The 72,089-nt window shown below is 34.3% G+C and overlaps 1 protein-coding gene and 1 pseudogene across 1 annotated transcript; both read right to left on the bottom strand.

Annotated features, from left to right (window-relative positions):
• Nucleotides 1-20,045: 20,045 nt before the first annotated feature.
• Nucleotides 20,046-22,447, bottom strand: LOC127138468 (uncharacterized protein C12B10.15c). The gene is made up of 3 exons (XM_051064929.1): nucleotides 22,116-22,447; nucleotides 21,857-22,023; nucleotides 20,046-20,273 (listed from the first exon to the last, which is right to left on the bottom strand). The coding sequence occupies exons 1-3, from the start codon at nucleotides 22,354-22,356 to the stop codon at nucleotides 20,226-20,228; spliced, it is 456 nt and encodes a 151-aa protein (XP_050920886.1). The 5' UTR covers nucleotides 22,357-22,447; the 3' UTR covers nucleotides 20,046-20,225.
• A 4,069-nt stretch (nucleotides 22,448-26,516) lies between these two features.
• Nucleotides 26,517-27,075, bottom strand: LOC127135784 (50S ribosomal protein L3-1, chloroplastic-like; annotated as a pseudogene).
• Nucleotides 27,076-72,089: the final 45,014 nt, after the last annotated feature.

Raw genomic sequence — 72,089 nt, 5'->3', positions numbered from 1 at the left:
GTTAGACACAAAACTCAAAATGGCACGCTTGGGGGGAAAAATGATTACAGCTCATAAATGAATGTCTAATCCCACAGTTTGCACACTGCTCGAGGAAAACTCAAACGTCTGCCTTTTGAATTTCTTGACAGCTGTCTAGAAGTTCTAAAGTTTGACGCTTCAGAGTTCCACGTGTTGATGTATCTGATCTTCAGGAATACCAAGAGATTGGTTCTGAAGATTTCTAACTCAGATATCTTCTTAACAATGTAGAAGTATCAGAGTCAGAGGCAGAATCATATTTGTTTTTATCAGAATCTTATTTTATATTTTTCAGAGCCATACTTCATTCAGGACAATTTTTAATGTTCAGATTTTCTAAGATGAAAAGAAATCTATCTTCAGCTAGAGGCTTAGTAAAGATATCTGCCCATTGATGTTCTGTATCAATGAACTTCAGCGTTACTATTCCTTTCTGAACATAGTCTCTAATAAAATGATGTTTAATTTCTATGTGTTTGGCTCTGGAATGTAGAATAGGATTCTTACTTAAACAAATAGCAGCAGTATTATCACAAAAGATAGGAATGTTACTCTCAAATATCTGAAGATCTTCTAGCTGATGTTTCATCCAGAGCATCTGAGTTGTGCACAGTGATGCTGAGATGTATTCTGCTTCTGCAGTTGATAGAGCGATAGTTGACTGTCTTTTGCTAGCCCAGGAGATTAGATTGTTTCCCAGAAGCTGGCAATTTCCAGATGTGCTTTTTCGTTCTATTCTATCTCCTGCATAATCTGCATCACAATAACCAGAAAGCCTATACTCTGATGTTTTCTCATACATCAGGCCCAGGTTAGGAGTTCCTTTCAGATACTTAAGAATTCTCTTAACAGCTGTTAAATGAGATTCTCTAGGATCTGATTGGAATCTGGCACAAAGACAGACGCTAAAGAGAATATCAGGACGAGTAGCAGTCAGATAGAGAAGAGAGCCTATCATACCTTGATAGAGCTTCTGACAAACCTTGTTGCTTACCTCTTCCTTCTCCAGAATGCAAGTTGGGTGCATAGGAGTTTTTGCAGAGTTGCATTCAGACATATCAAACTTCTTCAGAACGTCTTTAATGTACTTGCTTTGATGAATGTACGTGACTTCTGGAGTTTGATTGATTTGAATTCCCAGAAAGAACTTTAGTTCTTGCATTAGACTCATTTCAAATTCTGCCTGCATTAACTTAGAAAATTCTTGGCAAACAGAGATATTAGCAGAACCAAAAATAATGTCATCAACATAAATCTGGCATATCACGAGATCATTTTTATGGTTTTTACAGAAGAGTGTAGAATCAACTTTCCCTCTGATAAAATTTTGTTCCAGAAGAAAATTGCTTAGACGTTCATACCAAGCTCTGGGAGCTTGTTTAAGTCCATATAAGGATTTCTTAAGTTTGAAAACATGTTCTGGAAAATTTGAATTTTCAAAACCTGGAGGTTGATTTACATACACTTCTTCTGAAATATAACCATTTAGAAATGCACTCTTGACATCCATTTGGTATAATTTGATAGAGTGATTAATAGCAAAAGATACAAGAAGACGAATAGATTCTAACCTCGCGACTGGAGCAAAGGTTTCATTATAATCAATACCTTCTTGTTGACTATAACCTTGAGCTACCAGTCGAGCCTTGTTTCTGACAACTTCTCCTTTCTCGTTCAGTTTGTTTCTGAAAACCCATCTGGTTCCAATGACATGAGTGCCTCTGGGTTTAGGAACGAGATCCCAGACATCATTCTTGGAGAATTGATCTAACTCTTCTTGCATAGCTGCCACCCAATCATTATCTTGAAGAGCTTCATCACAGGACGTAGGCTCAATCAGAGACACTAGTCCCAGAGGAATATCTTCAGAAGTTCTGAAGGTAGATCTGGTTCTAACAGGTTCATCTTTGTTTCCCAAAATCAAATCTTCAGATACGTTGCTACGACTCTTGACTTTCCTTGGAATTTCTAGAGATTTAATTTCTTCAGAGTCTGGAGTGACAGTTGCTTCTGGAGTTTTCTCAGATTCTACCAGAGTGATCTCTAAATCTGCAAACTTTTCAACTAGCTTTGACTTTTCAGGGTCAAGCTTATCATCAAATCTAACATGAATTGATTCCTCCACAATTTTGGTTTCTGTGTTGTATACTCTGTAGCCTTTAGAGCGTTCTGAGTATCCTAACATAATACCTTTCTGTGCTTTGGAATCAAACTTGTTTAGATGTTCTTTAGTATTTAATATAAAACAAATGCATCCAAAAGGATGAAAATATGAAATGTTGGGTTTTCTTCCCTTACACAGTTCATAGGGAGTCTTTTCCAGAATAGGTCTAATAGAGATTCTATTCTGAATGTAACACGCTGTATTTACAGCTTCTGCCCAAAAGTGCTTTGCTACATTTGTTTCATTGATCATGGTTCTGGCCATTTCTTGGAGTGTCCTATTCTTCCTCTCTACAACTCCATTTTGTTGTGGAGTTCTAGGGCAGGAGAAATCATGGGATATTCCATTAGAATCAAATAGTTCTTCAAAATCTTTATTTTCAAATTCTCCACCATGATCACTTCTGACTCTAACAATTTTAGAGTCAAATTCTTTTTGCACTTTAGAACAGAAACTGGTGAATACAGAGTGAGACTCACTCTTGTGCTTTAGGAATTTTACCCATGTCCAGCGGCTGTAATCATCAACGATTACTAGTCCATACTTCTTTCCATTGACTGATGCTGTTTTCACAGGACCAAATAAGTCAATGTGAAGAAGCTCCAGAGGCTTAGAGGTAGAAACAACATTTTTCTTTTTAAACGATGTTTTTGAAAACTTTCCTTTCTGACAAGCTTCACACAGAGCATCTGAAGAAAACTTCAGTTTAGGCAGGCCTCTGACTAACTCAAGTTTAGTTAGCTGAGAAAGTTTTCTCATGCTAATGTGGCCTAAGCGTCTATGCCATACCCATTGCTCTTTGTGAACTGACATTAAACATTTAACATTTTGATCTTTTAAATCAGAAAGATTTATTTTATAAATGTTGTTTTTCCTCTTGCCTGTGAAAAGGACAGAGCCATCATTCTGACTAATGGCTTTACACGTTTTTTGATTAAAGATTACATCATAACCGTTATCACTTAATTGACTTATGGATAACAAGTTATGCATTAATCCATCTACATAAAGAACGTCAGATATAGAGGGAAGAGTACCATTGCCAATAGTTCCGGAGCCTCTGATCCTTCCTTTCTGATCTCCTCCGAAGCCTACAAATCCAGCGTCTTTAAGTTCCAGGCTTTGGAACATAGACTTTCTTCCCGTCATATGTCGCGAGCATCCAGAGTCCAGGTACCATGATTGGTGTCTGAACTTTGCTGCATAGGATATCTGCAACATAGATGATCTTATCTTTCGGTACCCAGAATCTCTTGGGTCCTTTCAGATTAGTTTTCCCAGAGTTTCTTACAACTTTGGGTCTTCTAGCATTTTTAAATTTGTGTTCTTGTGTGTGTGTGTAGTGGTATGAAAAAGGCGATTTAATTTGGTTACTGGTAGAGGTTTTATTTTCCTCAGAATCATACCCAATTCCCCTTTTATTATTCTGACCTACTCCATAAATCATGGATGCCATAATACTCCTATTTATCCCATTCTTCAGAAATTGTTGAAAGGCTTCTTCATATTTATAAATAATTTCATTTGAAGTTTGTGGTGCTTGAGACAACGTTTCTTCTAATTCTAAGCTTTTTGTTTTAGCTCCATCTCTTTCTATCGTTAGAGATCTGATAGTATCATCTCGTGCTAGAATTGTTGTCTCAAGTCTACTACATACTTCAGATTTTGCTTTAAGAAGGCCTTTAATGTCTTTAACTTTTTGTTTTAGTTTCTGAAGAGAGGTAAGAGTTTCTGATAAACATGATTCTAAGTCAGATCTAGAAAGTTCAGAAAATACCTCTTCAGATTCTTCATCTGAGCTGCTGGATGTGGTAGCCATAAGAGCTACGTTGGCCTGTTCATCAGAGTCAGATTCTGATGATTCGGATTCACTGTCGTCCCAGGTGGCCATTAATCCCTTCTTTGTTCTGAAGGTATTTTTCTTGAAGCTTTCTTTCTTAGAGTTATCTTTCTTCAGCTTGGGGCATTCATTTCTGTAATGACCTGTTTCTTTACATTCAAAACAGGTAATATCTTTATTAGGTTTACCTTTTGAAGTTGACTCTGATCGATCCCCTCTGGGTCTTGATCTTCTGAAGTTGTTGTTGTTCCTCTTTTTCCAGAGTTGCTTAACTCTTCTGGTTAGTAGGGACAGTTCTTCTTCATCATCAGAGTCTTCAGGTTCAGAGTCATCAGTGTCTGCAGTTTCTGCTTGAAGAGCTTTGGTTCTGTCTGACTTCCGTCTTTCAGGTCTGGACTTCAGCGCCACTGACTTGTTCTTTTTCTGAGGCTCATCCTCCTCCAGTTCTATCTCATGACTTCTGAGAGAACTAACAAGTTCTTCAAGGCTGATATTGTTCAGATCCTTTGATAACTTCAGAGCAGTAACCATTGGTCTCCATTTCTTTGGCAGACTTCTGACAATCTTCTTAACATGATCTGCAGTAGTGTATCCTTTGTCTAACACTTTAAGACCTGCAATAAGAGTTTGAAATCTGGAAAACATAGCTTCTATAGCTTCGTCATCTTCCATCTTGAAGGCTTCATATTTCTGGATCAGCGCCAGAGCCTTCGTCTCCTTGACTTGGGAGTTTCCTTCATGGGTCATCTTCAGAGAGTCAAGTATATCTTTAGCCGTCTCTCTGTTGGTGATCTTTTCGTATTCGTTGTATGATATAGCATTTAGAAGTATTGTTCTGGCCTTGTGGTGATTCTTGAAAACACGTTTCTGATCTTCTGACATTTTGCTTCTGGGAACTTCAGCTCCATTTAAGGTTGGAGGTTTGTATCCATCTGTGACAATGTCCCAGAGGTCAGCATCATAACCCAGAAAGAAACTTTCGATTCTATCTTTCCAGTAATCAAACTTTTCTCCATCAAAAACAGGAGGCTTGGCATTGTAAGAATCTTTCTCATTTGAGTGGGCCATTTGTTTTTCTCGCACTGGATCTCTCTACACGGTTAAGTGTTTGATTTGAAAATCAATAACAGAGCCGAAGCTCTGATACCAATTGAAGGTGAGAAAAACAAGAAAGGGGGGTTTGAATTGTTTGAAAAATAAGCGCTTTTGCAAAATGAAATCACACAATGATTTTATACTGGTTCGCTTATAACACAAAGCTACTCCAGTCCACCCGACCAAGGTGATTTCGCCTTCAACAAGGACTTAATCCACTAATCTTGAAAGATTACAAACAACCCCTAAGAGAGAAGAAAATCTCTTAGTCCTCTCAAGTCTACAGACTACAAAGAGTCACTTGAGGAAATCAAATAAAAATTAGATACAAGATGTGTAATCTAGAGTGCTTCTAGGAAAGCAAATATTACAAACTTAAGAACAAATTTTTCACTTGATAAGCAAAAGCTTAGTGAAAATCTTTGAAGAACAAAGAAGTTTTTCTTGAGCGTGATATAATTTCAGTATAGTTTTGGCTGGTGATTTCTTGCTTACTGAAAGTTGATTTCTTCTCTATTTATATAGGAGTTGAAATAGAGTTGAAGTAGCGTTGAATCTGTTGGATATTGAGATGTAGTTACGCCATTCCATTAATAGCTTCTGCAGGAGACTTTTTCTTTTAGAAGTGACTACTTACCACAAGTAGTATCTTCTCTCTTGGAAGTGGAGATTAACGTCTCTTTCTAATTGAGGAAATCCGTTTGCAGAACTTTAACTTGGCTTAAACGTTACTTCATCATGATTAACAATTCTGATTAGAGTCTTCGTGTATCTGGGAATCTGGCTTCTGATGTTATCTCTTGAAAGTTCAGATGGTGCTGATAACTTCAGAGTTTACAGAAGGCATTTGTTCAGAGTTAGAGCTTCTAGACTTTACTTCATGTTCAGATGCTTCTGATACTTTGTAGTTTTGTCCAGAGTCAGAGCTTCTTGAAACGAGATTCCACTTTAGATGCTTCTGATACTTGATAATTTGTATCTGATCTTGTTGTGCATCTGATGACATCATCAGATTTATTTCTTCTTTCTTTAGAACCCTGCACACTTAGAAACTTTTCGTTAGGGTGCCATTTTTGGTTTCATCCTTTGTTATCATCAAAATCAAGGAATCTGTTGTAGAACAATTTTTGTTCTTACAACGTATACAACATGAAATAAACACACCAACAAGGGGCTCAAACATCAGGGCTAGGCTTTAGTCGAGGGGTCATATCAACCTCAACAAACAAGCCTCTGTATCGGGGTAAGGTTAGCTCTTAACCTTGCCATTGAAGGGCTAAGGTGAAGCTGATGAAAGGTGAGTGAAGATGAGACTTCACAGCTCTTATCCCTGGTCAGGGAGAGCTTCAGACAAAGGAGCGTGGGTTCAGAAAGATGGAACCCTTCTACGCTCAAGACTCTGACTCGATTATACACTGTACAAGATCTTGGGCTTGTGTCCCAATGCATCAACACAGTAGTGTGAGCAGAGGGACGACTCAACAGAATAGCGGGGGATAGATTGCATATCCCTTTGATCCGCCAATTGCCTCATAGAGGTCTTCACCTGCTTGGCACAAAGGTAAACAATCACAAACATCGCCTCTTAAGGAGGACTTCAGACAGGTGCCTGGCCAAGTAACAGGCCAGGTCTTCCAGACTACATGGAGACAAGAAAGTCATACCTCAGTGCAAATTGCTTAGCAAGCAAAGCAAAGCAATATTAGCAACTAATGTACCTGAAATCAATCAAATATCATCAGTATACCAATCACATAACTAAACAGCAAATGGTTCACAATTAACTATACACAGACAAACATAATCCAATGCACCAAAGTGCAAGCAACTCAAAAGCCAAACATCCTACAAAACAAAACAAGTTAGTGTACAATTGTCAAATGATATCTCAATCAAATGTGAATCCACCTCCTTAAGGTATTAACTTCTTAACCTGAATAGTCAAAGTCAAACTCAAATGTGAGATACAAGACCACTAGGACAAGCCTAGGGTCAAAAAGAAGGAAAAAAGTTAAAACAGCAAGTGAAACATGATCAAAACCAAGATTAATCAAATACAAAGAGAATCCAATTGGTCTCATGTCTAAACCATACACCAAATTAATTTCATGCACAAATTTGATCAAGCTAGGGAAATGTGAATCATATATGAGCAAACAGAATGATCTCACTCAAACAAATAGCTAAACAGCTCAATAAATTCCACAAAAATTACAGCCTAAACAGGACACATCCAATTATCTACATATCAATTTTCATGCCATTTGGACAATAGGAAGTAGGTCAATGAAAATCATAAAGTCAGCAGCAATCCAAACAAGTCAACACATGGTAGCAAAATGAGCATCAACTTTAATCAAATGCCAAACAGTGAAAACAATTAAGAAATTAATGGGACCAAAGCCAAACTACACCTAAACATGTTATGAATCACTCCATCAAATTTCACATTCATATGATATGGTATGAGCATTCAAAAACACATGTAAAGTTTGTTACACAAGAAACAACCCAAAGATGCTAAACAGCAATCAAAAATCCAAATCAATTAGAAAATGGACCAATTAAATGCACAAAAAATCATGCTGAAATTTAACATACATATTGTATCTCATGAAAAAAATCAGAGCCATAGGCCTAAGGGAAGCATGGTAAATTAATTCATGAACTCAGCGTATCATAATGTGACACACATTGTCACACTCAAAAAGAAAAAATCATATCTACAAATCCAGAGATCCAAAAATTACAAATGATATACCAAAATCTCCAGAAATGTGTCAAGAATCATCATGTGAAATTTCATTAATTTTGGATAATGTATGAGCATTTGGTGATTAAAATGGTAAAACATGCAATTATGTCACACATGTCAAACATCCCTAAGCCATTCCAAAATTTTACCAAGCACAACATGAACTATCATACCTATAAAATTCTAGACAAAATTATCAATCCAACAAAAAAAGTCCCATTAATTTTGGACTTAAAATGGATTTTATGTGAATTTTAGAAGTTTTGTAATATTTATTGAATAATTATTTAAGTTTATGTGAATTAATTTGGTCTGTAATGGCAGTAACGTAATTATCACTAGCCAAGCCTAAACGACGGCGTATGGCATTAATTTGCTGGCAGCGTCTCATTCGCTCACAGAGGCGGGAAACAGGAAAATTGAATTAAGCCAGCGCTGAAACGGATTGGACACAGATTATTTCCAGAAAATTTACGTTTCTTCCTCGCGGTTCATGTTCTTGAGTCCCAGCTACGGTTTCGATCAAATCTCAACGAAAACACACAAATTTTATATGGATAGAAAGGTCTAAGTACGTACATTCCAGATATGCAAACGAAATTGTCCAGAAACTCGTGTACAAAGCGAATCGAACGAAAGAAGTTTGTGCATCTAAACTTTAATCTAAGATATCTCTCTCAATAATTGATGAAAACGCATGATACAAGCTCTATGCTACTCTACAATGAAAGATCTACAAATGCCCTATCTCAATTTGGCAAACGGTTAGATTCGAAATCCAACCTTGTAAGTATGCAGTCGCGGAATTTGTGCTTGTTTCGCTTCAATTCTCGAAAACAGGTGAAGTATGTTGACTAGGAAGATGATTGGTACAGCTTTGGTAGCTCAACAATACTCCAGGTGCTCGAATTCTTGATTTGCCATTGATGAACGATCTTGGACAGTTGGAATTTTTGATGGTTTTGAGTTCCAATTGGTGCAAACAGCTCTTGATTAACACCTGCAAATGAGAACTACACCACGAATTTGCAAGAAAATTGATGAATTATTGATGAATTTGGAAAAAAAAGTGAAAGCAATGTGTGAAAAAGTGAGAGAATTGAGAGAGTTTTTTGTGATTTTCTGTTTGGATCTTGCAGAATGATTAATGATTAGTGATTACAGTTACAATTATCTATTTATACCAAGGCTTAATCACAAATTAATTAAGATTAGCAAAATGAGATGATTAGTGTAATATGCAATTTCACCACTTTTGGCCAAAATGCCCTTGGTTAATGCAGCTGGTTTTTCTCTCCAAACTTGGTTCCAACAGGTCACAAATGACATTTAGAAGGTGTTGCAAAAAGTCCCATTTCAAAATTCCAAATATTTCTCAAATTGGACCATTTTGCCCTTGGATTTTAATTAGTGCACTTGAAAATTGACCTTTTTATGTGAATGCTTTTGGCAAAATGTGATGATGGATTATGAAAGTACACATCAAATGTGGTTTGCTCAAAGAAAAACCATCCAATTTGGCCACTCCATGTGAAAGTTATGGCACTTTGATTTCGGGCATTTTCTGAAAATGATTGGACCATATCTTGCTAACCACACATGGGAATTTCAAGTTCTTGGACTTTTTGGAATGGTGAGATCAAGATCTTCAACTTTCATGTTGGACAAAATTCCATTTGAAGCTTGTATGATGAAGTAATTTTGAGGAGAAAAAGTTTCCATTTTGGGCAGTCGAAATTACAGGTCACCTGCCATTTTAGGAAACTTCTTGTCTGACCTCCAAATCTTCAACCTTGGTCTTTGATATGTCAAATGAGACTTGTATGGACATGAATGAGGCCTTTCAAACCATCTCACACCTTCCAATCCATAAAATCGGGCACGGTTGACCACAGTTGACCACAGTTGACTTTCTCTGATTTCTGGTTGACTGAACAATGACTGATGACTTCTGAGCATCCAATCTTTGGCCAAACCACTTCAAAATGATCCTTGGACCATATGAACTTGATAAATCAACTATAGGGCTTTGTTCCAATGAAAATAGCACATGCTTGCTTGTTTGACTAATTCTCCTGATCAGTTTGACCCAATTGGTCAGCTGAGCTTGCACTTGGGCAAATGGACAATGCAACGTTATGCAGTGGACCATGTTATGTTAATGACCTAATATGAAATGAATGTACAAAATGATAGGGTGCAAATTTGAGGTGCTACAATACCCTTATGGATCCTAATGCTAAACTTTGGGGAGAAGGTAATGTTTCTGTTGATACTAGGAGATATCAGAGATTGGTTGGGAAACTGATTTATTTGTCACACACCCGGCCTGATATTGCTTTCTCAGTTAGTGTAGTGAGTCAGTTTATACATTCTCCTTTAGAGGAACATCTTAAGGCAGTTTATAGGATACTAAGATATTTGAACGGAAATACTGGAAAAGGATTATTTTTTAAGAAGACTAGTGAAAGAAATGTATCTATCTTCACCGATGCCGATTGGGCAGGTTCAGTCACAGATAGAAGACCAACCTCTGGATATTGTACCTATGTTTGAGGTAATCTTGTGACATGGAGGAGCAAGAAACAAGGAGTTGTAGCAAGGAGTTGTAGCAAGGAGTAGTGTAGAGGCCGAGTTTAGAGCTATGTCTCAAGGTATTTGTGAAGGATTATGGATCCTTAGAGTCCTAGAAGAACTTGAGATGAAAATTGAGCTCCCATTGAAATTGTACTCTGATAGTAAAGCTGCTATTAACATAGCTCATAATTTAGTTCAACATGATATAACCAAGCATGTCGAGATTGTTCGACACTCCATTCAGGAGAAAATCAATTGTAATAATTGTATCTTCACTATATAAACCAGCCTAAGGCTGATGAATAAGATATAACAACTTTTACCCATTTTTTTCCAATAGTTCCAAACTTTGAGTTTTGTCTTGAGAATTTGAAGCTTCTTGTTTAGAATAAAATAGGGTAGCCCACTATGTTTATGTTCCTTATGTCTGAGATGAGTCTATGGATTGTGTCATGCAAAGTCCATATTTTATGGAATATAAAAGGGCAAATATTATTGGTTCTGAAAAAGTTGAAGGCAAAAAGAATAGGGAAGTGGTCATATCTAATCCTAGGAAGAGCAGTGACAGACAAAGTAGCACAATCATTCACACAGGATTGGTCATAAAAAACTCTACCAAACCTTCTCTCCACAGACCCTTAGTCATTTTTACCATTGGTCCGAGTGAAGTAGGCACCATTAGTGTGGAGGTTCATTAAGTTATTTGATTAACCCAAGTTGTGAAGTATAAAATAGGAATTCTATCATGGGTTAGCCCGCCCCTAAGCTCATGAGCACCCAAAATGGAGTTAAAATCACCTAAAAAGCCCAAGGACTTGGATGATGTGAATGAATAAAAGAGAGGTCGTGCCAGAGGATCCTTCTTATGAAGAGACAAGTTGAAGCATAATTTGCAGAAATATGGAAAGTGTTGGAGTTATGTTGCAACCTAAAAGAAACAAATTGGTTAGTGATGGATATTAAGGTGGAATCAAGATTCTTTGCAGAAAAACACCAAAGATTAGGAGTTGTGTTGGTTCTAATATTGAAGGTTAAAAGCTTAAGGCCTAAGATATCAAAGAATATATAGAGAAGCTTGTCAAAATGCACCCAAGGCCCGACTATATAACATAAATCTAGCTTATGAACTAAGATCATGGATTTAAGGGCCAATCTTGTTGGAGCATTAGCTAAGCCCTTTACATCCCAAAAGAGGGACTTCATGGGGAACGTCTTTGAGAACCAACTTTTATTCTGTGGTTGCATAACCATTGATCACGACTTTATGAGTCTATTGGGGTATTAACTGCAAGTGCACAGTCTAATCGCGTAGTAATAAAAGATATCGATCCCACAGGGACTTATGAATCGATATACCGTTTTCTAAGGTTACTTCGTAAAGCTAAGGCGGATGATACTTTGTTGATTAGGGGAAAAAAATAAAACTAAAATAAGATCTAGATTAAATATCAAATAAGCGGATATCGGTATGCAGTTCGTCGTAATTAGGGAATCAAATCTTCGTTGGTTTCGTAGTTTTAAAGTAAATCTTTTCAGTAGACACTATTGAGTTAAAAGCCTTTTCTCAAACTCTCGCTCTGTTGAATAGACTATGACTTTATATTAACGTGCGCTGTCACTAATTAGTTAAGTCCAAAATCACTTTTTGAAAACAATAGAATCTATAGAAACTCTTTTTAAGAAAATGCTAACCATTTAAACACCCTTGTCTCAAACTCTCGCTCTGTTGACTTAGATTATATAATTAAACTTAAATGCTTAACTCTCGTCCTCACATTTAACCTTTAAAAATACTTTTTGAAAATGATTAGAATTTAATTAACTCTAAAAATTGCTTTCGCCCTGATTTAAAATTAATGTCCAATTTACACTGTCCAGTTAAAAGCTCAAATCGTCGTTCTATTGATTTTAACTTCTTTATGTCTTTTACTCTCGTACAAAAACCTTGGTATTAACTCTGTAAATTGAGACCATAAAAAGAGTGATTATGTTTTTAAACAAAATTAAACCAACTTAGTTTTGATTCCTTCATTCCGCTTACTTTACATACCGATATCTAAGTTTATTTAGCCAGACATGCTAAACAAGCCTAAACAATAATTATGCTTACATACAGTCATATTGGACAGACAGTATAAATAGATAGCAGTGCAGAGCATATATAAATTTAAACAATAAAATTAAAGAACCTGTAAAATTAATAGAAGTCTTGATTATTCCTAGCTTCGATGCTTGAACTCTCCACCACAAACCGGTTGGATTTGTTCTTACAATCTTCGATCGGACAAGAAAATAAAAACGAAGGAATAAAATACTATGATCTAACGTAAGGTTAGATCCAGTAAAAATTACACAATAGTTTCCGGTGTATAAACTATTGTGAGAAAATTAATTGAATGCTTCAAAATTTGCTGGAAAAGAAAAGGAAATAAAAATTGCTAGGTAAATAGAGTGCTGGAAGATAAGAAAAACAATAAAAATAATGCTGTGCCGAAAATTGGAAAATTGAGCGAGAGCAGCAGGGTTCCACAATTTGTCCTATTTATATCAATCCACCAAGTGACCGTTTCTTCCATTCAGTAGGTTTCCTCACGTCAACTGGTCAAGCGAAAAAGCAGGATGAGCGTGCTTCTGTTACGCGTCAAACCCAAAAATATAGGAATGGAGGTGTGACGTTCGTCACACCATGTGTTACGTTCGTAACACAAAGCAGGGGGGCGTGACGCTCCTCACACCTTGTGTGGCGGTCGTCACAGCTTCAGCGCTTCTGGTTGATAGTTGTGGGCTGGGCTTTAGTGGAAATTGCTTCTTATCATCTTTTTGCACCTCCTTTTCTTCTTTTTCACGTATGCTTCAAATAATGTTGTCTGGAATAAATAGAAGGAAAATACCAAGTAATATCGAATAATATAAAATAAATCGAAACAAATAATAATATAATTTAATTAAATCGAGTCCAAAAGTGTGATATTATTTCATGTTATCAACCATTCATAGACCTGTTTTTTTTTTGCTTCATTTTCTTCTTTGGGGACTTGGAGAGTTCTAGTTGGAACTTGAGAAACTTAGTCTCCAAGTCTTCAATCTCTTAAGGTTCATCATTTGTTGCCTCTAGCTTAGTCATAATGGCCCAAGAATTATCCAAAAATGCATTATTCTTGTATTTAATAACTTTATCATCATAATTAGTGGAATGATCTTCAGCTTCAAAAGTGGCATCTACAAACTCTGAGTCATCTGAGCTAATCACCTCAGTCCTCTTATCTGGTTAGTGGGAAACAGGCTTGACCCTAACATTTAAATTTTCAAGTGAGTGATTAATATCCTCATCCACCCTAATGCCATTTAAAATTTCCAACCTTGTGTCATATGGTTTATTACAATTTGCCTCCCCTCTCCTACTAGACTCAGGAACTTCCATAGGTTATTTACCTTTGGCTGGGCATGCATGATAATGGGATTCTCTCTGGTAGTCTCCTCTATATTGATGATAGGATCCTTCCTACTAGCCTCCTCCACATTCTTAATAGTCTTTGTAACAAATATTTTTGTTTTGTTTTCCATCACAAACACCATTTAAAGCTTCGACAAACGTTTTGGGTTATTTGTTTGATGTTAGAGGTTTAGGGTTTGAAATTAGGGTTGATGAAAGGCATGTCTAGTGTATTTTGAAAGGTTCCATGAAAATGGGGGGTTGAAAAATCCTCAGTGAAGAGGATGGTTGAGGACGATGAACATTGCTAGGATAGCCATTTTCACCATTCTTAAGTTATTAACAATCGAAATTTAGAGGGTTAATCGGTCTCCGCTAACTATTAGATTAGTCATGTAATCGAACTGGTCAAAAACTTGAACTAGAAAATATCAATGAATGACAGGTTTTACTTATAGGATAGGTTAGTGTTTTTTCTTTCCTAAAATAAAATAAAAACACGATGTCGGTGGTGCTACATAGGTGACAAATGAAAAACACGTGAGAAAGTGAAAAGTGAGAAGAATAAGAAGTGATTAACAAGTGAGAAAGTGAAAAAAAGGTGAGAAGTGAGAAGACCGTGAGAGGTGAGAAACACGTGTGAAAGTGAGAAGAAGGTGAGAAATGAGAAACTCGTGAGAAAGTGAGAAGATGATGAGAAATGAGAAACACCTTAGAGTTTTCTGAGTTAGTGTAAATGTAATCTATAAATACTGATTTAAAAGAACATAAAATATATTTGTATTAATTTTCTATTGAGTTTAGTTTTTATTAAAAAAAATAGCAACAACTAAATTGTTTATATTTCATAAAAAAATAATAATGTATATTTTTAACATAATAAAAATTTATAAACATAAATTTTTTAGTGTAAAAGATAGTTGTATGTAATGGTATAGACAAAATAAACACATAAATTATTTTTTTATGAATCAATTGATCTTGAGTTAAAAATAATAATTAAAAAAATTAAAATGACAACTCTTATTTTTTAATTTTTTAAACTTTAAACATTTAAAAAGTTTAAATCACATTTGATATGTGTTTTATTTTTATTTTTATTTGATGGACTTTTTAATTTTATTTATTCTTTGATTTAATTATTTAATGTTCATTCATTTATAAATGTCAATAAAGAATTAAAGATATATTTGAATTTAAAAAATTATGAAAAATAAACAAATAAAAATAAAAATATAAGTAGAAAAGTAGAAAAGAAATAATAAAAGAATAAAAGAAAAAAAAATTAAGTGATAAAATAGAAAATATCAAACTATAAATTTGAAATTTTTTAAAACTTAATTTGTATTCACTTACAAAACATCTAACTTTATCAATTAAATATATATTTATAAGTTACTAAAAGATGGATTTAACGAGGTAATACCAAAAAAAAAAGTTGAATAATATAATAGAAACTCTTTCATTTCAAACTTAGAGAATCAACTTGTAAAAGTCAAATGAAGAATCTAAAAGGACAATAAAAGTTTTAAAATTCATTATTTTGATTGATTACCAAACTTGGGAGGGAAAATGTATATTTTTTTAATATATGTGTGATGGAAGGAAGAAGAAAATAAAAGGTAAAAAGAAAGTCGAAGAATCACCTTCAAGAAAGAAAAGAAAAGGAAGATGTTGGAGAGAATGATTATTCAAATTAATCAAAAGACATGTTAAAGAAGTGGGTGTAATGAAAAATGGTTTTTGTTAGGTGAAGGATCATCATCCTTAAAAGTGAAAGCGGTTTGATTCAATGAGAACTTATGAAAACATATTTTTTTCTTAACAACGAAATATTTTAAATATAATCTTTCTTAATAATACGTGGTGTCTTGTATTTTAATTGTATGTCTTAGTGCCGTAATGTGATTGAATAAGTGTTTTGATGGGTACGGTTTGAGATAAAAATTGGACTCATCCCTAATGGGTATTCACAAAAATTATTCACAACGGATAGAGTAAAAACGAACAAAATAGATAGCGTGAGAAATTATCCACTAAAATAAGTGGGTACGGGTGCGTCAACAAATATCTTAATATTCAGCCTACCTCGTACTCGCACAATATATATTTATATATTTTTATTTTTATTATTATGCACATGTTAATCTATTAATTTTATTAAATAAATCATTATTAAATTTCTATGCATTTTAATATAAATATTTATTTATGTCTTAACTCAACAATAACATTCTCATTTTTTTTAAATGTTGTTAAAAATTAAAATGACATGATAAATTATAATTGATAGATTATTTTTTATTAAAAATTCAGATAAACGGGTATGAAGATGGGTACTTAGGTATCCATAGGATACAAGTACGGGTGTAAATGTTGGTGCCCACGCGGGTATGAGCTTGAGTACGGAGACTTTTTCAAACTATGAATTTAGAAATGAGTATTATAATATCGTGCCCAAACTCTCATTCATATACGTATGCATCTTTATCTTCTTAGAATACCTATTATATCTTATGCGCATTTCATCTTCAAAATATCCTAATTTTTTCAAGCTTATTATTATTTTTTTAAAATAACAATTAAAAAACACAAAATCAATAGATGCGAATAAAACATATCAAATAAATCTACTGCTAATTAATTTATATATTTGTTTAGTTTAATATGCATACTAATTAATTTTTTCTTGGATGTTAACTTTGTTAGATATAATTAATTTCATACTAGTATAGTTTTATCTTTAGCATAGCGTAGCGGTAAATTCATGACAATTAAGCTATGGATAAACTTAACGTCAATAAAACCAGAGTCGTCACCGCGCTTTTATTGTTTCCAAAGGAAAAGGGAAAAATATGAACAAAACTCAAAGATAAGAAATTTTCAAATCAAAACTAATAAAAATGTCAGAGATTACAGGTAAGGGGGTTGGTTACCCAGAGGGATTGTGTTAGCATCCAAAGTGTCATAGGTACTCCTAGGGAGCCCTTTTATGTGTGTATGTGTTTTTGGTATAAAAGATGTTTGCAACAAATAGAGTGTGAGGATGAGAAAAGAATTCATTAATTATATTTTTGTGTTTGACAAGACCTTCGGACTTGTGCCTACGTACCAACATAAAAATGAGGGATCAAAACCTCGTAGTTCGTGGTAAAAATTTCAAAATGAGTGAATTGCTTTTAATCAAAAGTTAGATCAAAATAGGCACAAAGGGCCAAAGGGTGTGAATGTGTGATAGTTCTTTTTTGTCTTTTGAAATTTTAAGTCAATATGATTATATTTATTTACAAATTTGATATAAGAAAAGAGTTTAAAAATGCAATGGCATAAGGCTAAAGTTTCTAATTTGCAATAAAGTCTAAATTTTGAAATCACAAGCAAAGAAGATTTTTAAAAGAGGGGAGAGATTTTGAAATTTAAGATTACACTACAAAGAGACTTCTGCTCAAGCACACGTGCAAGAGGCTTCCGCTCAAGCACACATGCAGTAGACTTTCACTGCTCAAGCAAACTAGCAAGAGACTTCCACTACTCAAGCAAACTAGCAAGAAACTTCATATACTCTAAACAAATAGTTTAGGAGAATAAATAACAACTATACTTGATGTAAAATTAGAAGTATATAAGTGATACAACACACACAAAGATAATTAACCACTTAAGATTTCTAAGATATACAAAGATAAGAAATCTTAAGAACTTATGTAGTAAACAGATAAAAGCTTTAGCTTAAAGTTGTGCTCAGTGTTGTTCTTCTTTAGATGGTTTGTTCGTTATTAGATATTTGAGTTAACCTTCATTCAAATCTTCAACTCCTTTTTATAGAGGCAAAAAACGAGTCGTTGGAAGGTGACTTGCATAAGTGATCTTTGTTGAGAAGCATTTCCAAGAGAGACGTTGGAAGATGAATCTGATTAAGATCTTCATCCTTTCTGTAATTACTTTACCCACTGCGTCTTTCTTATACTAGGTATCTACCAATATTGATGGCAAAATTAAGAGGTCACATAAACTTTTCTTGAGCCATGCACTAAGAAACCCTAGTTGACTTTTTCCAAAAGTCTGGCTTTGACAAGATTAGTTTGCTTTGGAGATAGAGTACAGATTAGAAGCTGAGTATCGTTAGTTGAGGTCTTCAGAGTCTGAGCTGTCACTAGAAGTTGAGAGACCACGTTTAGATTCTGATCCTTCTGAATCTGAGTCCTTTAGCTTCTCTTCATATCCTTTTATCAGGGTAAATTCTAAGTTGAATTTTTAAGCTTATGATCATACATAATTGAACATATGTTAGTATACTTAATTGTTCTTTAAATACTTTGTTATCGTAAAAACCTAAGGGATATGAACAATTTTGTTCCAACATATTATGCCCAAAAAACTTAGGCTAACTACACTTCCACATGAGGGACTTAGTTTCCCCTCAGGCGGAATCATATCCAACTAATAACGCCTAAGAGGCGCGACCCATATCCCGCCCTAGAGTCAGGATCACCAGTCTTGCTTAAGATCTCGAAAGGAGTCTCTTCTAAGAAGTAGAATGCCTCTTCCGAGGGACTTTGTGTCCCATTAGCCAGGCCACACATCACGACGCCTAAAGAGGATGCGATCCCCCAAAACCCCTGACCTCCTGTTCGAGGAAACCATGACGAATTACTTGATATGAGATTTAGGTTTCCCAAGGAGGGCGATAAAACTCAAAAGAAAAACATAGGTTATCGGATACTCCCACGAGTTGTGATCTAAAACACTTTATCTTCTACCAAATGCCTCATGTTTGAGGGACTATACAGTGTTATAACAATAGAGAGTCTCACCTATGGCGATACCTCTATACGACCCAAAGATAGGCGACGAGTGAGTGTCTTCCAAGGGGCGGTATCCCCTCTCCCCGTGAAGTTTGCTGTCGTCTGTCATAGAAAATGTGGGATAAGGCGTTTCTTGGATATGGGGAATTCAAGGTCAATATCGACCCACATCTCCTTTAGAAATAGGCGTCCAACGGTCCACCATTCACTGGGTGGACAACGACCTTTTCCAAAAAATAATATACTCAATGGCCTCTATAAATATATCTCCCTTAAAAGGGAGAAGAGACAAACTCTATGTCATACACTCTCTCCACAATTAAAAGAGCACCACACTCGTTACTATCTTAACACAAACGACTAACCTAACCGTCCGCCTACAATATAGTAGTACCAACTAGGGATGTCAATTTTTATCTGTTAGCGGGGATCCCTGTGTGGATTATATGTACGAAGCTCTAAAGTCGGAGATTTTTTTTCCATGGGGACGGGGATGGAGGGAAAAGTTCCCCTGATTACATTTCGGGGCGAGGATCGGGGATGTACCCTTCGCCCGACGGATTCCCCGACCCCGACCATATTATTTAACTTTTATATATAATATATTATATAATATATAATTATATAATTTTGTATGTTTTTTAATAAAAATAATTAATATATTAGTGAATCATTTTATTATTTTCTTTCATTGTATAACATTGTTTCACTATCCATGTATCCAATCCTAAAAAAGTGCATCAATTACATACATCGTACACACCATATCCTCATCTTCTTTTCTCAAATCTCTATGTTTCCTCCATTCCTCCGCTCCTCTATTCTCATCATCATCACAGCAACACTCTTTTATTCATTGTATTTATGATAATTACTATTCAACTTCACGATACTTCAATTAGTAACCTATTTTTCATTTAATTAATAAATTACTGATTATAAAGGCATGTTAAACTAACAAATTCACAAGCTTCAAATTTTTTTCATGTTTTTATTTCAATTTATAGAAGTTAGAATATATTTAGAAAATATCTATAGTGCACAAAACTGAAAATTGAATTGAAAGTGCGTCAATATATTTACAATACAGCATTTTTTATTTATTTCATGAAAATAATTATGTTGACGAATTTTATTAAATAATGTGAAAAAGTTGAATTTGTTTAGAATATGATACTGATATAGGGAGTAGAAGAAAACAAGAGTGATCGCTCTTGAGACATTAACACTCGTTAAGAACCGATCGTAATCCATGTAATTTATGAGGTCTTCAGGCTCATCTTCACAGTGCCTCCACAATTATGATATCTTCCTCCTTCGGGAAAGCGGGACTAGACATGATATGCTATTGCCTATTAGAGATAGCAAGTTTTCCATCTATGATACAAATTGTATTCATACAGTGAAAACTGAAGAACAAACATGATAGTATAAAGGGGGAAATACATAAGAATTGCTGAAGACAGGGTACAGAAAAAGTATATAAATTACAGGAATAAATTAACTGTAAATACGAAGGCCGCAACATTATGCCTCTAGAGTGTGAAAGATGCTAACTCCTCAGGTGTGACAGGACTATGCAGCTGCATGTACAAGCAAATATCAAGTTAGGTAACGTCAACCAGCACAGAAATCAGATTGATGCAAACATAAGTCTTTGTTCTTATCAAGACTTGTTCTGTTTTACTTAAAACTTTGAATGGATTAACCGAATCAAAAGCAAATACATCAAGGGGCATATTTTTTGCAACCTCTCCTACCCAACAAGAATAGTCATGACTAAGTCCTAACCGAAGAGATCAAGCAGGCAACGCACAGACTACCCAGTTCCTGCTTCCTAACATGCAAGCAAAATGTCTAATAAAGAAATATAATAGAATTGAAAATTGGTAAAAGACCAAGATAAGTGTCTAGACAATGCCTTGAGGTAATTATCAGCCAAACACGCTCCAATTCAAAATATGAAGAACTGAGAGAGAATAGAGAAACTGTCTCTTACTTATAATATGACATTCATCAAGATGCATAATGTTGGGGATTCTAAGGAGTGCTGGAAGTGTCAATGGACTATATGTTCACAGTCCAAGAGACCTTGACAACATATATTCATCCAAAGCCTTAAAGTTTTGGGTGGATAGGTAGTGTCAAAGTCTCTTGGATCCTGAACGTTTGACACTTCCGACGCACTCCTCCGACTCTCCAACAAATAATACCCCATCAGGCCTCAACATTAACATAACTTTAACAAACAAAGTTACAAATAAACAAGATTTAGCCAAACACAATATATTTCAAGTGACAATGTGGCTGGTGCATGAAATATTCATCTTTGAATAGAAGTGAAAGTAACAGACAAATTCATGTGCACTGAACATGTGCTAAGAAAAAAAAAGCAAAGCTGAGAAATTCATCTGTTTGTTTATTTGTTTAAAACCTAGTATAAATAAAACTCAATTCTAATCAACAAGTCTAGTAAATAACTCACAATCATACTCACTTCCAACAAAATTGAGTTCAGAGTAAGTTCAACTTCTAAAAAAAGTGATTTTTCTCTTCCTTTTGAAAGTGTTGTTTATGGTTGAACTGACTTTAGTTAAAAGTGAACTTAAGATAAAATGATTTATGTTTGGGTACATTCATCTGGAAAAGTGACTTAACTTAAACTACAATTTTGCTTGCAAAAATCATGTTTGAAGGCAAAATCTACAAATCGTAGATCAAGTTAAAATAACTAGGAACGTATGAAGCACAAACACATATACAAATACAATACAGGACATGATACCCCAACACTAACACGAATACAATACATGATACCCCGACACTAACACGAATACAATACAGGACATGATACCCCGACACTAACACGAATACAATACAGGACATGATACCCCGACACTAACACGTCAACATCGGTAACAATTTGAATGAATTAATAATTTAAATAAACTAAATATAATCACAAATGTCGGTGACAGACAATGGCATGCCAGTTCTACAGAGCTAGGAACTCCCAAACATTCAAAACTAATTTTAAGTCTTCACAAAGGTGAAGCCAAAATATGCACATATTTCAACTCCTAGATAACAAACAATGACTAATGAAGTATGCAATAGTTAGTGAGATGGAACTGAAATGCAGAAGAAATAGTGAGAAACAACTTACAGCTTCAGCAACAGATATCCAACGAAAAGCACGGAAGAAATCATCATTCTGCGAAGGAACGCAATCGTGATTCCAATACGTAATATCCTTAAACGTTGCACTGCTCTCCCACGAATCAGAACTTTCATCAGATTTACTTGACGAATTTTTCTTTCCCAAAACAAAACCTACAGAATATAGAAATCATCATAATCATATTCAGAAAGAAGATTTCAAAAAAAAGTTTAACGGAAAGAAAGAGAGAAGATGAGATACGAACCAGAGTAGTTATGAGGAAGTTGAAGTGTAGTTCCTTCGAGTAACCTTCCTCTAAAATGCGATTGCTGTAATTGTAAACCGTCTTCTCCGACGACGCCGGTAGGTTTAGGTTTGAAATAGTGAGAAACTTCGGTGGGGCCGTCGTGCTTGATGCAGCAGGGAAGTAGATGAACACGGCCGCTCAGACTCTCGACACCGTCTTGCTTTAGATCTATCTTCGTCGCCGCCGCGCCTTTTTCCATCTCTCTCGCCGTCGCGCCTTTTTCCACTCTGCAAATTTTTCCCTCCTCCCAAATTATTTCTAAAATCTCTTTTTAATTTGTTTAATGACGTGTTTTTTCGAGGAGGGAAAATTTTTAAGAAATAGAAAACCAAAACTATCTTTTCAAATTATTTTATATTCTAAATAACACAATACAATAAATACAATAGAAAATAGAGAAAATATGAAATACACCGAGAATCTAAAATAATTTTTTTATTAGCGCGTTACATATTCTTTTCCATTCCACTTGCATGTTTATTACTGTTTTTTAATTTTTTTTCTTAATGCTTTTATAAAATAATTCTTTTGTAATAATTTTTTCTTAATGTTTTTTCCACTTATTACATGCGTATTGTCTCAATATTGTAATTAATGGAATAGTTATTTTGTTAATGCTTTTGTAAATATTTTTTTTAATGATTTTTCACTTATTACAAGCATATTTTAAGAAACAGGAAATGATTTTCACAATGAGGTGCAAACATTTCCGAAAAAAAGTTATTTTTTAGTAACGGGATAATATTTTTTAGGTGTTGAATAATTCAAGTTTTGAGGAAAAAATTAAAGAGGAATTGTTAAACAATTGACTTCTTCCTAACAAGTATTTATAGATGTTATTTATCGAATTTTGAAGCGCGCAAAAGAAACGAGGGATGTTTCTCATATGAAAACAGAAAATTATGGTCGGAAGAGAGTTGAATTAGATATTGAGAAAATATATAGTCTATTGTTACTTAAACGTAGTCCTATTTGATCTCTAGCATTTTCCTTAGAAACTAGTCCGAGAAAAATAGAAGAGTATTTAAAAAAATGTGTTTTGCGTCGACATTCAAGTGCACTAAAACCTCATATAACAGAAAATAATATGAAAGCTCGTCTTAGATTTTTTGCTTGTCCATGCTTGAAGAAAGTAGCATTCTATATGATCCAAAGTTTCGGTCAATGTACAATGTTGTGCATATAGATGAAAAATAGTTCTATATGACACACAAATAAGAATTATTATCTTCTTTCAAATGAGGATGAACCATATCGTTCTTGCAAGAAAAAAATTCATCATGAAAGTTATGTTTTTAGTTGCGGTGGCAAGGCCTAGATTTGATAACGAAGGTAATGAAACATGGTCGAGAAAAACTGGAGTGTTTCTTCTAGTTGATAAAGTACCCGCAAAAGATCAAGTGTTAATAGACCATCGAGGACACTTGAAACAAAACCGATTACTTCCATCATTAAGGAAGTTAGTCGAATGTTTTTAATAAACAAAGTTTTACCAGCCATCAAAGAAAAATGACCACGAGAACGTGTATCAAAAACAATTTATATACAACAAGATAATGTATTGTGTCATGTTTCTATAAACGATGAGGAATTTATATTTGAAATCCGTTTGATATGTCAACCACCTAATTCTCCTGATTTAAATATTTTAGATTTAGATTTTTTCCCAACCATTCAAGCATTGCAACAAAAGAATGTGACGAAGAGAGTTGATAAATTTATTCAAGTCGTGTAAAATTTCTATGATACTTTCTCTAGCATGGAGTCGAACAAAATATTTCTCACACTGCAATCATGTATGATTGAAATAATGAAAGTCTGAGGATCAAATAATTACAAAATTCCTCATATAAAAAAAGATGTGATGCTTCGACAGACTATTTTGCTACTCAATTAAATTGTGAAAGGAAGTTAGTTGAGGAAATTATCAAATGCTTACAAAATTAACAGTATTTACATTTGCAATATTTAAGTTTTTAACGATATTGTCGTAAGGCATTTAAAATTTTATAAGATTTTAAATATTAAAAATATTTTATTTATCATTTGCACTTTAGTCTTATTAATATTTTATTTATCAATATATACGTGAAACAGGATTGAAACACTCATTTCATAATAGTAGTTCAGCTTCAGTAAGCAATAACAATAACAAAAAAAAACATTCAACTCCAAAACCTTTGTTAAAACATTCGGTTCCAATAAGAAACAATAATGAACAAAACAAAACATAAACTAAATTGTGGCTTTGCTTTCATATTATAACACGCCTACAATTAAAAATATATGTAGATTTTTATGTAGATTTTTTTGCATATCATCAACCACTTTCTTTATCTCTTCATTATTTTTCCTCTTTAGCTCATTTTCAACCTCATATCCAAAATTCAGCTTCGCATTACAAACATCTTCAACCTCATGTTCAAAATCAAATATCTCATTAGCAACACCTTCAACCTCATGTCCAAAATCAAGCATCTCATTAGCAACAGCGTCAACCTCATGTCCAACATCGTGGTGAGAGTTCATTTCTCCCTCAAAGTCATTTTGATGGAAGCCATCCACTCCATCTTCTTCAAATGAATCTTAAACAACACAAAGTAGTAGATCTTATGAATCAAATTCAATTCATAAATCAGAAGATGATATTTCTTCTTTCATTTTTGTGGGAAAAAATGAATTATACCGATAGAAGTACGAATAGTAACTTCTCTTTTATAAATAAACACAATAGTAAAGTAGAGTTAATGATATTATACACCACCCATTTTTCAATGAATATTAACCGATCATATTAATTGTTAATAATAAAATCTTAAGCATTTCAATCGTTTTCAAAAAATTATGCTTATTTATAGAGTCTGCACATTAATTACATCTTAAAAACGGACTCACTTAATACAAAGAGTATATTTGGTATAAATATCATTAACTTTGAGATAAAAAATTATTTTTCTTATATTTTGGTACAACTAAAATAATCAAATTTTGCTTATAATATGAGACGAAGGGAGTATTAATGGTTAGTGACTTTTATTAACTCTTTCTTTTTACTCTTTCAATTCCAAGTTATAAGTCATTTTTTAAAATAAAATTGTCCCAAATTACAAGTCTTCTTACCATTTCAATGCCACATTAATGATATTTTCCCAATATAGCATCTATCATTTATTACTATTTCTTCTTTCAATTATTTAAATTTCTCTTTCATAGGCAATAAATGAAAGACACATGTTCTTACTAAAAAATACTAAAAGGTTGACTTCTTTGTTCTAAGTCAATGAGAGCTTAAAATGAATGATTGGGGATATCTGTTATATGTATTTATCTTGTTTTTTTTTCTCATCCTTTATCCTCCAAACATCCTCCTATTTATAGGTCTCCATCTCCTTCTCTCCCCATTTTGCTGGACTCTCCATATCCTTCATAAATTCATCTAACAATAATGTCTGACGCCCTTATAATTTCTATGTAACATCCGCATATTCACTAATTATAACTCTCTGTCATAATGTATCACCTTGTAACTGTTTCTTATTACCCTTCAAATGGCATGCTTACATTGTCATCGGACTCGACTTGTACTAATTAGACCATTCTTGGCTTTATGGGAGGCCGGCTCCTCCTTACTTACTCGAATATCTTAACCGGATCTCGATTAGTAGGTCTCTTGTCCTAGTCGGATTCCGATTAGTAGATGACAACTCGGTTATCCGGTCTGCTAACTCTACCATACTCGATTTGTCATGCCAACTCGACTTCAAAGAATCCATATACTCAAATAGGCTTCGTCAATCTCATACCTTGATTGGCCAACTAATTTTGGGATGTATGACACTATTGTAAAATCAAACATGATTTTTTCATTTTCATACAACAATATTTATGTTTCTTAATTTGCATGAAAGACCCAAAATATATTATAATTTGGAACAAATGGAGTAGTTGGAAAGACACATGTTAACTATGTTAGATTATATTGTTATCATCTTAACTTTTTGTGTGTGTGCGATGGATGGAGCCCTAATACTTTAAAACAGATTTTGGAGATGTTTTAGAGAAAAAATGTTTTCATACTGGTTGAAAAGGGTTCCTATGATTTTAATTGGTCTATGCTATTCAACATTTATTTATTGTAGGTTTAAATGTTGTTTTGGTCCCCCTCCATTTTGATAATTTTTTAATCCCCATTTAAAAAAATCAGTTTTATGGTCCCCTATCAGATTCCATGATTTTTAGTGCCCCCATGACAAAACAATCTTTTTTGCTAAGTTGGCATGTGATTCTATGATGTGGCATTTTATAACTTTTTCCACATCATTAAAATACATGAAATATTATTTAAAGTAATAATAATAACTAAAACAATGAGAAATTAAATAAAAAAGTAAGAAATGAAATTGCAAAGCCTTGGAAACCCTTGCCAATGGTGGTGTCAGTGATATCAACAAGATCACCCTCTTTGAAAAGTTTCTCAAAGACAAGGCGCTGATTAGGTTGAAATCCTTCAAAATTTTGAAGACAAAACTCCTAAAGATGACGCAAAGGAATGGTTCCAGCCTTTTCAAGATGATCCATTTCGAGTTTGGCCAATTTCCTGTCCCTAACCCTACAATAACTGATCTGGACAACGTTGTAACCGATAGTGGCTTCGGCTTTGTTCTGAGTGACAATGTTGCCTTCTTTGAAACCGACAATGGTACCAGGAACAACTTCTATGTTAAGTTCAAAATAACTCGCCATTTCGAGTTTCGTACCCATGAATCCAACGTCATCCTCTAAACTCATGAAAACCACTCCTCTTTTTGGTCTATCATGTTGCTGCAATTGAGAATGAAAGTGAAGTAGAATGCGAGGAGGAGGGTAATAAACATGAGGGTTTAAAATTATTATTCAAATTCGTGTATTTTAATGACATGGCAAAAGCTAAAAAATGCCACATCATAGGTTCACATGCCAACTGAGCAAAATAGTATGTTTTGTTACGGGGGACGACAAAAAACATTGAATCTAATACTAAGGGACCATAAAAGTGATTTTTTTTAAATATGGACTAAAAAGTTATCAAAATGGATATAGGGGGACCAAAACTGTATTTAAGTCTTTATTGTATCTAATGTTATGCTCCATGGAAGACTTATTTGTTTTTGCTCTAGTGAATCCTGTATTTTTATAATGATCTATAAGATTAGAAACACCATGCATATGCAAATAAAGGTTACAAAGAGAATATATAATAAGACATAAATAGACTAAACTACTCATATCTCAACTATAAATAAAGACTCATTATATATTATCTAACATCTTCACTCAAACTCATAATGTACTAACATGAAATATTTAGAGTTTTCCAAATAAAAAATAAAAATTTAAATCCACTTTTGGTCCCCCTAGTTTGATATTTTTTAACTTTTAATTCTTCCATTTTAAAAATTAGTTTTTTGGTCTCTTAACTTAATTTCCTTGGAATTTTCATGGTCCCCGTCTAGTTTTATATATATATGACGTCCTTGTTAATGACGTGACACTGCTACATTAACAACACGTTAGACTTTATATCATTTTTAATTAAAATTAATTTTTTTATTTTATAAATTATTAATAACTTTTATAATATAATATTAAAGGAATTTAAATATGAAAATTATTGAAAAGAAATTTTTGGACCAAAAGTCCATTAGCTACTGCAATAGTCTAATACTTTAAGGCCCATTGTCACTCTATTCTACTTAAGCAATACCTCATGTATTTAAAGCTTTATAAACTCATACATTGGAAAAAAAATTGATTTGAGACTTGTTTAAGAGTAACATTTGCATCAACTTCAATAAACAATATACATTTCTCATTACAATCCACCATAAGCTTTAATGTTGTTTATTGGCCATGTCAAGCACAACATCATTGTCACAACATTACTTTCCAGTTTAAGAAACTAAGAAATCACTATCTCAATATTATGTTGCTCATTTATGAACAAAAAAGGCATAAATGTCATTAGGTGTCTGCATATAAATGCCAAATAGATATTTAGAATAAGAATAAATGTTACTGACATATTCAAGATGTAAAATGCAAGTTTTATCTAGTAAGCATGTGAGGAAATTAGAATTAATCTTAATAATTCAAACAACTTCTAGTGTGGTTCTTTGACTATCACCATGGTTCTAGAACACATTAGTAGAATACTCTTCAATAGCTATTAAGTGAGCGTAAGTCTAGATATCCTGAAAAATATCTAGTGCAAACCTAAGGAGAGAGGCTAAAAAGATGCAACAAAAGAGTATAAGGATTGTATAGAGCTTAAAATGGAATAAACACAATGGAAGATCATATGTATCGATGCTTAGGCATCCCAAACATAAAAAATATACTTCACACATAGTATTTAATAAGTCAAACCTGGCATAGCGACTTGTGTCCATGTCTTCTTTTTTCTTAGCCGATGAGGTAATCCTTTTCCTTTCATTATATACATGTTAGCTTAGAATTTTTAGTTGGTAAAAGTCAATTGAATTATGGATTACGAAAATGCTAAGTATTGGCATTGATTGACACAAGTCGACAAGAATGGGTTCGTCGACTGGAGTGTTTTGACTAGCATCTTAAACCGTGATTTGGAAGAATCTCAAGAGCAAAATAAAAAGAAGAGAAAGAAGAGTGTAGAAGGAACAACGAAGAATAAAGAGCAAAGAATTGAAAGATTTACCTGGTAATTTCTCCGCTTTGGTAATGACTAGAGAGTTATCAATTTGCATATCTCAATTTCACACATTGATAACTTATTTTGTTGTTGATTCTTGCTTGCATTTTATTTGTACTCCTTTAATCGTGTTTTTCGTTATTGAATCACTGAGATTTGGTAGATTTTGAAATTTAGGGTTTTATCTCTGTTTTGTCAGATTGTTTGGTTTAGAGGAGGGATTAAGAGATTTAGAGTTTATTTTTGAACTCAGGGGATCTTAAAACCCTATGAGGGAGTTGTCTATCTAACCCCGATGGTAATTTCTCCGCTTTGGTAATGACTAGAGAGTTATCAATTTGCATATCTCAATTTCACACATTGATAACTTATTTTGTTGTTGATTCTTGCTTGCATTTTATTTGTACTTCTTTAATCGTGTTTTTCGTTATTGAATCACTGAGATTTGGTAGATTTTGAAATTTAGGGTTTTATCTCTGTTTTGTCAGATTGTTTGGTTTAGAGGAGGGATTAAGAGATTTAGAGTTTATTTTTGAACTCAGGGGATCTTAAAACCCTATGAGGGAGTTGTTTATCTAACCCCGATGGTAATTTCTCCGCTTTGGTAATGACTAGAGAGTTATCAATTTGCATATCTCAATTTCACACATTGATAACTTATTTTGTTGTTGATTCTTGCTTGCATTTTATTTGTACTTCTTTAATCGTGTTTTTCGTTATTGAATCACTGAGATTTGGTAGATTTTGAAATTTAGGGTTTTATCTCTGTTTTGTCAGATTGTTTGGTTTAGAGGAGGGATTAAGAGGTCTAGAGTTTACTTTTGAACTAAGAGGATCTTAAAACCCTATGAGGGAGTTGTTTATCTAACCCCGATGGCGGCGGCGCCGCGACGTTCATGAGCACCATCGTCTGGCTCATGAACGTCACCGCCTATCCTTCGCATCTTCATTGTTTTTTGGGCAGGGATTGTTGTTGTTCTTGAGGTGAAAGAAGAGAGGTGGGAGACTTTGTTCTAAGAAGAGAGATAAATTTATTTCTGAAATGAATACTCTCTCTCATTTGAGTTAATGTACCTTTCTTTTTGTCCATTGATCTGCGCTAAGTGGCACCGCCTGATGCTTCCATCTGGTTGACTATGTTGAGTCAACCAGTATTCTAATGAAGCACTTACCCACCATAATCTCGCGAACGTGCGCGCTCATAAGCCTTAGATTTTATATGACTTGCAAGTAAGTTAATTCCGCGCCCCTGGTTGAGTCAACAAGGTTGAGTCAACACGGTTGACTCCTAATGTGGGCTTGAAAGACCATTAGACCTACACCCATCATTCTTGCACCCTTCATTTTGCTTTTGGTACCCCTTTAACTGGGCTTCCTAGCCCATATATACTTTCTTATTTATTCTTTTTTATTCTTTTGCATTTTTTTATTATTTTATGAATATTTATATTTTTGAGTTTTGTATATATATATATATATATATATATATATATATATATATATATATATATATATATATATATATATATATATATATATATATATATATATATATTAATTTTTATTTTTTTATTTTTCTCTTTTAAGTGTGTATAGATATTTTGTAAATTTTTTATTTTATTTTTTATTAATTATTTAAAATCATGTCTAATTAAAAAATATAAAAAAAAGAAACCTATTTAAAAAAGATAATTATTTTTAATCTTTCCTCTTATTTTTAATAATCATCTTTTAATTAAAAAAATCATTATTTTTTATCTCTTTTGTCATTTTTTATTGATTTGAATTTATTAAGTTGTATATTGTTGTATTATTTTCTTTATCTTTATTTGCATTATTCTCCAAATAACAAGTGTACCCCCGTCTCTTTGATCGTAATTTTAGTTATTTATTTGCTTTTTTTTTTTGCCTCTAGATAGTTAGTTTAAATGAACTAATTAAATAATTGATCAAAAATAAAATCAACCATTTTCTAAACTAAAAAATATTGATCAACATCAAAAATATTTTCAAACTAATAAAATCAATCATTTTGAGACAAAAAACAACTTGGTCAACACCAAGCCCTTTTCTAAAAAAAACACCTCATTTCATTTCAAATCATTCTGCAACACAAAAGAAACCTCGATCAACATTGAGTGCATTTTATCAAATAAAAACAAAAGACACGTTATCATTATCTAACATCTTTTAGCAAATAAGAATAAAAAAGGAACGTGATATAGGTCAAGAGCTCCCGAGGTTGGACGAAAAAGGAACGTGGTGTAGGTCACGAGCTCCCGAGGGTTAGGATACAAGATGAATATCTCGACCACCCGAATGTTCGTCGTCCAACCAAAATACCTAAAAATATCAAATTATTTCTCAAATAAGACGTATATGGCACACGGTGTAGGTCACGAGCTCTCGAGAGTTATGATACGAGATGGATATCTCGACCATCCGAACACTCGTCATCACCAAAAAATATGTCCAACACATTCAAACCTTTTACCTTTTGGCTTTCACCTTCAAACTCTTTTTTAAACGAAATATATTTCGTCTCTAAACGATGCAAAACAACGCCTTATCCACATATGTGTGAGTGGGAAAAGTGACTTGGTTCGCTATCGCGCACGGGTAAAACACGAGTAATTAAAAACTGTAGTTTAGGGAAAAAACACTTGAATGTCGTATCCCAAAGACTATTATATTGAATTTTACCAACTGAAAATGATAGGGGTTTTAAATTTTAGGTTCGAACAAAATAACAGTAAAAATGATTTGATTACGAATAAGCTAAAACGGCTAATCCTACTGATTTGGATTCTGACTTATCACTAGATATTATAGTTCCAGTCCGCTAAACGAATTATTTATTCCTATTCGATTACAAAATCACTGACAAGCGCAATTGGGTTTGTGTGATGTAAGTTCCTATTATCTGAATTAAGCAAATGGATTTAAGCTCTTGCGTATTAAGCAAACGCGACTTAATCAAACACGATAACGAAAAAGCTACGCTAACGTGATTATAGTTAAGGATCATAGACAATCAAATTAAATCAATATACTCTCTGAAAATTAAATAAGCATGTAAGAATCACATAATAAAATTGAAAGGAATAAAATTTTGGATTGAAATTATTATAACCTCAAAGCGGTGGAACCCGTAAATCAGGAGAATTCGCCTTAGGGATTAGTTCTCAATGAAAATTAAAAAGGAAAGATAAAATCGTGAATAGTGAATTAGGTGAATGAATAGTACCACAACTGACTTAGGTTAAAGGAGATAATTATTCAGGTTTTAATCCCAACCGGGTCAGAAAACATAAAAATCTGTCCAAAACTAGCTCAAAACTAATTATTTTTTAAAGTCTGAAACTAAAACGATTTATTTGAGTCTTCCACACTTCGAATCAGCTTCTGACTTCAACATGAAACTTTTTACCTTATCCTTTCATATTTTCAACGCCTACTAGAACGTGTTAATTCAAATCTCGTAGCTCAAGTTATGATATGCGAAGTGAAAAAGTGTAAATAACTGTTTATTCAGAAAATACCATACAAAATTAAAATAAATGTAGCAATAAACTAAACTAAGGAAACACGCTAAAATAGTAAAAATAACAAAAAACACTCTAGAATTGTTGCAACATAATAGTGAAAGAATATGCATAAAAATGCACTGATAAGATGTTTTCCCGTGAATATATTGATACTAGAAATTCATTCTATTCTGATGCAAGCGTCCTTTCCTCTAACTGTTTTGGATAAGCAATATTTCCCGTCGATTGTGATAAAATAGCTTTTGCTAAAATCGACATATAAACAAATATTTTCTACCCATAACTATATAGCTTTGAGTTGTCTATCGCACCTGGAGATACGTAAGAGCAGAATAAAAAGTCTCGTCAAACACCCTAATAAAAGACTTACATTTTAGTCCTATTATTTTTCCGTTTAATAACTCGAGAAAGCAAACATTTTAAAGCTAACACGCATGCGTAAAACTAACTAAATAGTTTCTGTTGAGTACAACTGACGTGAGAGATGCTAATACCTTTCATTTGCATAATTGACTTCCGAACTCGATTTGGTTGCGACGACCACATCATTGTCATTCTTTTAGAGGTATTATTGATATTTTCTCTTTCTTTTTTTGAAAATAAATAAAATTTGATGGCAACTCTGTTAATCATCTTCGAGCGTGCGACGCGCTTACAAGATCGTGTTTTTTGAGATACGACAATAGTATTTAAAAATTAGAAATTCATGCATGCATCTATCTCGCTATGTTAATTAAACTACAAATTTCTTCAATCAAAAATTTCAATCAAAAATTTATAAATAGTAGTAATAAAATTAAATAACAATTATTAATCTTAAAAAATTATAAATTTTATAAAATAATAATAATTAAAATTAATAAATATAAATTAATTAATTAATAATCATAACCACTTAACACTTTCTATTAACTTCTCTTCACCACTCTCTAATGTAAAAAATTTCTTATTAAGTAGTTCCAAGAATATAATTCTCACAATTTCTACTAAAATCAATCTCAAAAAACAACAACTTAATTAATTAATTCAAGAAATAATTGTCAACTAAACATCCAATATTATCAACACTACAATTGCAACATGTTAGGAAGAGTTGATTTTAAAAATATTAAAAATATTAGTGGTATTGATATAAAAGAGAAATATTATTTATTTATTTGGTTGTTTTCAAAAATTGTTTTCATTTCAATATTTAAAAATGAAAAAAACAGAAACATCTTTTAAATGTTTTTCTTTAATGATATTCTAACAAAAATGTGAACTTTCTTTTTTATCTATTTTATTTAAATCGATCTTTTAAAGAATTGATTTAATTAATAAATTTGTGGTTAAAAGTATAAAATCAAACAAATACTATAAATTTGTGGTTAAAAAAATAAAAAATACTAAAAGTTTAAGAAAATAAAATAAAATACAACCTGTATATACCAGAATCAATTATGACAAGAGTGTACTCTAAACTTAAATCAGACACATTATTTATAGTCTCTCGAATTGTTGAAAAATTCCCACAATTTTTTTATCTACTATTAGAACAAGGGTTCCATTGTAGTCTTGAATGAGGCTAGAGGTCCATTGTGACTCATCACAAGAAGTTGTGACCGAACAAAGAAGAAGAAAGCAAGCTTGTTCATTATGTGTTTAACTAATTTTAGAAAACGGAATATGATTTAATGATATAATTATTTAATTTTAGTGCTACTCTACTCACATCTCTATAGGCATATCAATTATTTTTTCTTCTAAATTTATAATTGAAAATTATAAATTTAACACTCTTTGGAGTTTTGTTATAAAAAAAAATTAGGAAAGGAATTGATTTAAGTATAAAAAATTAATTATCTTACTTAAAAGAAAAAGAAACAAACTACAATGGATTTGGAGACATAAGAAGGAAGAAGGGAAATGAAGATCGAGAAACAATTTTTCCGAGCAAAGAGCCAAATCATGTTTAGAATTTAAAATGTGACATTTTTATTTTGATTATTATGAATCGAAACTCATGTGTGTGTGCATGCAGCCGCACGCGCATATGTGTGAATCATTGAATCAATTGATATTATCATGGTAATTTATTTGATATTATCATGGTGAATATGTATACAAAAATCAAATTGTTTAAATATTTATTATTATATATTTTATTAGTTAATAATATTTACACATATTTTAAATAATTTATTATATGTTGAAAATAAAATTTAAGTGTATGTGTAAGAGGGTGTCATTCGTTGACATCTTGTATCAAATATAATATAATTATATTTCAATAACTCTAACGTTTATTTTTTAATTTGGTAAAATAAAAAAGAGCGTGTTAAACTGTTAATGAGTATGAGCGACTCTTTGACTCACCGCAACCAATATCAGGGGTCGGAAGTCGATTACGCAAGGGGAAAGTATTAGCACCCCTCACGTCCGTTATACTCAACGGGAACCATTAGGTTAGTTGTGCGCGTTAGCGTTAGTTTAGAAATGTTAGGCTTCTCAAGTTATTAGGTGGGAAAGAAATAACAGAAGAGAGAAGAATATTTTTGGATTTTGAAACGAAGGGGACTATACCTAAGTTTTTTATTAATGGGCCTGACAAGATTTACAAATCCTGCTCCTACGTATCTCCGGGTGCAATAGAGAACTCAAGGCTTACGTAGTTCTGGGTAGAAAATGTTTGTTTGTTAGTCGATTTTAGCGAAAGCTATATTATATTAATCGAAGAAAACATTGTTTTACCCAAAACAAATGAGGAGCGAACGTATACATCACATCGAATGGATTTACAAATCAACATTCGGAAAAACGTCACTTATCTCAACTCAACAATTATGGATGAAGCATTGCTTTGTATCATCTTAAGACAAGATGTCTTTCGTTTATGAAAAGGTTTTAAAGATCGCACTACGGTGAAAAAAAGAGTTTGATTGGTTGGATGTATTTTTGGGTTTGAAAGACGAGTATTTATGACTTGCACGCTCTTACAACTTGGGACTAATACTCGAGATTACATCTGGATCTTTCACCCAGGTAATCTTTTTCTTTCAATTTTATTTAGAAAAAAAAAGTTTAAATATTTACAAGTGTTTTGAAGAGAAGACGAATACATAGCTTACAAGCTCTTACAACTTGGGCCTAATATTCGGGATTACGATTGGATATTCCATCCAGGGTAATCTTTTTCTTTAGATTCACTTATGAAAAATGATTTGAATATCAGAGCGTTTTGAAGAGAAGATGAATACTTATGGCTTGCAAGCTCTTACAACTTGAGCCTAATATTCGGGATTACGACTGGATATTCCATCCAGGGTAATCTTTTTCTTCCAATTTTATTAAGAAAAAAGTTTGAATATTTAGTCAACCATGAAATGTTAGTGATACTGTTATTTATATGTGAGATAACATGAACTTAGATAGAGAAATTACCTAATTAATTGACTAAACACAAATGAAATGCATTAAATAGTTAAATCACATTATCAAAAGTAAATAATTCATTAAATCTAATAATCAACTAATCACCAAAACAACTAATTACTATTAATTTAAATTAATCAAATAAAAAGATGATGGGGTTGTAAAAATACATAAGGGTGTATGAATGAACATGGGGTTGTAAAAAATAAACATGGGCCTAAATATGTAACAACAGCCCACTACTTCATCTAAATTCATCTTATAATACTAACATATAATTATTAAAAATAATAATAGTAAAAAAACATAAATAATAGTAATAATAATAATAATAATAAAAAATATTAAAATAAAAAAGAGAGGAGGGTGGTAGCGCTGTTCAACATCAACATTGGTTTTTTTTTAAAATTAAACACCCAATGGTGTATTGACACATGACCATTAAAATAATAATAATAATAATAAAATAGAAAAATAAGTAAACAAAATTTATGAAAACTGGCTGAATAGAGAATGAAAGATAACTCTTCTTCTTTCCTTTTTTGTTTTGGCATCTCTCACAAGATACTCACTCATCATTCTAGCTTTATCTATGCTTCCAACTTTTGTAGCAACAACAATAGCATGCTCACACCAAAATCAAATTCAAACAAACTCTAAAAAAACAAATTACAAATCGGTACTAACATAAGGAAGTAAGAGGATACCGATTGGGAATGAGGAAATGATAACGGTGGCGGATATTTCTCTTTGTTGCACGGTGAAGATAGATGGTCGGAAACGACGGTGTCTTAGAGGTGTATGTCTTGATGAAGGTGAGTAGCAAGTGTTATTTTGTTGTATATGTGGTTAGTTATATTACTGTTGGGTTTTTTCGTGAGGTTTTTTTATGGTATTTGAAGAGTAAGGATGAGGTTTTGAAATGATAAAAAAGGAGAGTTGTTTGAGTTTAAGTGTGGAGTTTCGCATGGTGGTCAACATGGTGTTAATGGTGGAGTTTTTTATGGTTATTTTTTTTTGGTGTTTGGAGGAGATAATGAGGTTAATGAAAAAAAGAAAATGTACATGAACTTTCTGAAATACCAACAATGTCCTTAATGAGTGTTATTAGAGACAAAAACAATAAAAACAAATTAAAACTAAATAAAATTAAACACAAAAAAAATAATTACAATAAAATCAACACAAAAATACAGTTAATTCTATTTAATTATTTAGGATACTTTGACAAAAAAATAAAAATAAAAGGATTCAAAATGAATAAAAGTCGGGCACAAAAGTGTTCGAAAAATTAAAATGAATGCACCAAAATGATCAGTGCAAAATAAATTTATTGAAGAAATACAACGTTTCTTTTAATTTTGAAATAAATTTTGACCGGTTAAACAGGCTCGAGCTGATCAAAAAGCTGCCAAAAAATTAGCTGAAAAATAAATCGAGCATACCAAATTAAACTACGTGAAACATAGATTAATAAAGCTGATGTCTGGAAGCTTGATTTTTAAAAATTTCGTCCACTGATTTGACGCACATCCATCGATTAGGTCAACCGGTTTGCCTGTAGATCCAAAAAAAATATTTCGACTGATATTCTAGGCACTATGCAGTTTGGAATGCATGGTATGCTATATAGAGGTGCAACAACTATGATGAATATATTGAATCGGGATTCAGGGTCAAAATCGGGGTGTGACACCATACATATGCAAATAAAGGTTACAAAGAGAATATATAATAAGACATAAATAGACTAAACTACTCATATCTCAACTATAAATAAAGACTCATTACATATTATCTAACATCTTCACTCAAACTCATAATGTATTAACATGAAACATTTAGAGTTTTCCAAATAAAAAATAAAAACTTAAGTCCACTTTTGGTCCCCCTAGTTTGATGTTTTTTAACTTTTAATTCTCCCATTTTAAAAATTAGTTTTTTGGTCTCTTAACTTAATTTCCTTGGAATTTTCATGGTCCCCGTCTAGTTTTACATATATGACGTCCTTGTTAATGACGTGACACTGCTACATTAACAACACGTCAGACTTTATATAATTTTTAATTAAAATTAATTTTTTAAATTTTATAAATTATTAATAACTTTTATCATATAATATTAAAGGAATTTAAATATGAAAAATTTTGGACCAAAAGTCCATTAGCTACTGCAATAGTCTAATATTTTAAGGTCCATTGTCACTCTATTCTACTTAAGCAATAACTCATGTATTTAAAGCATTATAAACTCTTACAAAATTTGAAAAAAAAATTGATTTGAGACTTGCTTAAGAGTAACATCTGCATCAACTTCAATAAACAATATACATTTCTCATTACAATCCACCATAAGCTTTAATGTTGTTCATTGGCCATGTCAAGCACAACATCATTATCACAACATTACTTTCCAGTTTAAGAAACTCAGAAATCACTATCTCAATATTATGTTGCTCATTTATGAACAAAAAAGGCATAAATGTCATTAGGTGTCTGCATATAAATGCCAAATAGATATTTAGAATAAGAACAAATGTTACTGACATGTTCAAGATGTAAAATGCAAGTTTTATCTAGTAAGTATGTGAGGAAATTAGAATTAATCCTAATAATTCAAACAACTTCTAGTGTGGTTCTTTGACTATCACCATGGTTCTAGAACACAGTAGTAGAATACTCTTCAATAGCTATTAAGTGAGCATAAGTCTAGATATCCTGAAAAATATCTAGTGCAAACCTAAAGAGAAAGGCTAAAAAGATGCAACAAAAGAGTATAAGGATTGTACAAAGCTTAAAATGAAATAAACACAATGGAAGATCATATGTATCGATGCTTAGGCATCCCAAACATAAAAAATATACTTCACACATAGTATTTAATAAGTCAAACCTGGCATAACGACTTGTGTCCATGTCTTCTTTTTTCTTAGCCGATGAGGTAATCCTTTTCCTTTCATTATATACATGTTAGCTTAGAATTTTTAGTTGGTAAAAGTCAATTGAAATATGGATTGCGAAAATGCTAAGTATTGGCATTAATTGACACAAGTCGACAAGAATGGGTTCGTTGACTGGAGTGTTTCGACTAGCATCTTAAACCATGGTTTGGAAGAATCCCAAAAGAAAACAAAAAGAAAGAAGAGTGTAGAAGGAACAACGAAGAACAAAGAGCAAAGAATTGAAAGATTTATCTGGGAATTTCTCCGCTCTGGTAATGACTAGAGAGTTATCAATTTGCATATCTCGATTTCACACATTGATAACTTGTTTTGTTGTTGATTCTTGCTTGCATTCACTACGCCAAATAAGGGAAAAGAGGGCGCTTATTTTGGCCTATAACAGCGCTTTTAAGCGCCCTCTAAAGTGGCGCTGGCATATGTAAAGACATCGCTTTGTTTTCCTGGAGAAAGCGCTGTCTAAAGTGGCCCTTTAAGGGCCACATTATAGTGCGCTTTCAGAAAAAAGCGCCCTCTGGAGTGGTCCATAAAGGGACACCTTAGAAGACGCTTTCTGGAAAAAGCGCCCTCTAAAGTTGTCAATGTAAAGTGTTTAGAGGGCGCTTTCTGGACAAAACGCCCTCTAAAGTTGTCAATGTAAAGTGTTTAGAGGGCGCTTCCTACAGAAAGCGCCCTCTAAAGTGTTAGTTATTTTAAAAAAATTTGTTTGAAAAACAGTGGATATTTAATTGGTAACCTGTTCGCATGCTGCAAAAGTGTAAAATTCATATTGATTTCATCCTTTAATCCAATGTTATACACCATTAATCCATTGATATATACAACATGAATCCATTTATATACAACATTAATCCTCCATATATACAACATTAATATATGATTCTTTGATCAACAATATACAACAACATATTCATGATTTAGTAAAAGTACAACAACAATATACAACATATATACAACAACAGCATACAACAACAACATTCCATACATATATGTACAATAATATACAACCTAGCTATATGATTCTTTGATCAACAATGAATTGACACAATTCATCCTTCATTTCATCCAAATGAGCTCTTGAGTAAGATTTGTATTCCTCAAAGTACTACAATTAAGAGAATAAAACATATTCATGATTTAGTAACAAATTAGATGAAATATCCGATAATATTAAAATAAACCCTAAGTTATTATTCCATACCATTTTTGGGATGTCTATACGATTCAACGCAATGATATCTCTCATAAATCTCAATACAAAAAATCCGCAATCGACCGAATTATTTTGCTGAGGACACTACACAGAAAAACAAACAATATATATAGTTAATTTCTTACAAACACTATTATAAGCAAAAAAACAAACACTATTATAAGCAAAAATAAGATACTTAATATATACCTGAACTCTGATCTAGGTAATGTCCTTCCTATTACGGTAATTCTTTTTCGATCTAAATTTTAGTATTGCCCTAACAAAATAAAAACGTATATTGAGATCAATCTGACAGACATAATTAAATATACAAATACACACGAATATTTAGGGGAATTTCACTTACGCGTCAACCGTCTTCTTCATACTCGGATATTTACTCCAATCACCCAATAACGAATCGAGATAATACACCATTAGTCTCGAAAGATCCATAGCAACCAACACCCAGTGACCACTGTAAAATAAAACAAAAATTTAGATGCATGAAAATTTTCTACGTAAAAGATATACATAGATTAGAATGAAATTATTAGAAAGAAAATCTAACCCGTTGCCAGAATTAAACGGTAAAAAATACAAACTGGGTGTAGTATTATCGCCGGCCGCCATGAATCTATCGACTAGTTCATTCTTTACGGATGTTGGATTTTTTGTTATAAATGTTGTGTTGATACGGGAAGCAGCAATAAAATTGAATCGGTTACACAATTCAGTTCCCCGCATCAATGTTACATACATATACCTTAAATAGAAACATAATAAACATTAGACTACTCATTGAAATGTGTAAATAAATTGTTCAACTAAGTAAATAATAGATTGATCGGAGTACCATATGTATGTATGAATGCCAGCGATGCCCAATTCTTCGTGTTCAAAAAGTTGTTGCATGTCCTCCTTTGCAATTATTTCGGAATGAGTAAATCCGAAAACACCTTCATCAAAATCTACACTACGGATGGCGCCGTGCATAATATCGGACTCTTCCACCATTTTCTCAAGACGCATCATAATTTGAGATTTTGTCCCGGACGTCGTTGGAATATCGTTACCAGCTTTTTTCAACTTTCGACCGGGAACCTAAAAATTCATATAAATTAAATCATGACTTTTTGTGATGCAACAGAATCGTTGCGTATATAATTCAATGGGTATATATATTTGTACCTCTTTTTGAGATGCAACCGACTCGATGCGTCTTGAAATCCCTTTACCAACTTTATGTGTGGGTCTTGTAGGAGTCTAACATTACCATGTAATAAGGATTGATTAAATATCATAATTGTAGCTGAATTGAAATGTGAATACTAAATATTCATAATCATTTAGAACATATATACCTCGGCATCTGGGAAAATTAGATCTGACGGCCATCCAACAAAGGATCCGACTGCTTCTCGCATCAACGTTGTCTCTGAAACAACGTCAGGTAATGGTAGAAGCGCGTCGGTATCTAATACAAGGTCAACCGAAACTTTCATATATCCCACCGGGAGGGGATTATGGTGAAGTAATTCACCCGAAGTGTTGTGCACTTTTCCCTTGCCAACCATGCGATAAGTTGGTGACGATAGATACAGCTGACAAGGTGTAATGCCCTAAACCAATAATAAATGTTATTGTTAACGTGTATATGTGTCAAGTAAAAAAGTGCTATTTTAATTTCATAATAACATATATAATTACCTCGGGAAATTTCGGTTGACAATTGATACTAGCTCGGTCACTAGTATCTTTTGCCTCGGAGCCGCACATTTCCTCTCTATACCTTGCATTCTCCTTTTGCAGTTCGAGTACTTGTGCCCTTAACTCCGCCAAGGTGTCCATCACCTCTTTGTTGGTAGGATTTTTTGTTTTTAGTTTTTTATAAAATGACGACGGAGTCACACCAAAACCCTTACCCCTCACACGACCGGAATACTCAGGAACATTTAGTACTCGACTAAGTACGCTCCTGCAATCCTGGACCTCGGTTGAAGGTAAGGTTTGGGATAAAGTCTCCTGAAATATTATTAGAGGAGATTAAAAATGAATTATATATCTAACAAAAGTTTCGATATAATTAAAGAAATAATGTTTCATATACTTACACATTCGTCATAAACATTTTGAACCGCTTCAACGACAGCCCCATCCTTCCCAACCCGAGCAGCCTTCCACAATACGTGCTCCGGAAGAGATGTTGCGTCACTTTTCTCCCCGGTTAGCTACAAATTGAATCAGATTATAAGATCATCAATTATAACATATTGTGACAATATATAAGCTCATAGCATTTGAATATACTCACAATTCTTTGTTGTAACCGTGCATATCCCGTACGCCCTTTTTTGTACGGATACGCGGGTTTTGATGCCCTTTTCCGATTTTTGTCGCTTACTTCCTGGATAAAAAAGTTTAAGGCATATTAGAACCAAGTAACTTAACAATTGTATAATACCATAATTAATAGACATTACATGGAATTTTTCGTTTCTTCGTTTGGCGACAAAGTTATCCCATTCTTCGGCTGAAATAATCTCCGCATACTTCATTGGCCGTTCTGCTTCAACAAAGTTTCCTTCCTCATCCTTGAGAAATTTGTTGGACAAAAAGGATCGAAATCCTCGGAGTCTTTTTCCGGCCAATTGAATACAATATTTTTGCCGGCTTTCATCGATGTGAAAGGATCTCTAAAAAACATACAAATGGAGTGTGTTATTATAAGTAATATTAAAACAATATATGGTCAACAAATAGTCAACAAAAAAAACATATAATAATATATGGTAAGTACCTGTATCTCGGACCATATTTTTTCTTTGCCAACCTTCAATTCCGGACTTCTCCAATTATCACATGTAATCGGAATATGTTGTCGAACAAGGGAACCAATGTAACTTGCCAACATTGAACCGTTAGGCTCAATTAGTTGGTCTTCAGCACTCCAATGTACTTCGAATTTTTCACCCTTATCTCTTGCACGAATGATTGACTTCATAACAGTCAATCCTCGTTTGATTTCTTTTTCAACATTGTTACGTGATCCACTCGCGTCATGGGTATCGTCTTGGTTAGCCATTTTATCTGTAATATAGAAATGATTCAATAAGACTCAAGTAAGACAATGACCATATTCGTGAAGCTACACAAAAAACACATTCATATACCTTCCATTTCTCTCATGTTACAACAATCTAAACTCTCTCTTTTTTTCATCATTATTGAATACAAACTCACACACACCTACTGCATACAAAAGACCAATGCAAACTTATGGTGTTTGGAACATGAACAAACTTGCATCCATAATCATCAAACTTCCAAGCGCAAGCTCAAACACACTCCAAATGACATCAGTTTTCAATCAGAAATAAAAAACCTTACAACAAGGTGCTCATGAACACCATATAGTGCTCGTTTGCCCTAAACAACATTAATCAACATAATGCACAAAATGTAAAACTCAGTTTAGAAAATGCCCTAATCAAACACCTGAAGAAAGTGAACGGTAACGATGGAGAAGAGAAATACCTTCAAGGTGACAGTAACGATGGAGAAGAAAGTGAACAGCGACGGTGGACGCAGATAACTCAGTGAACGTGAACGCAGCAGCAGAAACAGGCGACGACGACAACGACGGTGAGGGAGGGAGAACGAACGGAGGACGAGAGTAATCGCAGTAGAGAGAAAACCCAGTTACGTAAACGAAATAGCATATAGAGAGGGAAAATAAAGAGACATGCAGTATATATGTTATAATTTTAATGTTTAATAAAGGGGACCTTAGAGGGCGCTTGTGTAAAAAAAGCGCCCTCTAAAGGGGGCCTAAGAGGGCGCTTCTAAAAGCGCTCTCTAAGGCTCTCCAAAAGCGCTTTATAAACTGGAAATGTACATGGACTTAGAGAGCGCTTTTTTAAAAGCGCCCTCTAAGGGTACCCTTAGAGGGCGCTTTCATAAACGTGCCCTCTATTGGTGTCCCTCCATTTCCTCATTATTTTTTCGCTTCATTTTAGAGGGCGCTTTGTTACAAAAGCGCCCTCTAAAGTGCGCTGTCTATTCCTCCTTATTTTTCTCTTCACTTTAGAGTGCGCTTCTTTAAAAAAGCGCTCTCTAAGGCTTTCCAAAAGCGCCTTATAAACTGAAATGTACATGGACTTAGAGAGCGCTTTTTTAAAAGCGCCCTCTAAGGGTACCCTTAGAGGGCGCTTTCATAAACGCGCCCTCTATTGGTGTCCCTCCATTTCCTCATTATTTTTTCATTTCACTTTAGAGGGCGCTTTGTTGCAAAAGCGCCCTTTAAAGTGCGCTGTCTATTCCTCCTTATTTTTCTCTTCACTTTAGAGTGCGCTTCTTTAAGAAAGCGCCCTCTAAGGTGCGTTGTCTATTCCAGTTTTTGGCGTAGTGATTTTATTTGTACTCCTTTAATCATGTTTTTTGTTGTTGAATCACTGAGATTTGGTAGATTTTGAAATTTAGGGTTTTATCTATGTTTTGTCAGATTGTTTGGTTTAGAGGAGGGTTTAAGAGATTTAGAGTTTATTTTTGAACTCAGGGGATCTTAAAACCCTATGAAGGGAGTTGTTTATCTAACTCCGATGGCGGAGGCGCCGCGACGTTCATGAGCGCCATCGTCTGGCTCATGAACGTCGCCGTCATCCTTCATATCTTCATTATTTTTTGGGCAGGGATTGTTGTTGTTCTTGAGGTGAAAGAAGAGAGGTGGGAGACTTTGTTCTAAGAAGAGAGATAATTTTATTTCTGAAATGAATACTCTCTCTCATTTGCATTAATGTATCTTTCTCTTTGTCCATTGATTTGCGCTAAGTGGCGCCTCCTGATGCTTCCATCTGGTTGACTATGCTGAGTCAACCAGTATTCTAATGAAGCACTTCCCCACCATAATCTCGTGAACGCGCGCGCTCATAACCCTTAAATTTTATATGACTTGCAAGTAAGTTAATCCTGCGCCCCTGGTTGACTCCTAATGTGGGCTTGAAAGACCATTGGGCCTACACCCATCATTCTTGCACCCTTCATTTTGCTTTTGGTACCCATTTAATTGGGCTTTCTAGCCCATATTTACTTTCTTATTTATTCTTTTTTTTATTATTATATTGTGAATATTTATATTTTTGAGTTTTGTATATATATATATATATTCCCTTTTAAGTGTGTGTATAAATATTTTGTAAATATTTTATTTTATTTTTTATTAATTATTTAAAATCATGTCTAATTAAAAAATATATTAAAAAAAGAAACCTATTAAAAAAAGATAATTTTTTTTAATCTTTCCTCTTATTTTTAATAATCATCTTTTAATTAAAAAAATCATTATTTTTTTATCTCTTTTGCATTATTCTCCAAATAACAAGTGTACCCCCATCTCTTTGATTGTAATTTTATTTATTTATTTGCTTTTATTTTTTGCCTCTAGATAGTTAGTTTAAATGAACTAATTAAATAATTGATCAAAAATAAAATCAACCATTTTCTAAACTAAAATTTTTTGATCAACATCAATAATATTTTCAAACTAATAAAATCAATCACTTTGAGACAAAAAACAACTTGGTCAACATCAAACCCTTTTCTAAAAAAAACACCCCATTTCATTTCAAATCATTCTGCAACACAAAAGAAACCTCGATCAACATTGAGTGCATTTTCTCAAATAAAAACAAAAGACACGTTATCATTATCTAATATTTTTTTGCAAATAAGAATAAAAAAGGAACGTGATATAGGTCAAGAGCTCCCGAGATTTAGGATACGATATATATATATATATATATATATATATATATATATATATATATATATATATATATATATATATATATATATATATATATATATATATATATATATATATATATATATATATATATATATATATATATATATATATATATATATATATATATATATATATATATATATATATATATATATATATATATATATATATGTTGACCAACCGAACACTCGTTATCCCTTTAAAATCTCTCAACACGATGGATGCAAATCTTTTCTCAATAAAATTGGACGAAAAAGGAACTTGGTGTAGGTCACGAGCTCCCGAGGGTTAGGATACAAGATGAATATCTCGACCATCCGAATGTTCGTCGTCCAACCAAAATACCTAAAAATATCAAATTCTTTCTCAAATAAGATGAAAAAGGAACGCGGTGTAGGTCACAAGCTCTCGAGAGTTATGATACGAGATGGATATCTCGACCATCTGAACGCTCGTCATCACCAAAAAATATGTCCAACACATTCAAACCTTTTACCTTTTGGCTTTCACCTTCAAACTCTTTTTTAAAAGAAATATATTTCGTCTCTAGACGATGCAAAACAATGCCTCGTCCACATATGTGTGAGTGGGAAAAGTGACTTGGTTCGCTATCGCGCACGGGTAAAACACGAGTAATTAAAAACTGTAGTTTAGGGAAACAACACTCAAATGTCGTATCACAAAGACTATTGTATTGAATTTTACTAACTGAAAATGATGGGGGTTTAAAATTTTAGGTTCGAATAAAATAACAGTAAAAAGGATTTGATTACGAATAAGTTAAAACGGCTAATCCTATTGATTTGGATTCTGAGTTATCACTAGCTATTATAATTCCAGACCGCTAAACAAATTATCTATTCCTATTCGATTACAAAATCACTGACAAGCGCAATTGGGTTTGTGTGATGTAAGTTCCAATTATCTGAATTAAGCAAATGAATTTAAGCTCTTGCGAATTAAGCAAGCGCGACTTAATCAAACACGATAACAAAAAAGCTACGCTAACGTGATTATAGTTAAGGATCATAGACAATCAAATTAAATTAAGATACTCTCTGAAAATTAAATAAGCATGTAAGAATCACATAATAAAATTGAAAGGAATACAATTTGGATTGAAATTATTATAACCTCAAAGCGGTGGAACCCGTAAATCAGGAGAATTCGCCTTATGGATTAGTTCTCAATGAAAATTAAAAAGGAAAGATAAAATCGTGAATAGTGAATTAGGTGAATGAACAGTACCACAACTGACTTAGGTTAAAGGAGATAATGGTTCAAGTTTTAATCCCAACCGGGTCAGAAAACATAAAAATTTGTCCAAAACTAGCTCAAAACTAATTATTTTCTGAAGTCTGAAACTAAAATGATTTATTCGAGTCTTCTACACTTTGAATCAGCTTCTGACTTCAACATGAAACTTTTTACCTTATCCTTTCAGATTTTCAACGCCTATTAGAACGCATCAATTCAATTCGCGTAGATCAAGTTATGATATGCGAAGTGAAAAAGTGTAAATAACTGTTTATTCAGAAAATACCATACAAAATTAAAATAAATGTAGCAATAAACTAAACTAAGGAAACACATTAAAATATTAAAAATAACAAAAGACACTCTAGAATTGCTGCAACATAATAGTGAAAGAATGTGCATAAAAATGTACTGATAAGATGTTTTCCCGCGAATATTGATACTAGAAATTCATTCTGTTGTGATGCAAGCGCCTTCTCCTCTAACTGTTTTGGATAAGCAATATTTCCCGTCGATTGTGACAAAATAGTTTTTTCTAAAATCGACCTATAAACAAATATTTTTTACCCATAACTACATAGCTTTGAGCTGTCTATCGCACCTGGAGATACGTAAGAGCAGAATAAAAAGTCTGGTCAAACACCCTAATAAAAGACTTACATTTTAGTCCTATTATTTTTCCGTTTAATAACTCGAAAAAGCAAACATTTTAAAGCTAACACGCATGCGTAAAACTAACTAAATAGTTTCTGTTGAGCACAACTGACGTGAGAGATGCCAATACCCTTGATTTGTGTAATTGACTTCCGAACTTGATTTGGTTGCGACGACCACATCATTGTCATTCTTTTAGAGGTTTTATTGATATTTTCTCTTTCTTTTTTTGAGAATAAATAAAATTTGATGGCAACTCTGTTAATCATCTGCGAGCGTGCGACGCGCTCAGAAAATCGTGTTTTTTGAGATACGACAATAGTATTTAAAAATTAGAAATTCATGCATGCATCTATCTCGCCATATTAATTAAACTACAAATTTCTTCAATCCAAATTTTCAATCAAAAATTTATAAGTAGTAATAATAAAATTAAATAACAATTAATAATCTTAAAAAATCATAAATTTTAAAATTAATAAATATAAATTAATTAATTAATAATCATAATCACTCAACACTTTCTATTAACTTCTCTTCACCACTCACTCTAATGTGAAAATTTTCTTATTAAGTAGGTCCAAGAATATAATTCTCACAATTTCTAACAAAATCAATCTCAAAAAACAACAACTTAATTAATTAATTCAAGAAGTAATTTTTAACTAAGCACCCAATATTATCAACACTACAATTGCAACATGTCAGGAAGAGATGATTTTAAAAATATTAAAAATATTAGTGGTATTGATATAAAAGAGAAATATTTTTTATTTATTTGGTTGTTTTCAAAAATTGTTTTCATTTCAATATTTAAAAATGAAAAAAACAGAAACATCTTTTAAATGTTTTTCTTTAATGATATTCTAACAAAAATGTGAACTTTCTTTTTTATCTATTTTATTTAAATCGATCTTTTAAAGAATTGATTTAATTAATAAATTTGTGGTTAAAAGTATAAAATCAAACAAATACTATAAATTTGTGGTTAAAAATAAAAAATACTAAAAGTTTAAGAAAATAAAATAAAATACAACCTGTATATACCAGAATCAATTATGACAAGAGTGTACTCTAAACTTAAATCAGACGCATTATTTATAGCCTCTTGAATTGTTGAAAAATTCCGACAATTTTTTTTATCTGCTATTAGAACAAGGGTTCCATTGTAATCTTGAATGAGGCTAGAGGTCCATTGTGACTCATCACAAGAAGTAGTGACTGAATAAAGAAGAAGAAAGCCAGCTTGTTCATTTTGTGTTTGGGTTGAAATGACTTTGATGTTCAAATCATTTCTCAACAAAATTTAATAAAGGCTACACTAATTTTAGAAAATGGAATACGACTTAAAACTATACCATGCTCATTTCAATACTAATTGGACATAAGCACCATTTACTCTTTTCTAAATTTATTTCATAAAGGAAAATTGGCTTACATTAAAAAACCAAATCTGTTTAATGTGAGAGAGTCTGACTTAACTTATTTTTAAATTGGTACAACTATTCTAATACCACCCTATCATTGATAGGAATTATAAGTAATAAAATGTATAATATGTTATTTACTAAAAAAAGGTTAAATGATAGTGTAATTTTTCAAAAAATAAAGGCTATTTTAGATAGAAAAATAGCATGTTTGTTTCTTAAGTAGTAGTTGAACCTATGCTAATTGTGTAAAGATTCATATTATTTCAAAATCAACCCAACTCAACTTTTTGATGAGATAGTTGGTTTACATGAGGTCATAAGATAAAAACAAAATATTTTTAGAATTTAAGATGTGACATTTTTATTTTGATTATTATGAATCGAAACTCATATGTGTGTGCATGCAGCCGCACGCGCATATGTGTGAGTCATTGAATTAATTGATATTATCATGGTGAATATGTATAAAAAAAATCAAATTATTTAAATATTTATTGTTATATATTTTATTAGTTAATATTTACACATATTTTAAATAATTTATTATACGTTGAAAATAAAATTTAAGTATATGTGTAAGAGTGTGTCATTCGTTGACATCTTGTATCAAATATAATATAATTATATTTCAATAACTCTAACATTTATTTTTTAATTTGGTAAAATAAAAAAGAGCGTGTTAATGAATATGAGCGACTCTTTGACTTGGGAGCTTACATTTTAGAGAGTTAATAAATACGTAGATGCAGTAGATGTAGTGAACATGAATAAAATTGTTACGCAAAAAGATAAAATAGTTTAATTAATTGCTTGAATACCTTGTAACGGTTTCTTATTTTTATTATAATAATTATTAATAATAAAAAACCAATTTTATTGTGTTCCATAGTTTTTGGATTTTGGTTTTGAAAAGGGTATGATTTATTTTGATTTTAATGTAAATTGATATGACCATTTAATTGGGTGGTAATGGGTTTTAATGACTTTAAATTCTTGATGGTAAAATCAAGCCTATAAATAATCTTTGGTCCCCAATGTAACAACCCGTATAATATATATCTAGAATAATATCATACAATTGTTAATAATTGGTACTGATCCAACATAAGCGCCTAATGGCATCAATATATATACATGTCCAAACTAAAAACATCAATGGAACATGTTATACAATAATGCCTAACAATAAAAATCTAAGAACTATGTGCAATATCTTCATTGCACACCACTCCACAGCGGAAGATCATGATAAACAACATCCCTTGAAACATCCATAACAACTTCTCATAGATTCAACCTGTAAGGATTACCTGAAAAATAACAATAATAATGGGATGAGATAATAATCTCAGTGAGTTCTCCTATCCTATGGGTCCACTCGGCTCTACAGGGTTTCTGATTAATATTCAACTCATATCCAACTCAAGTCGACAAGGGAACGAAGACTTGAGAGATGGGGAAGCTATCTCGCAATTGTATGGCAACATGCATCTGAGTTCTCATAACTCAACCTCGATCATTATTCAGATCACGAAACATCAATTCCCGAACGGACTTACGTCTAAGACCAGCCTGGTTCATGCATGCTCGTATGATTCGACTTTCGCGGTGGATATCAGGTTCCCCTATGGGACTTAAACCCACTTTTGAGAACCATCACTCGTATGGGACTTTAACCACTTTGAGTCTCTTTCACCGTATGGGCCTTATCCCACTTTGGTATCCATCTTTCCCCCATGTCCGCCATGGTTGGGGCTCAAACTCAATTGAGGCTCGAATCATTGGTCCCACATCCCAATGCTTACACGTCTAAGCATATCAATAGAGATGTGTACCACCACAGAAAACACACATTCTGAATACATGATCGGTTCCATAATCATCGATTCCACAAACCATAACAAAATTCATCAATCATAGGTGACTTCATTCACCACAATACACAACAATAACATGGCATGTTCCATACAATTCATCTCATTCTCAATCATGGCAACAATTCGTCCACGACCTCCACATAAGCGTCGTACGAATGAATACCGTATTCTCATACATATATCACACATGTTCCATAACCTAGATTATATTTCTAAGTTATTAATAAAGTTATACTCCTAGGTTTCCTCACTCACCTTTGTAAGGTTTTTATCATGTTATTTCACTTTCAACATAACAACAATATTTAACTTTCATCATAATATAATTCATAGTATTTATAAATCACATAATATTTTATAACATGGAACAATAATAATATCCCTTTACGTTATCTTTCTAACGCATTCGTCCGTGTCCAAAACGGAGTTATAACCCTCAATTAATTCATTAATCTATCTTAATCAAGATTTAGATTAACATTTATTCCTTGCATAAGTATTCAACAACAACATCTTTGGCCTAGTGGTAAGGCTTGTACCATTCCAAGGAAGTCCCGGGTTTGAACCCCCTTGGTGACATATTTTAATTCATCAAATAATTAATTCATGTCAATAGATTGATCAAATGAATCAATCGATTGAATGTGAATTTCTCTCAAAAATTTCACTAGACCAATCGATTGGTTCTCCCTTTTTTCTCAAAAACTCCTCTGTTATTACATTATTCCAACCTGCATAATTTCCTTTAAGTCCTCCAACACAACCACTTAATTGATTCCTCAAAAAATCACTCATCATGGTTTCTCCTTTCAATATATAATCATTCCTTAATATATTCAAAATCATTGACACAAAATCATAACAACAACAACCAATATGCATTCATAACAATTTGTACTCACACTAGCAACAACCACAACCATAAGGTATTAACACCATGATACACTATGACAACATGTGAAGGTTAGGGATCAAGACATACAAGCATGGATGAGTAAGAAGAATAGCAAGCTCATCATGGATCCATCAAGTTCACGATTATGCATTACACACAAAACCTAACCCCCAAATTCATAAAGTTTCTTCCCCCAAATGCTATACTAGCTAAGAACTCACCTTGGAGATGAAGATGGGGAAATAGATGTAAAGTTGGTGATGATGATGATGAAGATGAGATGGTGATGGTGATGGTTTCCTTCCTCTTCTTCTCTTCTTCCTCTTCCTCTTTTCCTCTTTTCCTCTTTTCCTCTTTTCTTTCTTCTGATAACTCTTTCTCTCTTTCTACCTACTCTTCTTATCCCTTTCTTTCTCTTTCTCTTACAACCATACAAATATATAACATATACTTTATATATATATATATATATATATATATATATATATATATATATATATATATATATATATATATATATATATATATATATATATATATATATATATATATATATATATATATATATATATATATATATATATATTATAATATTAGGTAGTAACATAAAATATCTCAATTGATATTTCATCTTCCAGTACCAATTGACCAATTATTAATGTTACCAAAAATGTCATCTCTTGTACTTATTAATAATGGTCTATCTCTTTTATTAATAATTAATCTCTTCAGAGTTCACTGGTTACTCTATTGGTCCCAATTGACAACATTTAGAGCATATAGGAGCTCCAATTGTTACAACTAACAAAAGATAGAGTACACAGGAACTCAATTGGTCTCAACTGACAACTAATTGAGCATTTAAGGGAATATGGGATATTACATCCTCCCCCATTAAATTGAAATTCGCCCCCGAATTTCCTTCACTCAACAAACAAACAAACCTTGCATCAACATCTTAGACCAACACTTGACTTCTCTTCGATTTCAAGTCTCTGACATACTCATTCTTCTAACTATTTTTTGCTATCAAATTTCCTTCTTCATGAACTCTTGAAACTTCTTGATTTCCATCACAATCTTATTATGATATTGGATTAACTTTAAACTTGCTTCCACTTAATTCTCTTATATACCGCTCAACATCAGTTGGTCATTTTCTTCCGGAAACCACGACTTCCCTTCCTTGCACTAAGTTACACAAAACATAATTACGACATCTTATCTTGGCTTGGTTAATCAATACTCAGTAATTATTCTTACAAAAATTTATTGATTCCTTAACCACACACATTATTGATTACTCTTTCTTATTATTCCTTCAACAAATGCGACAACTTTGTAATCCATTTATTGATAATCTCATAAACTTCACTTGATCTGATACTGTATGCTGCAAGTTTCTACTCCTACTGATTCACTTCTCTCGTACTACTCCAATGAGATAGCACCATTAGCACGAGATTATCTTACTCTTATCCTTACCTCCATTCTTACGAGTAACTATCTCCCTGATCCCCATAGACTTGATTGAGCTCTTTCTTCCATCACCTTCAATTGTGATACTCTGATTCCAATAGTGGAACACATGGGATTCCTAGGCACTGATGTTTAGCTAACAATCTACAAAGAAACACACTTACCCTCCAGAGTGCCTACTGTTCAAAATGGTACTAGAACCTTACTGACTTCTATTAGTAGAATAACTTCCTTAATGACTCACAAAAGTTTAGAATAAGACCAACACTCTACAGAAGATAGGTATCCAGGAGTTACATTACTACAACCATAAAAATGTAGAACATCCAAATTCATCATGCGCTCGATGCAGCTAAACCAAATTAGTTTGACAATATTCGGTTCTGGTTACTATATTCCATATCAAATCCTTTTGTAGGGCTCTGATTCATTCAAGATTTCTCCCAATACATGATCTCGACCAAAACAACATAACACCATCAAGGAACTTTAAATCATCAACGAGACACCACTTCTAAGGAACTTAAGCAATCTAGAGCATAACTATGAGTGTCCATACACCTCATAGAGTCACACACAATATTTCACACACTTCTAGAGATAACATTTCACTTCGTATCCAAAATCGTTCATCTCAATCGTCCTGTCCCATCTTCCATGATCTTAGCTCATGCTCTTACTAATATACAATCCGAGTTACATGTTTAACTTCAGGAATATCTGATTCTCGTTCCTCCTGGGAAGTATAACTCATGAATCCTTCCAATAGGGTAGAGTATCATCGTACACATCCATTACCACTCTCAGGGAGTCTACATCTAAGGCTATGAATCCGAATGAATTAATCAATTTCATACCATGACCAACCACTTCACACCTTATTAATATATACCATATACCTAACCAATCTCTTCCAGATCACCACTTAGTAGGTCTCTTCCAGATCTGTTCCTTATAGTTATTCATAATCATAATAGTGGTACTTCCCAGACTTACTTAAACTGAGCATGGTTCACTAGGTTGGTTTTCCCACACGTCTGACTTCCATGATATCTCTATAGATGACCAACTACGTACTACACCTTTATAAATCCCAATTTCAAAACCACCAATCTGACTTGTGGTAACTTGTAACTCCATCCTCGATTTGTACATCCACAACGATACACTTATAACAACACCCTTAGCTCCAACACGGTGTGAAGTTTATACTCCGGGATCAACCAACTAAACACTCCTCAAGAAGATAAATAACAACCAGACTTCCAATAAGCCAATATTACTCTTGCAATCCAAATAAAATGCACTTAAGATGAACCTTATCATTGCCACACACTTATGATTGGAATTTTCTTCTAAACCAATACCTACTACACCCTTCATCATACTGCAGTTACTTGCCTAGATGACTTTCCACGAATAATCCTCATTGTCTCCCAATAAGCTCTTACAACATAAAATATTCCACATCCTACACTTAGTCCACATGCTCCAACTTGGCTTATCTTTCATTGTCTATCATCAATTCAAATTCTTAGAATACAAAACTCACTACTCAATAAAATGTGTGTTACTTCGCATCCATCTCAAGACAAGGAATCCCTTACACATGCTTGTGACCATAATGTGACTATCACATACTTCTCTTAATACCAAGGTATAACTTCCTCCACTCCACTACATACTCTAGAAATCCTCGATGCGAACAATCTTCAACTACAAGCCCATAACTTCGTCTTAATGAATCTTAATGGTCCCATTGTGCCTTTATCTAAAATGTACCCTATTATAACGGTTGTATTGTAACATTCATTTCACACTGCTTCCACACTATGTGTTCACTTATCTTCCTATGGTAATTCTCCCAGCTCTAATTACAAAACCATTCTACTAGAATTCCTTACATCCAACTTATTTGCTCTTCTCCTCAACCAGATCTCATACAACCAAAACTCACTGGAGCTTCCATTTCTTTTTTGAGAATAAATAAAATTTGATGGTAACTCTGTTAATCATCTGCGAGCGTGCGACGCGCTCAGAAGATCGTGTTTTTTGAGATACGAGAATAGTATTTAAAAATTAGAAATTCATGCATGCATCTATCTCGCCATATTAATTAAACTACAAATTTCTTCAATCCAAATTTTCAATCAAAAATTTATAAGTAGTAATAATAAAATTAAATAACAATTATTAATCTTAAAAAATTATAAATTTTATAAAATAATAATAATTAAAATTAATAAATATAAATTAATTAATTAATAATCATAACCACTCAACACTTTCTATTAACTTCTCTTCACCGCTCTCTAATGTGAAAATTTTCTTATTAAGTAGTTCCAAGAATATAATTCTCACAATTTCTAACAAAATCAATCTCAAAAAACAACAACTTAATTAATTAATTCAAGAAATAATTTTCAACTAAACATCCAATATTATCAACACTACAATTGCAATATGTCAGGAAGAGATGATTTTAAAAATATTAAAAATATTAGTGGTATTGATATAAAAGAGAAATATTTTTTATTTATTTGGTTGTTTTCAAAATTGTTTTCATTTCAATATTTAAAAATGCAAAAAACAGAAACATCTTTTAAATGTTTTTCTTTAATGATATTCTAACAAAAATGTGAACTTTCTTTTTTATCTATTTTATTTAAATTGATCTTTTAAAGAATTGATTTAATTAATAAATTTGTGGTTAAAAGTATAAAATCAAACAAATACTATAAATTTGTGGTTAAAAAATAAAAAATACTAAAAGTTTAAGAAAATAAAATAAAATGCAACCTGTATATACCATAATCAATTATGACAAGAGTGTGCTCTAAACTTAAATCAGACACATTATTTATAGCCTCTTGAATTGTTGAAAAATTCCCAATTTTTTTTTATCTACTATTAGAACAAGGGTTCCATTGTAGTCTTGAATGAGGCTAGAGGTCCATTGTGACTCATCACAAGAAATTGTGATTGAATAAAGAAGAAGAAAGCAAGCTTGTTCATTTTGTGTTTGGGTTGAAATGACTTTGATGTTCAAATCATTTCTCAACAAAATTTAATAAAGGCTACACTAATTTTAGAAAATGGAATACGACTTAAAACTATACCATGCTCATTTCAATACTAATTGGACATAAGCACCATTTACTCTTTTCTAAATTTATTTCATAAAGGAAATTGGCTTACATTAAAAAACCAAATCTGTTTAATGTGAGAGAGTCTGACTTAATTTATTTTTAAATTGGTACAACTATTCTAATACCACCCTATCATTGATAGGAATTATAAGTAATAAAATGTATAATATGTTATTTACTAAAAAAAGGTTAAATGATAGTGTAATTTTTCAAAAAATAAAGGCTATTTTAGATAGAAAAATAGCATGTTTGTTTCTTAAGTAGTAGTTGAACCTATGCTAATTGTGTAAAGATTCATATTATTTCAAAATCAACCCAACTCAACTTTTTGATGAGATAGTTGGTTTACATGAGGTCATAAGATAAAAACAAAATATTTTTAGAATTTAAGATGTGACATTTTTATTTTGATTATTATGAATCGAAACTCATATGTGTGTGCATGCAGCCGCACGCGCATATGTGTGAGTCATTGAATTAATTGATATTATCATGGTGAATATGTATAAAAAAATCAAATTATTTAAATATTTATTGTTATATATTTTATTAGTTAATATTTACACATATTTTAAATAATTTATTATACGTTGAAAATAAAATTTAAGTATATGTGTAAGAGTGTGTCATTCGTTGACATCTTGTATCAAATATAATATAATTATATTTCAATAACTCTAACATTTATTTTTTAATTTGGTAAAATAAAAAAGAGCGTGTTAATGAGTATGAGCGACTCTTTGACTTGGGAGCTTACATTTTAGAGAGTTAATAAATACGTAGATGCAGTAGATGTAGTGAACATGAATAAAATTGTTACGCAAAAAGATAAAATAGTTTAATTAATTGCTTGAATACCTTGTAACGGTTTCTTATTTTTATAATAATTATTAATAATAAAAAACCAATTTTATTGTGTTCCATAGTTTTTGAATTTTGGTTTTGAAAAGGGTATGATTTATTTTGATTTTAATGTAAATTGATATGACCATTTAATTGGGTGGTAATGGGTTTTAATGACTTTAAATTCTTGATGGTAAAATCAAGCCTATAAATAATCTTTGGTCCCCAATGTAACAACCCGTATAATATATATCTAGAATAATATCATACAATTGTTAATAATTGGTACTGATCCAACATAAGCGCCTAATGGCATCAATATATATACATGTCCAAACTAAAAACATCAATGGAACATGTTATACAATAATGCCTAACAATAAAAATCTAAGAACTATGTGCAATATCTTCATTGCACACCACTCCACAGCGGAAGATCATGATAAACAACATCCCTTGAAACATCCATAACAACTTCTCATAGATTCAACCTGTAAGGATTACCTGAAAAATAACAATAATAATGGGATGAGATAATAATCTCAGTGAGTTCTCCTATCCTATGGGTCCACTCGGCTCTACAGGGTTTCTGATTAATATTCAACTCATATCCAACTCAAGTCGACAAGGGAACGAAGACTTGAGAGATGGGGAAGCTATCTCGCAATTGTATGGCAACATGCATCTGAGTTCTCATAACTCAACCTCGATCATTATTCAGATCACGAAACATCAATTCCCGAACGGACTTACGTCTAAGACCAGCCTGGTTCATGCATGCTCGTATGATTCGACTTTCGCGGTGGATATCAGGTTCCCCTATGGGACTTAAACCCACTTTTGAGAACCATCACTCGTATGGGACTTTAACCACTTTGAGTCTCTTTCACCGTATGGGCCTTATCCCACTTTGGTATCCATCTTTCCCCCATGTCCGCCATGGTTGGGGCTCAAACTCAATTGAGGCTCGAATCATTGGTCCCACATCCCAATGCTTACACGTCTAAGCATATCAATAGAGATGTGTACCACCACAGAAAACACACATTCTGAATACATGATCGGTTCCATAATCATCGATTCCACAAACCATAACAAAATTCATCAATCATAGGTGACTTCATTCACCACAATACACAACAATAACATGGCATGTTCCATACAATTCATCTCATTCTCAATCATGGCAACAATTCGTCCACGACCTCCACATAAGCGTCGTACGAATGAATACCGTATTCTCATACATATATCACACATGTTCCATAACCTAGATTATATTTCTAAGTTATTAATAAAGTTATACTCCTAGGTTTCCTCACTCACCTTTGTAAGGTTTTTATCATGTTATTTCACTTTCAACATAACAACAATATTTAACTTTCATCATAATATAATTCATAGTATTTATAAATCACATAATATTTTATAACATGGAACAATAATAATATCCCTTTACGTTATCTTTCTAACGCATTCGTCCGTGTCCAAAACGGAGTTATAACCCTCAATTAATTCATTAATCTATCTTAATCAAGATTTAGATTAACATTTATTCCTTGCATAAGTATTCAACAACAACATCTTTGGCCTAGTGGTAAGGCTTGTACCATTCCAAGGAAGTCCCGGGTTTGAACCCCCTTGGTGACATATTTTAATTCATCAAATAATTAATTCATGTCAATAGATTGATCAAATGAATCAATCGATTGAATGTGAATTTCTCTCAAAAATTTCACTAGACCAATCGATTGGTTCTCCCTTTTTTCTCAAAAACTCCTCTGTTATTACATTATTCCAACCTGCATAATTTCCTTTAAGTCCTCCAACACAACCACTTAATTGATTCCTCAAAAAATCACTCATCATGGTTTCTCCTTTCAATATATAATCATTCCTTAATATATTCAAAATCATTGACACAAAATCATAACAACAACAACCAATATGCATTCATAACAATTTGTACTCACACTAGCAACAACCACAACCATAAGGTATTAACACCATGATACACTATGACAACATGTGAAGGTTAGGGATCAAGACATACAAGCATGGATGAGTAAGAAGAATAGCAAGCTCATCATGGATCCATCAAGTTCACGATTATGCATTACACACAAAACCTAACCCCCAAATTCATAAAGTTTCTTCCCCAAATGCTATACTAGCTAAGAACTCACCTTGGAGATGAAGATGGGGAAATAGATGTAAAGTTGGTGATGATGATGATGAAGATGAGATGGTGATGGTGATGGTTTCCTTCCTCTTCTTCTCTTCTTCCTCTTCCTCTTTTCCTCTTTTCCTCTTTTCCTCTTTTCTTTCTTCTGATAACTCTTTCTCTCTTTCTACCTACTCTTCTTATCCCTTTCTTTCTCTTTCTCTTACAACCATACAAAGATATAACATATACTTTATATATATATATATATATATATATATATATATATATATATATATATATATATATATATATATATATATATATATATATATATATATATATTATAATATTAGGTATAAACATCATCTTTCGATGTCGGTAAACATCGAGTCTCATCCCAGTCATCGGTAAATGTCTGGTCGTGTGTAGTTCATATTCTTAATTTCTTTTGGATAGAAATAATAACTTCTATTCTTGATAAACTGCCTACTTATGATAAACTCACAAATAGAAGAATTTATATGACATTTGTGTATAATCTTTATCACAATAATGTAGAACATTTAGAGCATATTTTCTTCCAATGTGCTTACTCTAGAAGAGTTTAGGATTGACTTTTCTCCATTGTGAACTCAGGTATTGTCATAAGTTCAATTGATGATTGGTAGGAGTTGCTTATACAATCCTAGACCAAGCAATGCTTTGTTGTCCTGCTTGCTTGACAATATTTAGAAAGTGAGGAACCAATATAGATTCAATGATATTTTCATCTCTTGGAGATAATCAATTTTCTGCATCATATCTCAGGCTTTCCTTTTAGGTTCTTTGTAATGGTAAATTAATAAACAATAATAAACCAATACACAACATATATAAAATTCCTAAAACTTGTAAGAACCTATGAGGATCAACAACAAATATTTGACAACAAATAGAACAAATAAAAGCACTAGAGAACACCAATATTTTAACATGGAAATTCTTCAATGTGAGAGTAAAAAATCATGGGTCGTCTAGACCAAAGAAATAACTCCACTATAATCAAATAAGGGTATATGAGAGTCTTAAAGTGATTAAAAAACAAGTGCTAACAATAGCAAACTAGCTTACAAATAAGAAACAAGAAGCTGGAAATACTTAAATATGCACTTCAGTGCAAAACCAATATCTCTCAGCTCAGAGTTTGTTTTGAAGATCCAAATGATCAAAAGATAGACATATATGTTGCAAACTTGACCACAAAAAATGAGCTTGATATAATGGTTAACGAATCCAAAACCGCCGATTTACTGAGACTGGTTGCATAAAACAGAAATATGTTTCTCTCTTCTTTTATCTCTTTTGAAAGTTGATTTTTGTGCCTTCTCTCTCTCTCTCTCTCTCTCTCAATCCTAAATTGACTCTCTCCACTTGCATAAGTGAGACACAAATGGGCTAACATATTTGGGTATTTCTCCACATAGGAAGGGAGGCTAAACCCAACAAATCTCCCTGTCATAACTATATGGAGAAAATCGCCAAACTGGCGATATCATAACATGCTTCAAACTTCCCTCTTGGTAATGCTTTAGCAATCATATCATTAACGTATAACAACAAGATAATGAAGTCATCATTAGAAAATTTTCAAACAAAGACATAATTGTAGCACCTCAAATTTGCACCTCCCATTTTGTACATACATTTTCATCATTAGGTCATTAACATTACATTGTCCACTGCATAGCATTGCATTGTCCTTTGCCCAAGTGCAAGCCATCAGACAAGATTAGGTCAACTGGTTAGGAGGATCAGTCAAACAAGCAAGCAAGTGCATTTCTCAAGGAAGCAAGGCCCTGGGGTTGGTCCAACATGTTCACATGACCTAGGGGTCCTTTTGAAGTGGTTTGGTCAAAGATTGGGTGCTCAGAAGTCATCAGTCATTGTTCAATCCACCAGAAACCCTAGAAAGTCAACTGTGGTCAACTGTGCCTAAAATCAAGGATTTGAAGGTAGGAGATGGTTTGAAAGGCCTCATTCATGTCCATACAAGTCTCATTTGAGATTTCAAAGATCAAGATTGAAGAATTTGAGGTCAGATGAAAAATTGCCAAAAATAGTAAGTGACCTGTAATTTCAAACTGTCAAAAATGGAAAGTTCTTCTCCTCAAGTTTACATCATCATACAAGCTTCAAATGAATTTTTGTCCAACATGAAAGTTGAAGATCTTGCTCTCACCTTTCCAAAAAGTCCAAGAACATGAATTTCTCATGTGTGGTTGAGAAATTATGGATTGATCTTTGTCAAGGAAATTTGAACTTCAAAGTTGGATAACTTTCACACCATTTGGCCAAATTGAGTGGGGTTTTTTGCTAAATTCTCCTTTTAACATGCACTATTCAAATCATGCATCACAAGTCATGCATTTTCATCACAAAATTATTTGATTTTTCACTTGACTTTTTGGATGGAATTTTCAAATATTAAAATAATGCATTGTTTACATTTGGCAACATTCCCATTGGATTACAAACAGAGTTTTAAGTGGATTTAGGCCCAATTTCGTGTACTGTAGCATGCACCCAATGCACATGAGGGTGAATTTCCAATTTGCACAAAAACACTCATTTCATTAATCTTTTGGCTTGGCTTAATCTTGTTTAGAAAAGATGATTAATCCATGGTATATATGCATAATCAAAACAGAAAACACATTAGCATTCATTTCTACTCAGATCTAGATCCAAAAGTGAAAAATCTCCAAAACTTTCTCTCCATTTTTCTGCAAGTTTCTTCCATTTCCTTGCCTAGTTCTTCATTGTGCCATCATTCACAAGCAATCTTGAGGGTTCTGCAAGCAAGGATTCGAGGATTCCAAGCTGTTTCAAGCACTGTTACATAGAGCTCCATTAATGGCAACTGTAGATTTGAGCACGATTAAGCAAGATTGAGCAACATTCCTTCTTCCATTCACCAACTTGAGCATCAAAGAGCCTCTGTTTCAACACTACAAGGTCAAAAAACTCCAAATCCAGCTCTGCCATTTCTTGAAGGTTGGAATTCGAACCTTATATTTGTTGAAATTAGGATGTGTATTTGATAGATCTTGCATCCATGAGTTCACTGAACTTTATAGTTTTGATTTTCATTGAGTATTAAGAGAGATATGCTGAATTGAAGTTTGGTTGTTGAATGTTATTCTGTTCGATTCTTCCATATTAGCATGAATTAGGATTAATGAATCTTGGATTGTTGATGTGCATGTTAAGACGGATCCAATGGTATATCATTTGTTAATTTCTGTGGAGTTTGGTTCTTGAGCTATGAAGAACGTATGAACATTGAAGAACCCTAATCTGCATTTTCCAGAAAATATTTGATCCGTTTCCTGCGTGTGTTGCATGTTTTTGGTGTTTTTCGCCCATGAATCCAATCGCGCCTTGCCACCTCATAAAATGAAACGCGGCGTTTCATCATTTCAGCATCATATTTACGCTATTGCCATTATTTCTATTTTAATCCATTATTTCATTTTCTTTTTCAATTTAAATTTCATTTTATATGCTGATCTTAGAAAAATCATAAGTCCTTCAATATTTGTCCAAATGAGATGGGATTTTTTGCATCTTGTTCCTCATGATCTCTAGTTTTTTATGGTGATTTTTCCAGAATTTGTGCACGTGTGGATTTTTAAATTGCCTAGGGTTTGTTCATGTGTATCCAATTTGTACCTTCCATGCCATTTTGCTTGTGAAATGATGATGCTTAATCCAATGAGGCTGAAATTTTTTGTGCTTAATCTAGACACCTTTAGGGATTTTTTGGTATAGAGTTTGTGATTTTATCATTGCTGGTTGATGAGATATGATTTTTTGAAAAGAGGTGTGACAATTTGTGTCACACCATTCTTGTCCAATTTGATGATTTTTGTTACCATGCCATATGAACTCAAAATAATCTGAATTTTTGCATGTTGAATATTCTGGATGTTAAATTTGAGTGTGAATTTTTGTGGATTCTTTGAGTGCATTTCCAATTTGATTGAGATTTTCTCCCCTGTTTGACCAATTGTGGACTTTTTGTGAGTCATGATTTCATATGATTTGTGAAATTCTCATTGTTTATTGGATGGACTTGAAATTTGGCATGAGTATTCTAGATATCATGAAGTTTGCCATGGCTTTGGTTTCATTCATTTATCTTATTCCAATTCTATTTTATGATTGCTTGAAGTTGATGCATGATTTGGTGCCTTGTATGAGCTTGCTTGAACATGCTTTGACTTGATGAATTTAATTGACTTGCTTCCCTTGGTCCAAATGGCTTGAAATTTGGTGTGTAGATCATGTTATGAATGCTGTTTGACCATGAATTTTTTGGGGATTTATTGAAATGTTTGTGAGTTGATTTGAGTTGAATCATTCTGTTTGGTTCTATGAGGTTCTAACTTGCTTGTTTGACATGATTTGCTTATGAAATGCAATTGGTGTATGATTTTGACATGAGGCCTTATGGATTTTATTCCTAATTGATTAATCTTGATTTTGGTAAATTTTCATGTTCTGTTTTGGTCCATTTCTCTTTCTTTGACCCTAGGCCTCGGCCTAAGGGTTTGCTTCTCATGTTTGAGTTTGATTTTCAGGTTGAAGAAGCAATTGCTTTAAGGAGATTAATTCAAGTTGTTTGAGTTTGGTTTACTTGATTGTTATGGACTAACTTGATTTGTTTTGTAGGATGCTAGCTCATTTGATTTGAGTTGTGCTTTGCACATGTGATTGATTGTGTTGACTGTTGGTTCTTATCTTGCCTGTTTTGACTTAGTGATTGGCATACTGATTATGTTGGATTGATTTCAGGTACTTTAGTTGCTATAGTTCCTTTGTGAACTTGTTGTGGCTTTGCTTGATAGCTTGAGCATTGAGGTAGAATTTCTTTTCTCCATGTAGTCTGGAAGACCTGGCCTGTTACTTGGCCAGACACCTGTCTGAAGTCCTCCTTAAGAGGCAATGTTTGTGTTTGTTTACTTTTGTCCTTGTACATATCCAAAGACCTCCTAAGTGAAGAGGCATTAGCAGATACCAGGGATGTGCAATCCATCCCCTGCTATTCTGTGTGTCATCTGCTTTGCTCACACCACTGTGTTGATGCATTGTAAATACTAACCCAAGATCATTGTACATTGTGTCAGCCATAAGTGTAGAAGGGTTCCAACTTTCTGAACCCACACTTTCATTGTCTTGAAGCTCTCCCTGGCCAGGGATAGGAGCTGTGAAGTCTCATCTTCACTCACCATTTCATCTGCTTCACCCTAACTCTCAATGTTAGGGTTAAGAGCTAACATTACCCTGTTACAGTGGTTTGTTTGTCGAGGTTGATATGACCCCTCGACTAAAACCTAACCTTGATTGAGCCAACTGATTGCATATAGTGTGTGCTATTTGTGCTTGTGTGTTTGTGCTTTTTTAGTTTAGCTTGCTTCCAGTGCAAGTTAGGGTTAGTTTGGCTTGCTCCCTGTGCAAGTCATGTTTAGGTTAGCTTGCTTCCTGTGCAAGTTAGATAGCAACCTTAACTTAGGGATGATATGCATGATAACATCTAGGCTCGAGTCGTAGTCTCCCTAGTTGTGTCTCCCTTTGTTATCTGGTTAGGCTAGTCCTTTGTCCCTGCGTAGGGGAACTACGTCGCCCTGATCCTCATACCAGACGAGGTACGTAGGCAGGAGATGAGCTGATCTCTCCGGGCGCCCTTTTTATTTTGTCTTTGTGTGTGTTAGGAGATGGATGTAAGCCCAGCGATTGGCATTCCGTATCCTCTTGTTGTGTGCTTGGAAGCTGATATAAGTCCAGCAATTGGCATTCGGGTTCCAGTGTGGGTGTGTTTGGTTCGGAAGCTGATATAAGTCCAGCGATTGGCATTCGGGTTCCATGTTTGCCCGTGTTTGTGTGGTTTTGTTGCGTGCGTTAGCCGAGCTACGGATGCTCTGATTCTTCTTAGTCCAAGAAGATACGTATGCATAGGATGCGACATCCTAGCGAGCATGTTTTTCCCCCAGTCCGAACTACTTTGACTCTGACGTCTATGCTTGATAGACTAAGTAGGCCCAGGATGCAATATCCTGCCGAGTCAGTCTTGTTTGTTTTCTTGTGTCTCTTTCAGCCAGTATTTGTTTGTTTATGAGCAGTGTTTTAGCAACCATATTCCTTCCTATTGTGCGTGGATCCCGTCGAGTACGACGGATGCGTAGGGGTGCTAATACCTTCCCTTCGCATAACCGACTCCCGATCCCATTCTCTTTGGTCGCGAGACCATGTCTTTTCCAGGTTTACTCTGAGCATTTCCTTTCCCTCTTTCGGGATAAATAACGCACGGTGGCGGCTCTGTTGTTCTGTTTTCCCGCCGGTTTTTCGCGTAATGCGACAGCTGGCGACTCTGCTGGGGATAAGAGAAGTTGACCTCTTGCTGGTCCATTTTCCCTAAGCGAGTCTCTCCTAGCGCTCTCTAGGTTAGGGTTTGGTTGCTTTTGCTGTGTTATTTATTGCATTCATTATTTATTGTTTGCATTTATTGTTTGCATTTATGTTTGCATTTATGTTTGCATTCATTCATATTCATTGTTCATCTGGCTGGCTGGTTGTCTGTTTCTCTCTGTTGGGGTGGGAGTTACTTGAGGTAAAAGACCCAATACCCAGGCCATGAGTGAAATCTAGGATACTTAGGAATAGAGTGAGTCATGGGAAGCGGGTGGTATTGCGCCACTTAGCGGAACATTGATATCACGAGCAGTTCAGACCCTGGTGGGATATTATCGTTGCATACTTCGGGTGTGTATATGATGATATTCTGTGAAAGGTTATTTATGATGCGTTTCTCTCGACCTTACCCTGGCCTAGACGACACCCGTGAGTGGGGAGGGATTGATCATTATTACAGGTACCGTTGGTGACTTGTGGTCCTGTTGGTGACTTTGGGTTCAGATGACAGTTTCTCAGTTGACTTTGGGTTTCAGATGAGTTGGGGTTCTGAGTTTAAACCGAAGCTTCGATCCTGTGTTCTGAGATACACAGCCAGCCAGTCTTGTCTGCATCATTTGCATCATAGCATGTTTATTTTCAAAAAATAAGCAAATAAAAAAAAAGAATTGAAAAAAAAAAAGAAAAAAAGAAAAAAGCTAATCTCTGCATGCATATCATTTCTCAGGTACATTCCAGAGTCTGTTCACTGATAGAGATGGCAACAGTCCCAGAGCCGAAGCGGAAGACTTGTTCCTACAGCTTTCACCGTGAGCCTTTGACGTCTCTGATTGAGTTGAGTAGCCTTATGACCAATGGTAACCAGAAGGGGTTTGTTGACCAGTATGGAGATATTCTGACGCTGTTGAAGATGGTAATCGATCCGGTGTCGTTGCAGACTCTTCTTCAGTTCTACGACCCAGAGCTTCATTGTTTCACCTTTCAAGATTATCAGTTGGCGCCTACTCTTGAGGAGTATTCTATTCTGCTGAGTGTCCCGATCCGGTATCAGGTTCCTTTCTTGGATGTGCCTAAGGAAGTTGATTTCAGAGTCGTTGCTCGAGCTCTCCATTTGGGTATCAAAGAAGTCTGTGATAACTGGAAGCCCAACGGGGATGTTGTAGGGTTGCCTTTGAAGTTCTTGTTGAGGGTTGCTAGAGAGGAAGCAGAGAAGGGGAATTGGGAAGCTTTTCATGCACAGCTAGCTGTAATGATCTATGGGATTGTCTTGTTCCCGAGTATGCCCAACTTTGTGGACTATGCTGCAGTCATTATCTTTCTTGGAGGAAATCCAGTTCCTACTCTGTTAGCTGATACTTATTATGCCATTCACAGTAGGCATGGTAAGGGTGGAGCTATCAGATGCTGTCTCCCACTTTTGCTCAGATGGTTCACGTCTCTCCTGCCAGTCAGTGGACCTTTTGTGGATGCTCAGAGCACTCATAAGTGGACTCAGAGGGTTATGTCTCTTACCTCCTATGATATCAGATGGCAATCTTACCAGATGGATGTGCGTGATATCATTATGAGCTGCGGAGAGTTCCGGAATGTGCCACTTGTAGGGACTAAGGGTTGCATCAATTACAATCCAGTTCTTTCTCTTCGCCAGTTGGGGTTCGTGTTGAAGGGAAAACCACTTGAGGCTGAGGTAGCTGAAAGTGTGTATTTTGAGAAGCAGAGTGACCCGGCTAGATTGGAGCAGATAGGAAGAGCTTGGAAGTCTATTGGTGTGAAGGATGGATCTGTCTTAGGGAAGAAGTTTGCCATTGCTATGCCTGATTACACTGATTGGGTCAAGAAGAGAGTGGAAACTTTGTTGTTACCCTACGATAGGATGGAGCCGTTGCAGGAGCAACCACCTTTGATCCTTGCTGAGAGTGTGCTTGCTGAGCACTACAAGCAAGCCCTGATGGAGAATCGTCGGTTGAGAGAGAAGGAGCAAGATACCCAGATGAAGCTTTACAAAGCCAAAGTTGATAGGTTGAACTTGGCTCATCAACTCAGAGGAGTACAGGGAGAAGATGCCAATAGACTGAGAAGCAAGAAGAGATCCTACGAGGAGATGGAATCCATGATAGATGCAGAACACCGGGAGTGCTTGAGGCTGCAGAGAGTTGAAGCCAGTTACCAGAAGAAGATCAGAGACCTGGAGAAGCAACTCAGAGACAAAGACATCCAGTTGAAGAAGGAGGTAGACTTGAGACAGGCATCAGAGAACCATCTCGGAGGAGAAGTTGTAGAGCTTAGAAGACAATTGAAGGAGAAGATCACCCCTCTACCAGAATGTTCAGAATGCGCCCTGTTGATAGACCAGTGCCAGTACCTGAAGACTCTCATTCCGGGAGACCGCTTATCTTAGCTTGTATCTTTGATGTGTATGTTGAGAATCACCTCCAGGCTTGTTGGACGGGATTCATTGTTGTACTCCGTTTATTTGGATCTTTGTTGACTTGGTTGTATGATCTTGTTGCTTTTATTTATAGATAAGGTTGTTGGTGTTTCATTTTGTTCTCGTTTACCTCGTATATGTTGTTCTCTTGTTGCTGCAGGTTGCCATCTTTTGAGGATGAATCAGGCTCTTTGAATGCCTAAGAAATGAACATATCATGTGCATCATACGCGTCATTAACATCATACTCATAACATTTTGCATAGCAGGTGTTCTTGTTCGTGACTTCTCACTTTGGTTCCTGTGTTTAGGCAGGATAGCTGATCAACGTCCGCATCGCTACTCAACGAGACTGAATCATCAAAGGAATATGGATCAAGTGCAAGCTGAGTTAGCTGAGATGAGGGCTAACATGGCCCAGTTCATGCATATGATGCAAGGGGTTGCGCAAGGTCAAGAAGAACTCTGAGCTCTAGTTCAGAGACAAGAAGCTGTAATTCCACCGGCCAACCAAGCTCTGCCAGAGGGAGGCCCGATCAATGAACCTTCTACTATTGCTGTTCCCATCAACAACTTTGCTGTAGGTGATGAGTTGAGAGGTATTCGAATCAACGGTCAACCTATTGCTCCAGATACCGCCAATGCCAGAGTAGTCCGTGCTCCGGCCCGTAATCAGGCTTCGATTGTTGACAGACAAGAGGATATGTTCACTTTGCTCAGTGAAGACAAAGACGTTTTGGGAAGGGTTGATGAGAGGGATCATAAGGTTGATGCCTTTGCTGAGAAGATCCGGGCTAGGGAATGTCAGAATTCTCTCGGTTTTGATGTTACCAATATGGGGTTAGTGGAAGGCTTGAGAATCCCTTATAAATTCAAGGCGCCATCTTTTGATAAATACAACGGAACTTCTTGCCCTCGCACCCACGTGCAGGCCTATTATCGGAAAATCTCTGCCTATACAGACGATGAAAAGATGTGGATGTATTTTTTCCAAGATAGTCTATCTGGGGCTTCTTTGGATTGGTACATGGAATTGAAGAGAGATTCTATCCGATGTTGGAGGGATCTGGGTGAGGCCTTCTTGAGGCAATACAAGCACAACATGGACATGGCGCCTAGCCAGACTCAGCTGCAGAGTCTTTGTCAGAAATCCAATGAAAGCTTCAAGGAGTACGCCCAGAGGTGGCGTGAACTGGCTGCGAGAGTTCAACCCCCTATGCTGGAGAGGGAGTTAACTGATATGTTTATTGGCACGCTACAAGGAGCATTCATGGACCGGATGGGGAGTTGCCCATTCGGTAGTTTCTCAGACGTGGTGATCTGTGGTGAGAGAACTGAAAGTTTGATCAAGGCCGGTAAGATCCAAGACGTGGGTTCATCATCTAAGAAACCTTTCTCTGGGGCACCTCGCCGAAGAGAGGATGAAACCAATGTTGTACAACACCGAGGGAATATGTACAGAGGAAGTGTGAACAGAAATCAGTATCGACAGGTTGCTGCAGTGACCATTCCGACACCTCAACCTTGTCAACAACAACAACAAAGAGTTCAACAACCGCAACAACAACAACAACAGCAACGTCCGTATCAGCCCAGACAAAGGATGCCTGATCGACGTTTTGATCCGCTACCCATGTCGTACGCCGAACTGCTGCCCGAACTACTCAGGTTGGGGTTTGTTGAGTTGCGTACCATGGCTCCGCCTACAGTATTGCCTCCTGGGTACGACACCAGCGTCCGTTGTGACTTTCACTCCGGGGCACCAGGACATCATACTGAGAAATGTCGGGCTTTCCAGCACAAAGTCCAAGACTTGATCGATGCCAAGACGATCAACTTTGCTCCAGTGCCCAACGTCGTGAACAATCCTATGCCTCAGCATGGTGGGCATAGAGTGAACAATTTTAAAGGGGAAGAAGCTGAAGATCTGGTTGTCAGTGTTGGTGATGTTCAGACTTCTCTGCTGGTTGTAAAGGGCCGTCTGCTGAATGGGGGTGTCTACCCGGGCTGTGATGAGGGTTGTATTGGTTGTGCTGAAGCTGATAATGGTTGTGACCAGTTAAGGGCCGGTATCCAGGGTATGATGGATAAGGGTTGTCTGCAATTCAGTAGGGCTGTAAAAGATCGTGGGACAGTGTCAACTGTCACCATCTACTTTAAACCGTCTGAAGGACGGGGACAAGGGTTGTTAGTGCACCTGCAACAAGTGGTACCCCAGTTACCATTTCCGCGCCTGTAACCATCAGTGCTCCAACTACTATCGTTGCGTCTGGAAGAAGACCGGTTGAGAATAGTAGGGATGTGCCATGGAGTTATAATAATGCCTACCGCAGCAACAGAAGGGCTGATAATCAGACGAGGCCCGCAAATCAAGCGCCTGTGACGATCAGTGCACCAGTTAAAACTCCTGTGGTTGTGAGTCCCGTTGTGGACAACGTTGGTGGACCAGGAGGTTTTACTCGAAGTGGACGACTGTTTGCTCCTCAGTCGTTGAGAGATGTTAATGCTGAGGCTTCTGCCAAGTCAAAGGGCAAACAGGTTGTCGTTGACGAGGAACCGGCTCAGAAGGAGGTGCCTGAGGGTTCATTTGAAAAGGACGTGGAGGAGTTTATGAAGATCATAAAGAAGAGTGATTATAAGATCGTAGATCAACTTAATCAAACTCCGTCCAAGGTTTCAATTCTTTCTTTGCTGATGTGCTCTGAGGCACATCGTAATGCCTTATTGAAGATGCTGAACATGGCTTACGTACCTCAAGAGATTTCCGTCAACCAACTGGAGGGTGTGATGGCCAATGTGAGCACTAGGCATGGTGTAGGATTCACTGACCTAGACTTAACGCCTGAGGGTCGCAATCATAACAAAGCCTTGCATATCACTATGGAGTGCAAGGGGGCAGTGTTGTCTCACGTATTGGTAGACACCGGGTCGTCGCTGAATGTGCTGCCTAAGCAGATTCTGAAGAAGATTGATGTGGAAGGGTTGTGCTTACTCCTAGCGACCTGATCGTTCGTGCTTTCGACGGATCCAAACGTTCTGTGTTTAGGGAAGTTACTTTGCCGGTGAAGATAGGTCCGGAGGTGTTCGACATCATCTTCTATGTTATGGACATTCAGCCCGCCTACAGTTGTTTGTTGGGGCGTCCGTGGATTCACGCAGCAGGAGCAGTCTCGTCGACTCTCCACCAAAAGCTCAAGTATGTCTGGAACGGTCAGATTGTGACCGTGTGTGGTGAAGAAGAGATTCTGGTGAGTCACCTATCCTCGTTCAAGTATGTCGAGGTGGATGGCGAGATCCACGAAACCTTATGCCAGGCATTTGAGACTGTGGCTCTTGAGAAAGTGGCGTACGCTGATCAGAGGAAGCCAGGTGCTTCGATTGCTTCGTACAAGCAGGCCAAGGAGGTTGTTGACTCCGGCAAAGCTGAGGGCTGGGGCAAGATGGTAGACTTGCCTGTCAAAGAAGACAAATTTGGCATTGGTTATGAGCCTCTCCAAGTAGAGAAGAGTGTGCAGATGGGTCCGAGTACCTTTACCAGCGCTGGGCTGATGAATCATGGCGACGTCTTTGCAACTGGTAGTGAAGACTGTGACAGCGACTGTGATTTAGACAACTGGGTTCGCCCGTGTGCACCAGGGGAGTCTATCAACAACTGGACGACTGAAGAAGTGGTCCAAG

This window comes from Lathyrus oleraceus, chromosome 4, assembly GCF_024323335.1.
Source record: "Lathyrus oleraceus cultivar Zhongwan6 chromosome 4, CAAS_Psat_ZW6_1.0, whole genome shotgun sequence".
Taxonomy (NCBI): Eukaryota; Viridiplantae; Streptophyta; class Magnoliopsida; order Fabales; family Fabaceae; genus Lathyrus; species Lathyrus oleraceus.
The sequence above is the reverse complement of the archived record's forward strand: the minus strand, read 5'-3'. Positions and strand labels throughout refer to the sequence as shown.

Coding starts and splice junctions, on each gene's coding strand:
- LOC127138468 (XM_051064929.1), bottom strand. CDS start 22,356: ATGGAAAAAGGCGCGGCGGCGACGAAGATAGATCTAAAGCAAGACGGT. Junction 22,024..22,115: donor ACTTCCTCATAACTACTCTG/GTTCGTATCTCA, acceptor TATATTCTGTAG/GTTTTGTTTTGGGAAAGAAA. Junction 20,274..21,856: donor GGATATCTGTTGCTGAAGCT/GTAAGTTGTTTC, acceptor TTGTACATGCAG/CTGCATAGTCCTGTCACACC.